We start from the raw sequence: 72,089 nt of genomic DNA, 5'->3' as shown, positions 1-72,089 counted from the left end.
ATTTAGTCCCTAAGACTCTGCACAGCTATGGGGCATTAGAAGAGTAGGTTGGTGCCTATACCCAAGTCCATTTTATATTTCCATTAGTAGCATTGTGATATACACTAGATTTGTAGATTTGCGGCGCCGTAATGCAGGGAAAGATGTCATATCTTTTCCCCGGGTACAACGCAGTATGGTGCCGTACGTGTGCGGCACCATACTGCTCCCTACCGTTCCATGCGCCCATTGCCGGCCAATGGGGTACGTACTTGTGGCCGTATAAATGCCCCCCGATGGTTGTGTGAATGTAGCCTTAGCCCTCATGCACATGAACGGATGCTACAGTCTGGACAAGCATCCAGCTGAGAGCCCTCTTCACCCCTCCCCTCTCTATGGAAAGCCGGGAGGTTGGCACCCTTATTTGGCAAAAAATTTTGAACATGTCCTATATTTTTCAGTGCTTGGTCATGGTGTAGTGAGACAATGGGGTACATTTACTTACCCGCTCCCCGAGTGATCCCTGAGGTGCATTGTCCGATGAGGATGAAGTCTGCCACGAATCAACAAGATTGTGCACCTGAGATCCTGCATGTGTGGCTTCCCCGCTGAGGTCCGCCATCTTCTTCCCGGTGTATGTGAGTGCATTGTCTTGCGACAAAATTAGAATTTTAAATCCCGCGCTTAGTCGGAATCAGTCGGGTTGTCCGACGGCCACGCCCACGATTTGTGTCGTATGAAAGACGGTGCGTTTGCGCCAAAATCCGATCGTGAGCGCCAAAACCCCCTGTTAAATGCGGCACAAATAGTCTGGAAACACGACGGAAATGCGGTCCGCAGACCCTTAGTAAATGTGCCCCAGTGTGTACTCACTGCACCATGACTGGGTGCCATAGACGTGATCCAGCCGCAAATTGTGTTACGTCCATGTGGATTACGACTTAGGCTGCTCCCACATTGAGGTTTTCTAATGCAATTTTATAAGCAGGTGTGGATTCTAATGGGTGAGGACACATAATGAAGATGTTCCTCCTTTTTAATTTTGCCTCACTCCTGGTTTGGATATCAAGAACTTCACCTGAAAACCTAAACGTAAGAACGCTGCCTCAAATGGGTGCATGAGTTGATAAAACGTAAAGCAGTATTCCCGCTGTATATTTAATTGCTGTTAACACAGTCATACATTGCATTCACATAGCGTTTACGTAAATGTGGTTTAAACAATTGGGCTCATTTACTAAGGGTACGAATCGCGCACTTTCTTCAGGTTTCCTGACCATTTCAGAATTGCCCCAGGATTTTGGCGCACGCGATCAGATTGTGGCCAATCGGCTCCGGCTTTCATGTGACAATATCAAGGGCGGGGTCATCGGACAACCCAACGGATTCGGAAAAACCGGGGAATTAAAAAAAAAATTTGTGTCACAAGATCAGCACTCGGGACGAAGAAGGTGAACTCCGGCGGACTTCGGCGCAGCAGCGACACCTGCTGGATATCGGGCGCACAGACCTTAGTGAATCCAGGCAGACCCGAATCCTCCTCGGAGAACGCGCCACTGGATCGCGACTGGACTGGGTAAGTAAATGAGCCTTAATGTGTTCTCATTACATTTACGTAAATATGGTTTAAATAAATGCATGTTAACTCAAAGTAAATAAAACATGTGAATGCAGCTTTTAATAAGTGCAATGTGAATGCAGACTAACTTTGTGTTCCCATTTTTTAGTGTAAACATAGTGTAAAAATATGTTTACACAAACAAGGTTTACATCAATATGATGTTAAAATTATTTAAACGTAATGTAAATGTAGATGCATTAACGTAAATGTGATTTAAATCTGTGCAACGTTAACTCAATTTAAATGCAATGTGTGAACACAGTCAAACATTGACTTCATATTGTGTTTACGGAAACGCTGTGTAAACATTGCTTTCACATTGTTTTAATGATTAAATTACTTTTACGTAAATACAGCTTACATCAGCATGATTGTAAAGGTTCCGTATGAACGCAGCCTAATATTGTATTAACACAGCGGTTACCTAAATGGGGTGTAAAATGCAATGTTAACACAATGTTAACTCCAGGTAGATGCAATGGGGCAGATTTACTTACCCGGTCCATTCGCGATCCAGTGGCGCGTTCTCTGCGGTGGATTCGGGTCTTCCGGCGATTCACTAAGGTAGTTCCTCCGATGTCCACCAGATGTCGCTGCTGCGCTGAATTTCCTCGGAATGTACTGATCTTCACCAAGCTGGGCCGAGTGAAGGTAAGCGCGTGTCCAGCGACACTTTTTTTTTTTATTGCGGCGGTTTCTCCGAATCCGTTGGGTTTTCGTTCGGCCACGCCCCCCGATTTCCGTTGCATGTATGCCGGCGCCGATGTGGCACAATCCGAGCGTGTGCGCCAAAAACCCGGGGCAATTCAGGGAAAATCGGCGCAAATCGGAAATATTCGGGTAACACGCCGGGAAACCGTGAATCGGGCCCTTAGTAAATGACCCCCAATGTGTCAATGCAGCCTGACATCGCTTTCACATAGCTTTTATGTAGCATGATGTAAAAGTGATGTAAACTTAAACTTATAAAAGAGAGAAAGAAGTGAAAGAAAGTGCACTCATAGTGGGTGGTTGCATGTTTCATTTCATCCATCATCTCAGTGACATTACATTCTTAATTAAATGAGGACAAGACAATAAATGTATATTTATCCTGATCACACAAGAAGCAGTCCCGATGCTTCATTTAGTGGATTTCTTAGAGTATGAGTTATTAAAGGGAACCTGTCACCAAATTTTACCCCATTAAACTTCTAGCCCTCTTAAGTAGGGTATGAAATGACCTTTCCAGAAATACATCTCTTGTGAAAATCTCACCGTTTGTTTATAAAATATTTCCTTCAAAGCTGTGTGAAATTGAGTAGAGAAGATTCATATTTTGCCTGGGATGAGTCAAGTTTAGAAGTTGCAGAGGGAGCGTCACTTTATACCCCTCTATCTTCGATTCTATAATACCTAGAAATATGGTTTCAGAGCACATTGCAATTTTTTGATTCTGTGAGCTACAGCACCAGAGATACCAGCAGTTAAAAAAAGGTGGGAATTGGATTTTTATCTGCAGCTCGCATTTTTAACTATGTCTAGGACTCTAGACTCTAGACATGGTTACTATAGGCAATGAATATAAGACGCTAAGTTGTGAGGTGAGATCGATATAGGTGGATACAGAGATAGGGGGAGATTTATCAGAAATGTCTGAGGTAAAACTGTTCCAGTTGCCCATGGAAACCAATCAGAGATGTAATTTTGAAACACATCTGTGCAAAAATTATACTTTAGCTCTCATTTGTTGCCATGGATACCTAGAGCAGTTCTGGTCTCAGACACTTCTGATAAATCTCCCCACAGACAAAATGACACTCAGAGACAGTCACAGTCAGATACACAGACAGTCACTGAAAGAGATGGTCAGAGACAGTCACTAAGGGAGACGGTCAGTGACAGTCACTGTAGGAGGCGGTCAGAGACAGTGACTGAAGGAGATGGTCAGAAACAATCACTGAAAGAGACAGTCAGAGACAGTCACTGAAGGAGATGGTCAGAGACCGTCACTTAAGGAGATGGTCAGAGACAGTCACTGAAGGAGATGGTCAGAGACAGTCACTGAAGGAGATGGTCAGAGACAGTCACTGAAGGAGATGGTCAAAGACAGCCCCCAGGCCAGCTATATATTTATGTACTTTTAAGACCCGTATGACCCCATTCAAGAAGAATATTGGTAGACATTGCAACCTGGTGAACTCTGTTATCACAGCCGAAAAGCTCAAATCCCTAGATAATATGATCTAAAAGGCTATAGATGGAGGAAGTTTCCTGTGCCACCTGCCATTGGCACCCTACAGCATAGAATGCAGGGTGCTGATAGCATCACATGGCAGTGAGAAGTCCTTTGAAGAATGTCAGGCCTGTTATAGCATCTATCTACTAGAATGCCAGTAATGACAGCAGAATACACTGCACAACCTATTTAGTGCAAGGTGTCATACAAGTCATCTAGTGATTACATATCGGTGTCCCCTCAAGTTCGCATTGTTGAATGTAGTCTACCGGCAGTAGATCATCGTAGTGGAAGGGTAGTCCGGATGTTTTTCTCTCCAAATGCTGACCTAATAATAGAATGCCTGTCAGTTGTGACAGCATAATATATTATACAAATCATATAGTCATTACATGTCACGGTCCTCTCAAATCCGTATTGTTAAATGTAACCTAACAGCAATAGCTTATTGTATAATTTGTGAATGTTTGGTCCGGATGTTTCTCTCTCCTAATGCTGACCTTATAATAAAATGCCTGTCAGTTGTGACAGCCGAATACACTGCACCCCATAATTAGTCCCATGTAATATACAAGTCATCTAGTGATTACATGTCAGTGTCCACTTGTGGGACAGAGTAGTTACAAAATGTTAATTAAATACATTAATAAAAATTGTGCAACCCCTTAAAAAAAAAAAAATAAAAAAAAAAAAAAAGGAAAAGCGCACACATCTTGTTACTTCCACACTTGTGCCCACTCAGGCCACTTAACTATAATAGTATTTATTCCGAAAAAACAAACAATTTAAAAAATATATATTTAAAAAAAAAAAAAAAACAACAAGCAATCACACAACTAATCTGACAAACAATTTCTAAAAATTATGACACTTGGAAGGAGATGCTGCAAACATTTTTTTTTTTCACATTAAATTCTGCAAATGTACTAGTCCTAAGGAAAACAATACTTTTCTATTAGTGGCCCATAACCTATAGTCATACATGTTTGGTCTATGCTACATTAAGTATTACCACACTATATTATATACAATTTTATTTGTACATTGTACAAGTGCAGATTGTGAAAATGTAGCATAGTTTCATCAAAATATATAAATTTGGTATTGCCGTATTCACATTCACCCCGAGAAATACGTTTTTTATGATATTTATGTGTCTCTTTTGAATATACTGTAACAAAATGGTTGATACAAGTTCATCAGGAAATATGTGAAACACAAATTTGTATTATTAAAAATGTATGTGTCCCACAAAAAACAAGAACCCATCAGGCTATGTTGAAAAATGAAATATTATTGCTTGTAGAAGACAAAGAACTTGATTATCGAAGGAAATCTCCCATCAAAATGCAGCAGGATAAACCAGGGACACAGACTCATAGATCCAGGCACTGTGACTGTGGTATATTCAATAGTTTTTTATTAGAGTTTTACATCAGCAGTACAAATACCATTGAATGACAGGTGACGCCAGATAAACTGTACATAGTAGCATATCATGCAGTTCCAGGTGTCAAAATATGTGGTTGCGAATATCAAAATAACACAACATTGTAAACCTCTTAGAGACTCCTCTCTTCTGATTCTTAGTATGTGTTGGTGGCTAATGGACCGCATGCAACACACAAAGAAGATGAATCACTTCTGCTCTCAGACACTTCTGATAAATCTTCCATAGACAAAATGGGATTCTCTCAGATCTTGTGGGAAACAAAGACTCAAGTTACTTGTCCTGCAAGTTTGTGTGATAAGAATATATTGACTCTACATCATCATTGGATTGGCCAAGACAGTGGTGGAGGTGGGATGATGGGCAATGTGTGTGAGCTACGTGTGCATGTATATAAAATGGTATACAGATCTCTAGTTAGAGCACTTCCTCCCCTACCATCTCTCAGTCCCTTAGTTAGTTTACCCTCTATGTATATTTCCTTGTATTGTACCCTTAAAGGGAACCTGTCACCAGGGACCTCATTTTTCACTAAAGACATATTGTAAAAGCCCATGACACCTGCAGTGCAAACATGCCTCTCTGCCTTTTCTAAGCATTGGTATAACAATATAATTGTGTGTTATAACTTACTCTTGCATCCTGATAAAATCCTGGGGTAGTCACAGGGGCTGGACTTTGGTTTGGATGCATTTCAGAAAAAACAACATGTGTCTGAGCTGCAGGCTGCCTCCATCTTTGTGCTCCTGTACAGCTCCTCCCTCCTCCGCTGATCTCAGGTTGACCAGGCTGTGACCTCTGAGAAGGAGCAGGAGGAGGAGCTAGACAGGAGCACAAAGGTGGGGGCCAAGCTCTGAGGAGTAACACAGACAAGGCACATGTTGTTTTTTGATATTACAAGTACCATCTTGCCACATCAAATTACTGCTATATAACCGGGAACACAGAGAAAATATGCATAACAAGCCATAATATTCCCCCTCGAATAATGATAAAGTCCCCCCCCCCCCATGCTATGCCTGCTTAGGTGAGAGTCTTGTGAGATAGGAAAATAAAACTTGAGAGAATGTCCAGCAACCAAAAGCAATGACATCAAGAGCAGCTTAAGTCCAGACTGATCTGTGATCAGCTAAAACCTGCAAACTATCTAGGACCATGGAGGGAAGAAAAGCAGCGCCGACTGCCATTTATGTAGAAAATCGCAGGTTATGCCATTCTTCCTCTACCTCAGGTTTGAGGAGCTTTTGCCGGAGCAACGGTTCTGGGGTCAAGATGCCTCATGCTTGTAGGAGCTTCTTTAGAGGTCCTGATTAGAGATGAGCGAACACACTCGTCCGAGCATTAGCGTACTCGTAACTGCTCGTTGCTCGGACGAATACTTCGCCAGCTCGAGAAAATGGCATCTCCCGCCGTTTTGATTTTTGGCGGCCAGAAACAGAGCCAATCACAAGCCAGGAGACTCTGCACTCCACCCAGCATGACGTGGTACCCTAACACGTCGATAGCAGTGGTTGGCTGGCCAGATCAGGTGACCCTGGAATAGACTAGCCCCTGGCCGCGCTGCTCGCATCATTCTCTGTCTGGATGGCGTTAGGGAGAGAGCTGCTGCTGCAGGGATAGCGTTATGGTGTTCTATTAGCTTACTGTTAGGCAGGAGTGAGTCTACAAGAACCCAACAGCCCTTGTTAGGGCTAGAATAGTGTTATATTTTTTTTTTGTTTTGTTTGCATGTGGCTGGGCTTGCTGGCACTAGTAGTGCAGCTAGTTCCATATTCTGAGGAATTTGCAGGGAGACTTGGGAACGTTATATTCAGCTCTTAGTGACACACATATCCACCTCAAACACCTAAGTGGGACAATTTATTAGGGGTTTGATTGAATTAGGCACAGTCTGACGATTTTTTTTTTTCAAAACTTAAAGTGACTTAAAATCCAGTTGTGTGCTGTCAGTATAGGTTAGAAACTAGCCATAGCAATAGGATAGCATCGTTTTGTAAAAAAACACAAAAAAACACAAATAAAACAAAAAAATAAAATCCAAAAAAAATTTACAGTTTACACTTTAATTTTGAAAATGTTTATCCCGAGGGCTAGGGGTAGAGGACGAGGGCGGGGACGTGGGCGTCCAACTACTGCAGGGGTCAGAGGCTGTGGTCCTGGGCGGGGTGAGACACCACCTGCTGATGAGGGAGCAGGGGAACGCCGCAGAGCTACACTCCCTAGGTTCATGTCTCAAGTTACTGGGACTCGTGGTAGAGCACTGTTGAGGCCAGAACAATGCGAACAGGTGATGTCTTGGATTGCGGACAATGCTTCTAGCCATTTGTCCACCAGTCAGTCTTCCACGCAGTCCACCCATGTCACCGAAATCAGCACTCCTCCACCTCAGCCTCCTTCCCCCCATTCTGCCCCCTCCCAGGAAAATTTGGCATTTGAACCGGCATACTCTGAGAAACTGTTTTCTGGACCCTTCCCAGAGTCACAAACCACTTGTCCGGTTGCTGCTGAGCTCTTTTCTGATGCCCAGGTTTTCCACCGGTCGCAGTCTGAGGGTGATGATGACATTATTGACGTAGTGGAAGAAGTGTGTAAAGAGGTGTCGGACGATGAGGAGACACGGTTGTCAGACAGTGGTGAAGTTGTTGTCAGGGCAGGAAGTCCGAGGGGGGAGCAGACTGAGGGATCGGAGGATGATGAGGTGACAGACCCAAGCTGGGTTGATAGGCCGGGTGAACACAGTGCTTCTGAGACGGAGGAGAGTCCTCGATGAGAACAGGTTGGAAGAGGCAGTGGTGGGACCAGACGGAGATGCAGGGCCAGAGCTGGTGCATCAGCGTCAAATGTTTCACGTAGTGAAGCTCCCGTGGCGAGGGCTAGATTTTCAGAAGTCTGGAGGTTCTTTAAAGAAACACCGGATGACCAACGGACTGTGGTGTGCAACCTGTGCCACACCAGGATCAGCAGGGGTTCCACCACTACCAGCTTAACCACCACCAGTATGCGCAGGCATATGAATGCTAAACACCCCACTCAATGGAACCAAGGCCGTTCACCTCCGGCCGGGCACACCACTGCTCCTTCCCCTGTGTCATCTGCTGCCTCTGCTAGTTGGCCCCCTGCCCAGGACCCAGGCCCAAACACCTCCCGTGCGAAAACCACACCTTCGCCTCCACGATCCTCCACAGGATCCACCAATGTCTCCATGCCCCAGACGCTGGAGCGCAAGAGGAAGTACAGTGCCCACGAGGTGGAATTCAACATTAACCATGTTATCCAGAGTTTACCAGCAGCGCAGAGCGATTGTAGACTGCCAGATGTCAACTTCCACCAGAACTGGTAGTCAGGTCAGTCAGCTTCCTCAAGTCTACAATGAGGAGTGGACATGGATGTCTGATATCTGTCAGGTGCTGAGTAACTTTGAGGAGTCAACACAGATGGTGAGCGGCGATGCCGCCATCATCAGCCTCACCATCCCGCTGCTTGGCCTGTTGAAAAACTCTCTGGCCAGCATCAAGTCAGAAGCTTTGCTCTTGTCACAAGAGACGGGGGAAGAAGATTCCCTTGTTGATAGCCAAAGCACCCTCAGGTCTGTTTCTCAGCGCATATTGGAGGAGGTGGAGGAGGATGAGGAGGAAGAGGAGGAGAATGTTGGCGGGACAGAAGAGGGGAGCATTGCTCAGACCTTCACTGTTCAGCGTGTTTGGGCAGAAGAAGAGTTGGAGGAGGAGGAGATGGACAGTCAGGCCAGTGAGGGGAGTGAATTCTTGCGAGTTGGGACTCTGGCGCATATGGCAGATTTCATGCTAGGCTGCCTATCCCGTGACCCTCGCGTTCAAAGAACTTATTCCAGCACCGATTACTGGGTATTCACTCTCCTGGATCCACGGTACAAGCAAAATATTTACACTCTCATCCCTGGAGAGGAAAGGAGTGTGAGAATGCATGAATACCAGCAGGCCCTGGTGCACAAGCTGAAACAGTATTTCCCTTCTGACAGCACTAGTGGCAGAGGGCGTACTTCTGCGGGACAAGTAGCGAGGGAGAGTAGGCGAGCAGGCAGCTTGTCCAGCACTGACAGGGGTACGCTTTACAAGGCCTTTGTCACCCCAGCAAGACACTGTCACCTGTCCCCAGTCTCAGCAGAGTAGGGCTGATCTTTACAGAAAGATGGTGAGGGAGTACGTAGCTGACCATACCATCGTCCTAAATGATCACACAGCTCCCTACAACTACTGGGTTTCAAAGCTGGACATGTGGCACGAACTGGCGCTGTACGCCTTGGAGGTTCTTGCCTGCCCTGCCGCTAGCGTGTTGTCTGAGCGGGTTTTCAGTGCAGCTGGTGGCATCATCACTGATAAGCGTACACGCCTGTCGACTGACAGCACTGACAGGCTGACGCTTATCAAGATGAATAAAGCCTGGATTTCTCAGGATTTCCATTCTCCACCAGGTGAAAGAAGCTCAACCTGAATAATGTAAGCACTCCTCCTCCTCATTTTCCTCCTTCTCCTCCTCTTTGTACACTAAAGCAGAGGAAACTGGCTATTTTTTGCCAGGGCCAACTGGCTCTAGCTATAGTACTCTATGTATTTAATTTTTCTGGAGGGCCACCTACCCGGTCCTCTGTTTTAAACAATTTTTGGGAGTGCCACATACAGGCACTCAATCTATTTAATTTTTCTGGAGGACCACCTACCTGCTCCTCTGGTTTGAAAACTTTTTTGGACTGCCACCTGCAGGCACTATCCAAATTTAATTGTCTCCATAGCAGCCTTCACATGTCATCTTTATAGCTGCCTCCACATGTTGTCTCCATTGCTACCTCCACACATCATCTCCATAGCTGCCTCCCAAAGTCGTCCAAATAGCTGCCTCCATACATCGTCCCCTTAGCAAATGAGCTGTGTGAGGCAGAATTTTGGGTTGTTTTCATGGCTTCCACATCAAACTTGTTAACTTTGTCGCCACTCTGCTGTGTTATCCACAAAATATACTGGCAAACTTTTATCATTTACCGATATTATTTCAGCGCTTCTTGCGCATCTGTTTACATTCCCCTCACCCGCCATAACCCAAACTTATAAGAACGCTACTACACTTGATCTTATACAAAGGGTTCTTAGAAGTGCTGTTTGGGGAGGAGCCGAGAGACAGGGGCTTGGACAGGCGAAAGCTCGCCTGGCAGCGGACCACCAGCTCCATCCCAAAATCCAACTACCATAGTTTTAACTGCAGCACCTTTAATCTACTACTACTTTACTGCCTCCATACATCGTCCCCTTATCAAACGAGCTGTGTCAGGCAGAATTTTCGGGTATTTCACCAGATACATAATGGAACTCGGCCCATCTGTCGCCGCCATGCTGGAGACCTGAAGTTGCAATCATAGCAGCGCAATATGGATGCCCTATACTGTGGCTCTTAATCATGGAACCATTTACGAAAAAACAATTAAAAATAGAACCGCTATGCTATTCCATTATTCCTAGGTGAAATATTCAAATGACCCCGCCTGCTTTGAAAATAATAATTTTTTCAAAGTAAACGCTTCTGGCCCCCAGGCCCATTTTGGGTGGCGAGGAGCCGAGAGACAGGGGCTTGGACAGGCGAAAGCTCGGACCGCCAGCTCCATCCCAAGATTAGGCAGCCTCAGAGGCATCCATGCATGCTGCCCCTGCTGTTTCCTGTCCATTTTGCCTCCACGATCCTCCACAGCATCCACCAATGTCTCTATGCGCAACTTTCAACTCTCTATACCCCAGACGCTGGAGCACGAGAGGATATGCAGCACATCATCCCCTTATTAAACGAGCTGTGTCAGGCAGAATTTTCAGGTGTTTCACCAGATACATAGTGGAACTCGGCCCATCTGTCGCCGCCATGCTGGAGACCTGAAGTTGCAATCATAGCAGCGCGATATGGATGCCCCATACTGTCGCTCTTAATCATGGAAGTCGTCTCCTTGGCTGCCTCCACATGTCGTCCCCTTATCAAAAGAGCTGTGTCAGGCTCATTTTTCGGGTGTTTCACCAGATACGTTATGGAACTTGGTCACTATGTCGCCACCATGCTGTGTTATCGACTAAATATACCGTCAACCTTTTGCTCACATAGGAAATCATTTCAGCGCTTCTTGCTCACCTTCTTTGGTTCCTCTCTGCCACCCATTGGTTTGAAGCCTGAGTCCATTTAGGGTATGTTGCCATGACACTCTCTAGCCTGCCGCTGCTGCCGCTGCCTCTGCATGCCGTCCCCTATAGTGTCAGGGTCAATTATTGCATGTTTTAGATGCTATCTAGCCTCATTCGGTCACTCTGTCATGGCCATGCTGTTGCCCATAATTTTGGCATAATGGTGCGATTAAGCAGCCTCAGAGGCATCCATGCATGCTGCCCCTGCTGTTTCCTGTCCATTTCCGTGGTGTTTCCATCCTTTTCTGAGGTTCCCAGGTGTTTGGCCAAGCTTCCCTGTGCAGAGCCTTGGTCCCCTTGAAAAATGCTCGAGTCTCCCATTGACTTCAATGGGGTTCGTTATTCGAGACGAGCACTCGAGCATCGGGAAAAGTTTGTCTCGAATAACGAGCACCCGAGCATTTTAGTGCTCGCTCATCTCTAATTGCTTCCATGCAGCATATAACGCCCTTATATATAAGCATTGCTTCCATGGAGCATATAACACCCTTATATATGAGCATTGCTTCCATGGAGCATATAACGCCCTTATATTTAAGCATTGCTTCCATGGAGCATATAATGCCCTTATATATAAGCATTGCTTCCATGGAGCATATAACACCCTTATATATAAGCATTGCTTCCATGGAGCATATAATGCCCTTATATATAAGCATTGCTTCCATGGAGTATATAACGACCTTATATATAAGCATTGCTTCCATGGAGCATTTAACGCCCTTATATATAAGCATTGCTTCCATGGAGCATATAACACCCTTATATATAAGCATTGCTTCCATGGAGCATATAATGCCCTTATATATAAGAATTGCTTCCATGGAGCATATAACACCCTTATATATAAGCATTGCTTCCATGGAGCATATAATGCCCTTATATATGAGCATTGCTTCCATGGAGCATATAACGCCCTTATATTTAAGCATTGCTTCCATGGAGCATATAATGCCCTTATATATAAGCATTGCTTCCATGGAGCATATAACACCCTTATATATAAGCATTGCTTCCATGGAGCATATAATGCCCTTATATATAAGCATTGCTTCCATGGAGTATATAACGACCTTATATATAAGCATTGCTTCTATGGAGCATTTAACGCCCTTATATATAAGCATTGCTTCCATGGAGCATATAACACCCTTATATATAAGCATTGCTTCCATGGAGCATATAACGCCCTTATATATGAGCATTGCTTCCATGGAGCATATAACACCCTTATATATAAGCATTGCTTCCATGGAGCATATAACGCCCTTATATATAAGCATTGCTTCCATGGAGCATATAACATCCTTATATATAAGCATTGCTTCCATGGAGTAAATAACGCCCTTATATATAAGCATTGCTTCCATGGAGCATATAACATCCTTATATATAAGCATTGCTTCCATGGAGCATATAACATCCTTATATATAAGCATTGCTTCCATGGAGCATATAACACCCTTATATATAAGCATTGCTTCCATGGAGCATATAACGCCCGTATATATAAGCATTGCTTCCATGGAGCATATAACATCCTTATATATGAGCATTGCATCCCCTTAGCAAATGAGCTGTGTGAGGCAGAATTTTGGGTTGTTTTCATGGCTTCCACATCAAACTTGTTAACTTTGTCGCCACTCTGCTGTGTTATCCACAAAATATACTGGCAAACTTTTATCATTTACCGATATTATTTCAGCGCTTCTTGCGCATCTGTTTACATTCCCCTCACCCGCCATAACCCAAACTTATAAGAACGCTACTACACTTGATCTTATACAAAGGGTTCTTAGAAGTGCTGTTTGGGGAGGAGCCGAGAGACAGGGGCTTGGACAGGCGAAAGCTCGCCTGGCAGCGGACCACCAGCTCCATCCCAAAATCCAACTACCATAGTTTTAACTGCAGCACCTTTAATCTACTACTACTTTACTGCCTCCATACATCGTCCCCTTATCAAACGAGCTGTGTCAGGCAGAATTTTCGGGTATTTCACCAGATACATAATGGAACTCGGCCCATCTGTCGCCGCCATGCTGGAGACCTGAAGTTGCAATCATAGCAGCGCAATATGGATGCCCTATACTGTGGCTCTTAATCATGGAACCATTTACGAAAAAACAATTAAAAATAGAACCGCTATGCTATTCCATTATTCCTAGGTGAAATATTCAAATGACCCCGCCTGCTTTGAAAATAATAATTTTTTCAAAGTAAACGCTTCTGGCCCCCAGGCCCATTTTGGGTGGCGAGGAGCCGAGAGACAGGGGCTTGGACAGGCGAAAGCTCGGACCGCCAGCTCCATCCCAAGATTAGGCAGCCTCAGAGGCATCCATGCATGCTGCCCCTGCTGTTTCCTGTCCATTTTGCCTCCACGATCCTCCACAGCATCCACCAATGTCTCTATGCGCAACTTTCAACTCTCTATACCCCAGACGCTGGAGCACGAGAGGATATGCAGCACATCATCCCCTTATTAAACGAGCTGTGTCAGGCAGAATTTTCAGGTGTTTCACCAGATACATAGTGGAACTCGGCCCATCTGTCGCCGCCATGCTGGAGACCTGAAGTTGCAATCATAGCAGCGCGATATGGATGCCCCATACTGTCGCTCTTAATCATGGAAGTCGTCTCCTTGGCTGCCTCCACATGTCGTCCCCTTATCAAAAGAGCTGTGTCAGGCTCATTTTTCGGGTGTTTCACCAGATACGTTATGGAACTTGGTCACTATGTCGCCACCATGCTGTGTTATCGACTAAATATACCGTCAACCTTTTGCTCACATAGGAAATCATTTCAGCGCTTCTTGCTCACCTTCTTTGGTTCCTCTCTGCCACCCATTGGTTTGAAGCCTGAGTCCATTTAGGGTATGTTGCCATGACACTCTCTAGCCTGCCGCTGCTGCCACTGCCTCTGCATGCCGTCCCCTATAGTGTCAGGGTCAATTATTGCATGTTTTAGATGCTATCTAGCCTCATTCGGTCACTCTGTCATGGCCATGCTGTTGCCCATAATTTTGGCATAATGGTGCGATTAAGCAGCCTCAGAGGCATCCATGCATGCTGCCCCTGCTGTTTCCTGTCCATTTCCGTGGTGTTTCCATCCTTTTCTGAGGTTCCCAGGTGTTTGGCCAAGCTTCCCTGTGCAGAGCCTTGGTCCCCTTGAAAAATGCTCGAGTCTCCCATTGACTTCAATGGGGTTCGTTATTCGAGACGAGCACTCGAGCATCGGGAAAAGTTTGTCTCGAATAACGAGCACCCGAGCATTTTAGTGCTCGCTCATCTCTAATTGCTTCCATGCAGTATATAACACCCTTATATATAAGCATTGCTTCCATGGAGCATATAACACCCTTATATATGAGCATTGCTTCCATGGAGCATATAACGCCCTTATATTTAAGCATTGCTTCCATGGAGCATATAATGCCCTTATATATAAGCATTGCTTCCATGGAGCATATAACACCCTTATATATAAGCATTGCTTCCATGGAGCATATAATGCCCTTATATATAAGCATTGCTTCCATGGAGTATATAACGACCTTATATATAAGCATTGCTTCCATGGAGCATTTAACGCCCTTATATATAAGCATTGCTTCCATGGAGCATATAACACCCTTATATATAAGCATTGCTTCCATGGAGCATATAATGCCCTTATATATAAGCATTGCTTCCATGGAGCATATAACACCCTTATATATAAGCATTGCTTCCATGGAGCATATAATGCCCTTATATATGAGCATTGCTTCCATGGAGCATATAACGCCCTTATATTTAAGCATTGCTTCCATGGAGCATATAATGCCCTTATATATAAGCATTGCTTCCATGGAGCATATAACACCCTTATATATAAGCATTGCTTCCATGGAGCATATAATGCCCTTATATATAAGCATTGCTTCCATGGAGTATATAACGACCTTATATATAAGCATTGCTTCTATGGAGCATTTAACGCCCTTATATATAAGCATTGCTTCCATGGAGCATATAACACCCTTATATATAAGCATTGCTTCCATGGAGCATATAACGCCCTTATATATGAGCATTGCTTCCATGGAGCATATAACACCCTTATATATAAGCATTGCTTCCATGGAGCATATAACGCCCTTATATATAAGCATTGCTTCCATGGAGCATATAACATCCTTATATATAAGCATTGCTTCCATGGAGTAAATAACGCCCTTATATATAAGCATTGCTTCCATGGAGCATATAACATCCTTATATATAAGCATTGCTTCCATGGAGCATATAACATCCTTATATATAAGCATTGCTTCCATGGAGCATATAACACCCTTATATATAAGCATTGCTTCCATGGAGCATATAACGCCCGTATATATAAGCATTGCTTCCATGGAGCATATAACATCCTTATATATGAGCATTGCTTCCATGGAGCATATAACACCCTTAAATATAAGCATTGCTTCCATGGAGCATATAACGCCCGTATATATAAGCATTGCTTCCATGGAGCATATAACATCCTTATATATGAGCATTGCTTCCATGGAGCATATAACGCCCGTATATATAAGCATTGCTTCCATGGAGCATATAACACCCTTATATATAAGCATTGCTTCCATGGAGCATATAACGCCCGTATATATAAGCATTGCTTCCATGGAGCATATAACATCCTTATATATGAGCATTGCTTCCATGGAGCATATAAAGCCCTTATATATAAGCATTGCTTCCAGAATTTTCAGGTGTTTCACCAGATACATAGTGGAACTCGGCCCATCTGTCGCCGCCATGCTGGAGACCTGAAGTTGCAATCATAGCAGCGCAATATGATTCCCCATACTGTCACTCTTAATCATGGAAGTCGTCTCCATGGCTGCCTCCACATGTTGTCCCCTTATCAAACGAGCTGTGTCAGGCTCATTTTTCGGGTGTGTCACCAGATACATTATGGAACTTGGTCACTATGTCGCCACCATGCTGTGTTATCGACTAAATATACCGTCAACCTTTTGTTCACATAGGAAATCATTTCAGCGCTTCTTGCTCACCTCCTTTGGTGAAGCCTGAGTCCATTTAGGGTATGTCGCCATGCCACTCTCTAGCCTTCCGCTGCTGCCGCTGCCTCTGCATGCCGTCCCCTATAGTGTCAGGGTCAATTATTGGATGTTTTAGATGCTATCTAGCTTCATTCTGTCACTCTGTCATGGCCATGCTGTTGCCCATAATTTTGGCATAATGGTGCGATTATGCAGCCTCAGAGGCATCCATGCATGCTGCCCCTGCTGTTTCCTGTCCATTTCCGTGGTGTTTCCATCCTTTTCTGAGGTTCCCAGGTGTTTGGCCAAGCTTCCCTGTGCAGAGCCTTGGTCCCCTTGAAAAATGTTTGAGTCTCCCATTGACTTCAATGAGGCTCGTTATTCGAGACGAGCACTCGAGCATCGGGAAAAGTTTGTCTCGAATAACGAGCCCCCGAGCATTTTAGTGCTCGCTCATCTCTAGTCCTGATAATGTTGATTTTTTTATTTTGGAACTGGAAATTCCCACTTATATGGCAGTTGGTTATCCCTAAAAACGTCTGTGATGGGGGTGAGTTGTCGACAGACTCACAAGGTAGCGGCAGATAGATCAATATACAGTGCAACCTCCTGGAATAGTGCTGGGAGTAGATGATGCTTACAACCTATCTCCATTAGCTTCTCTTTGGTAGTGTAGAAATGGATCCGGGCAAGGACATCACGGGGGGTTGAGTCATCCAGCATTAGGCCTTGCAGGTACTTCGCTAGGTTTCTCTGTGCAACCAGAATCAGGATGGCAAGGAACTTAATGTTATTGCAAAGTGACCTGTCTTCCCGGTCTGCTAATTTACTGTGGATGTGCTCCACCTCAGATTCGAACTCGTAATAGGCATCAATGAAGGCATTATGCAATTTCTCCAAACTCCAAACTCATTTATCTATCTATCTGGTTAACTATGGTTCCCGTTTGTGCCAGCTCCACAGAGATGGGTTTCAAAGTGAAGTAATGTCCATGTGAAATGAATGCCTGAGTGCACCTAGCATTTGTTATTGCAATTTCTGTCATGACTTTGTCTGTGGCTGGTATTTGCATCAGGGCATCCTGATTATCCTCAGCCCTACTAGATGTGAAATTTGGGCCGCAGAGCAAAGCTCTGGGGGAGGGAGGCCTACCCTCCTGATGATCACCGCCATCTTGGACATCAATTAATGGGTCCTGGGGCCATTTCTTCTCTACATAGTCATTGCTGAGTGATAACAGAGGATTTCTAGGCTGGCGGAAGAGCAGGTCCCTGTGGAGGATGCTGGGAAATGCCGCTGTGATCAGGCTTCAGTATTGAAGCTGTTACCAGAGCTCCTTCATGCTTTAGCTTCACAGGCTGTTAAACTATTTATTTTAATAATAAATATCTGTAGTTGCAACAAGGAATAAAAAGAAAAGGGAGGTATCAGCCTATTTTCAAATAATGTGAAAACAGAAAGTTGCTCTTTGATTTCTGTGGATTATATATTTACGTGTTTTATGTTTTGTTTTAGGTTGTCATCTTACCCACTCTCTCCATAAAGTGCTATTCTTTATAAGAATCCCGTGTGGCTTGTGTAGTATATGTCATCACAGTAATTATTTTACAAATAAAGAGATTACAGAGGAATAGACCAGATTTTTAAAAGACCAATTAATGTCAATCATGTGTAAATATAGATAATTCCAGTTAAATCTGCACATTACTATGGTAAAGTGCCTGTCTGTACTTGAATTGTTCAGATAATTTCTTGTACTCTTTTCTAGTTATGTTTATAGATAATGTATACATATAATGTGTACAAAAAATTTTAAAAAAATGTCGCCATCTTCTGATGCTAGATGGTGCGATTGTTCCTAACATATACTGCAATGCTTTTTGCATATGATTCATTGCAATGAGCCATCTGCAGAAACCATTCAGCCTCAGGTCTGCGCCCCTGATGACTTTCAGGGGAGAGCCGAACCGAAGAAACATGGCATGGCATGTTTTAAGTGCCGCCGGCGACTTTGCCGACCACGGGTGATAGCGATGGGTCTTTGCTGCATTATGCGGCAAAGCCCAGCTCTGTATGAAGAGGGCCAAGCCTGTGAGCCCTCTTCAATCACCCTTCATAGCTCTGTGTCGGGTATAGCGTGAAGTGGTTAAAGGGTTCTGAATACTTTCCGTAATTAAGATGATCTTTAACCCCTTAAGGACCCCTTTTGGACCAAGCCCAATTTTTAAAATCTGCCTTGTGTCACTGTAAGTGGTTAAAACCTTCAGATGCTTTAAAATATCCAGTGGATTTTGAGAATGCTTTCCTGTCACACATTGGGGGATATGTATCTTTATTTCTGAATGTTTTTTTCTCCATGTGTCCAAAAGTTGCACCTGCCAGGAAAGGAAAAACTAAACATGTATCACAAGAAAAAAAGACACGATCATACATAAGGCTCAGAATGTTCCAGAATGTTATGGGGCTTAGAATTTTAGGTGCAATTTTTCACATTTTTATGAAAATCGCCAAAACCTATATTTAGAGGGACCTGCTCAGCTTTATGAGACTTTGAGAGTAATAAGTAATAATAAACCCCCATAAATTATCCCATTATAATAAATACACCTCTTAATGTATGAAAAAACAAGCTTGTTAACCCTTTAAGTGTTTCACACATGTTCATTAATTCATTTATCCCTGATCTAAAGAAAAAAAAAAAATCCCATGTACAATATGTATTTATTTGTTTATCAAAGTGACCCTTTGATAATGTCCAATGTACAGTTTGCACTTTGCAACTCCAGGTTTTTAACAAACAATTCTCCAGAATTTCTGTTTTGTAAATGTGTGATCTGAAGTTAATCTTTCACAATGTACCGATGTGGTTTCCCTACATGAGCTCATGCAGCCTCTGGCTTGTGCAAACTATGGGATGATGTCATCCAAAAACAGGTCAATGTTTATTTTTCTTAAACTCCTGTCAAAATATAAGTGACAGTGACGTCTCATCTTCTTGTAGAGAGGAGATTATTGTTCTAATAAGGCTAAATGTGCACGACCGTGTGCTTTACCTGGGCCATATACCGGGTAAAGTCGGTGGGAGACGTGAGGGGGCTGAGAACTGCTCGTCTATCCCTCTGCATAAAAGGCAGAGTGGTCACACCGAAATAAGGATAGAGATAGGACTTGCTCCATAATTTGTGGCACAGACGCCCGGTTAGGTCACGTGACCGGGTGTAATAGACCTCAATAGTGCTGCCAGATCACGGCCCTCAATACAGTTATGTGCACACAGCCTAGACCAGTGGTGGCGAACCTATGGCACAGGTGCCAGAGGTGGAACGGAGCCCTCTCATTCGGCACCCAGGCCATCGCCCAGCACAAAGGTCAACATTCAGGACTCAAGACCTGAATCCAGGAGGTATGGACAGAGCTTGATTATCATTGTAGCCTCTTCTCCGGACCCATAATTCATCCTGTTAAGAGGACTTTACAAAACAATTCAAATTTCTCTTTCTTTCTCTAGTGTAATCAGGGTGCCATTTGACACTTTGTGAAAATATCTTTTTTTGCTTGTAGTTTTGGCACTCAGTACCTAAAAGGTTCGCCATCACTGGCCTAGACATTAAGGGGCAATTCAATTCATTCCTGGGCTATACATCTACTTGCCAGAGGAAGGACCCATGTAAATAAGAGAGTCTTTTGTTTCCTAGAAAAGTGTTCTCTATACATTGCCACAGTGGTTCACAGCCAACAATGGAGTAATCACTTAACTTGGTTAGTAAGATCATGTAGTCACCCGTTTTACACAATACATCTGACTGACTCACATACAGTGCATATGACAGGCATAGGTATAAAACTAAATAAAAAATTCTCAGTCATCCACACAAGTCACTGACTGCTAACTTTAATATCATAATTAATAAGACACAATGACCATGTATAAAATTGACTTACTCATTCAGACGCTCATGGATGATCGCTACTTAGCTTCATTAAACAATGACATCTGTCCCAAAATGAGTCCACGTCTAGCTATGCAGGTTTTCTTATAAAGAGACAGAACATGCAAAGAGGTGATTATAGGGGATAATATACAGTGGGTACGGAAAGTATTTAGACCCCTTTCATTTTTACTCTCTTTGTTTCTTGCAGCCAATTGGTAAGATCAAAAAAGTTCTTTTTTTGCTTATTAATGTACACTCTGCACCCAATCCTGACAGAAAAAAGCTGAAATGTAGCCTGCAAAAAAAACACACTTCTGGACTATGAGAAATAAGATTCTCTGGTCTGATGAGATGAAGATTGAACTTTTCAGTGTTGATTCTCAGCAAAAACCAGGCACTGCACATCACCTGCCAAATACAATTCTAACAGTCAAACATGGTGGTGGCAGCATTATGTTACGGGGGTAGGGACTGGACGAATGGATAAAGTATATATATACTTACAAACAGGAGACATGGTAAAAATGTGGAAGGGAGGACATGCTGGAAGCCTATACTGAGTCAATGGCTGTTTCGTGCTATATGAGCTTCTTCCAGCCTTTGTGTCATAAGAAGCGGAATAGGAAATATATCAACTCCATGCAATTACATGCTTTCTGGTTTTAATCCTTAAAAGTTAGTTTTATAACAACGTTTACTGATAAGTGCTTGAAGAAAATGAAAAAAAAGGCTTTCAAAAACTATGCAAAGGCCCACAGGCTCTTCTGCATAATTTTAAAAGCTTTTTTTTTTTTTTTTTAAACCGGGGCATACAAAGCTAAAAGAATAACGGAACCTGCCAGAGGGTGCGCACACCAGTATATCAGTGTGCTTGGTTTACAATCCTTCATCCTGGTGGTATGATGTCCTTTAAAGGAAAAAATGCACCACACTACTGTATGGGTGCTGAGCAGTGCTTTGAAGAAACAATGATATTGTTACACAGATTTCCTTTAAATTGCAGCTCTGATATTTTGTTTCCCCAAATCAATAGATCTTAGGATGTAGAGGAACTTTGCATATTTGCATAACTTTCATAGCCTATGTCCAGTAGTTTCTTTGCTATCCTGCTCAGTGAAGCCCGTGCCTGTAGTAGCTGTCTCTCCTGGCTGTGCTGCTTATGTCTGTGAGATAGAATCATGTGTAAGCAAGATACTAACTGCTGGAAAGGTGGGGCTGCTGCTTCCTTCTCACTTTATAGGGAGGAAGAGGTCATGTGATGCTCTGTCTGTGTAGCTAGCAGGCGAGCTTTGTGTCTGTGCAGATCTGTGAATGCAGATGCCTCTTGCAAAGAATAGCCAGGTAGAATGACACCTCTGTTCCATATCATACCCCACCTCTGTCTGTGATGATACATAACATTCTCTGTCTCTCTCTGCACTTCAAGCTGTAGCATGTACTCCTCTGCAGAGCCCCCTCCACCGTCTTCTCTCTAGACACACAGCACTGACTTTACACTTAATTTAACTACTTGACTGCTGTTTCTACTAATTATTACATGCTGCATGCTTCTCCATGTGATGGAAGCTGCAAGGCTAGTTACTATATAGATTCTGTAAATATGCACATGCAGAGCTCAGTGGATATACTTTCAGATACTGCTGAGTTACTTCTCACTGGAGTTACTTCATGGAAAAACACAAAGTATCATGGGAAGTGAGGGGAAGTGAGGGCAGCTTATTGAATTAGCTTTAGGTCAAAGACAGAAAGAGTTTAGTCTCCGCCCACTTCACTGCTGCTGGAGCAGATCTTTGACAAGTAGCTTCATAAAATGAAATGCCATAACTCTGGCAACAAAAGGATGAGCAACACAATATGGGCATCGTTCTGTTTATTTTGAAAAGGGGAATCACTTATGACAATCATGATGAAATTGGGGTTACACTTTAAATGCTGACTAAAACACTGATTATATATCCAGTATATTTATAAATAATATAACAGTCACAATACGTTTGCATTGTAAATCTGGTTATACCTGGGCAACTGAACCTATACCATCCATCATTGCCATGTCTGGCTGTACAAATTTATCTTGAACTCACCGACATAAATAAGGACATCTGGGGCGGAGTTCAATATCTGGTTCTGCTATTTTATCTTGTTTTATTTTACTTAATTTCAATATACATTTACATCCGATGGACCCGCTAGATCCAATTTTTATGTATGTAATTTTATTCTTATGACTTTGTAGATACTATTTTACACTACATTATTTTATTTGTGTAATGAATTAGGAGAGACTTTTATAAAAAATAAAATATCAGTTTGCAAACATCTAGCATCTACAGCATAGGCATCGAGCATATCTCCCCTAAATACAAATTCACAACCCCAGCAAGCCGCTGATCCTTCATATTGACACGGAGGCTAGCTGGGGTCCTGAGTTTGACGGGTCCTGATGATGTTCTAGAATGGAACCTAGTCAATATTATGGCTCCTAAGAGGCACTGAGGCACTTCAGACCAATCTATAACATAGTTCACCTTATTTACAAATATTGAATGCATATTAAAATATTCAATAGAATCAACATTTCTCTATAATTCTATCTTTCAATATGAATGTACAGGCAGTCCCCGGGTTACATACAAGATGGGGTCTGTAGGTTTGTTCTTAAGTTGAGTTTGTATGTAAGTCGGAACTGTATATTTTATCATTGTAATCCCAGCAAGAACTTTTTGGGTCTCTGTGACAATTGGATTTTAAAAATGTTGGGTTGTCAATATTAACACTAAAGCTTCATTACAGGCACATTTGATAACTGTTTCAGCTGTTTATTGTAGCCTAGGACTAAAGTACAATAAATTACCAATATCCAAAGGTCCGTTTGTAACTATGGGTCGTATGTAAGTTGAGTGTTCTCAAGTAGGGGACCGCCTGTACTGTCAAAGACTCCACTGTGTTCTGTGATAATCATAAAGAGACACAAAGAATTATAATTTGAGGAGGAGGTAAACTATAGCATAGGAGTAATGGGCATGGCCAAGATAATAACCTCCACAGCACAGATTAAGAATTGGGACCTGTTCCACCCTATGTAAGAGTCTTGTTTAATAACAGAAATGTACAATGTAATAGGAGGCGGCTGGACTGTATAAATGGGATATGCCTCTACTTGATGGGATGAGTTCTGCATTAACTCAATATGTTGAGAATGAGTTGGAGATGTAAACATTTTATCTTTTTGTTGGTGTAATCTTATAATCTCCAGCCCTTCCTTCTAAAGACTATATGGCATTACTGAAGCTTCATCCTGCTTCAACAATAGCTGATGAAAATTAGTTGAATACAGAAAGCAGGGATCACCCAAGAAACCATTATACAAGAACTGGAACAGCAAAGGTTCCTGGGTTTCTGGGTCTAAAATGGTCCTTTCTCAAGTTGATTTGGCTTGTTTGCTTGTTTTGCTTAAAACCGTGGAGAAATTATATAGTTCGGACATTGCACCATATTGGGGTCATTTTCTAAACTTTTTATGGGGGATAGGTACACAAATATTTCACCATTGTTTTTGATACTATAAACTTTGTACCATTCACCATCAAGTATAAATATAATTATAAATTTACTTTCTGGTTTAATACTGTTAACAGGAAGTGTTCATATTTCCTATTGCCTTAACTGTAGTCAACCAGAAAATATATTTACAATGGTATTTATACCACAGTAATTTTTTTTACTACTTTAGCACAATGAAAACTATTTTTCTTAAATAAATGTTTTGTATTATTGTCAGTTTCTGACCAAGACCTATACAAGACCCGACTCTCTTGGTGCTATTTTTGGGTTACATAAGACTATTTTTCACAGGTTGTTTTAATATTATTGGACTTTGTTATACAATTTTTTTAGTCCTAAAGTGAACCTTTATGTGCAATCATATGATCATAATACATGACACTTTTGTGATAAAACAGCAAAGGATTACACAATGGCAAAGCCATTCAGTTTTGTCAGGCTTGGGGCCTTCATTAGTCTTTATAATGTATTCTATGTATTATATCTGACTCCTGAAGATGATAACATGACAAACATACAGTAAAGCTGGTTGAATGTGTGCAGGGCTGGATTATCAGGGGGCTGCAGTGGTGCCCGCCCGGGGCCCCCACCAGCATTGTCCGACAGTCGGTTCACAGCTGTAAGCTGTCTCTAAGAGCACCTTGCTTCATGTGCTCCTCAGTGAGAGCTTGCCCATCCATACTAAATCTCATTCTGCATGCAGCATGGTGTTCAGGAGCTGTGCTGCATACAGAGTGACAGCTGATCCCCCAATCCCATTTGTACCAGTGGTTGGCTGAACTGGTTCCCAGCCAAGTCCAAGCCGATTAGTGTTACATTTATTTCCTCACTGATCACTTAGCCCAATCTGTGAGAGAACTCTCAGGCAAGCAGTGGCGCACGGGACTGGAGTGGTGACTAGGACTAGTAGTCAGTACCATTGCCAGTGCCACTGTACCAGCCAGGCCAACAAAGTCAACAGCTAGGCCAACACCAATGCCAATGTGCCAGCTGAGCTAACATGCAAGTAGGAGTAAGTTTCAAATATTAACGATAATTAAGAATAGTAATGTGTATCACTGTCTGGGCTACATTCAGTGGAACCTCCGCCAGATTTTGCTCTAAGGGGACTCTACCTACTGTAGATAAATCCAGCCCCACTGCTGTGTATAGAGGGTTCCAACTCTTTAACATCAGGTGAAAATGCAATTATAAGTATAGAGGTGGATCTCATATGTACCAAGCAGGGTATATTTATCATTAGGCAGACATCTTAGTTTTCAAGAGATTTTTAGTTTAGTTATGCTAATGAGCCGAGGAGCTCCATTAACACCTATGGAACCCGAAGACCCTCAGGCTCATTTGCATAATTTTAAAAGCCTTTTTTTGTGAAAACTAGGACATAAGAAGCTAAAATAAGAGCAGATCCTGTCAGAGAGGCCACATACCAGGATGTTACTTACAATCCTTGATCCTGATGGTAGATGTCCTTTAATAATCCTGGAACCTAACCTAACTTGTTAAAAACTTTATTTAAGTAATATGTAAATTAACTGCACTGGGGTGTGTACTGGATCTGTATTAAATTACAGATTAGGGCAGAGGCAGGCAGGAGGAATCTACCATCAGATACACTTCTGACATTAGATTCCTCATGGTAGGTTTCCTTTAAACATCCGGGTCCTTTGGGTTTAATTTGTTGGGAAAGAGGAGAATTTAGGGATGGTTTAGAGATGAATGTTACATGTGGAGTATTACAAGTAGAATTAGCCCTCAGTGTAATTGAGTTTGTCATCCAGGGACTAAACAATCCAAGTCAAACCCCACAGAACTAGGAAAGTCAGATGGTTGGATCTGAGTCAACTGAAATAAAGACTTGTCTATGGCAATGGCTTGCCATTTGTCACGGATGAGATCTGTGATTGTTGGAAAGGTAACCTACCCACGAAAGGCTTGCCATCGGTATGCTCTACAATGGAATCGGAATAGCAGCAGCTTGAACCAGTGGACCAATTATGGAAAATCTCTTTAAGCCTTTATCAGTTCGTAAACTTCTTTTTTGACTCAAAAATGAACAGGTATCAATAACACATGAGCTACATCCTACATCCCAGCTCCTGAAAATGTCTAGGGCTCTTGTGAAATAGCTATGTCTACTTGTCCTGGCGTGCAGAAGTACAGAGAGTTATTGTCTTCAGTTCTGTACTCAGTGCCCTAGAAAGAGAATATATGGCAGGTAGTCAATATATGTAGAAAAATTGCGGAATAAAAAGTGTTTAAATATAATAGATCAGTGTATTTCTCTGGACACATGTGACGGATTCCTGTGTGTGCCACATTAGCATACCGAATGGCTGACACCTCGCTGTATTTTTCAGACGGCTGGTAATTGCAGCCTCTCCCTGTGTCAGGCACACCCAGGCTGTGTTCTCCCGCTCTGGAATCAGAGCTTCTCACAGATTTCTGTCAACAAAAAAAGATTGTGTTACCGGTGTTCACAGCAAGTATACTTTCTGCTCGAAATGGCTTCCTTCACCCATTCCTATGACTTGCCCCTTTGGCGTCCTGATTCTGTAGATACCGAACGTACAATGTTCTTTAGCAAACCTTCATCAGAAACCTACTCATCAGAATCCTCTACTAAAAGTGTGTCCTACTCTCAGAGCATTGAGGAGACCTTCAAAACCAAAGTGAAAGTCTCCTCTGACTGTCAAACTTCACTCAACCTGGAGGATGGAGAGGGAAAGCTCAACAAAGAACTGGACGCCTTCGAAGACAAGGTAAGTGCAGAGGGTAGGGCAGATGATGATGGGAGTCTACATGTCTACGTGTTGTGTCTATGGATGGGTAGAATTGAATGAGGAAGTGTAAAGAGAAGCAACAAGTTCTTTGTGTATTTTTTATACATTGCTATATAGAATGTTTTTTTCATAGAAATAAAAGGACTTTTTACAATGATGAATTCCTACAGTAATAGACATGGAGGGAGATTTATCATAAAGGACATTTTTAAAGTCAGTTTTTTGGACTCTGCATTGCAACAATTAGCGACAAATTTATCAAACATTGCTCACTGTTGTTACCTTTGTTTCGAGACATGGACACAGCTTCTTCCTGTTGCTCCTCCTTTTGCTCCTGCGGCCTGCTGCATCCTCTTTCGCATAGCCACCATCCTTCCTTGGCTGCCATTGTGTATGGTCAAGTTGTATTATTTGAAGGTATACCTGCACACCCCTGGTAATAAATGGAAACTTCATTTAGAGCAAGGTGCCTGAGCTTTAAGTGTCCTATATCTCAGGTTTCCTGACAAGTTGTCCAGACCCTGGGATTAAATCTCTGTGTTCATAAACCCAGTTTTGTGTGCAACTCTGTTCCTGATATGCTTCCTTTATATCCTTACCACGGCTTGTCATGAATCACAGCTGTCTGTCCTGACCTGGTGTCTTGTGTCCCATGGAACTTGGACCACTCAAAATGGTGGATGCCTGATGATCCAGTTGTAGCAACATCCTCACACCTGTATCAAGGGTGAAAAAGGTTCCACACACATAGAATTCTCCTAACTCACATCATCCCTCTAATGGAGACATTTTGGAAGTCAATGGGGCACATTTACTTAGGCTTTGCGCCACACTTTTTTGGACTGTGCCCTATCTTTAATGGGAAAATGGCTTGCACAGGTATTCAAGTAGGGGGTGCGTTGTGATTGTGCACGCGACCCTTTTTTTTTGGTGCAGCTGGGCTGCTTCCATGACACACAATTTAGGGGGCGTGCCATCGGACGATCCGACTGATTCGGACTGAGCACAGGATTGAACTTTCAAATTGTGTCGCAAGCCCTAGCCCTAACATGCACCACTAAAAGGATGGTGAACTCTGTCTTACCTGAGCAGGGAAGCGACACATGCAGGATATCAGGCGCACAATCTTAGTGAATTGTGGCACAGTGCATTGGAGTCGGACAATGCACTTTCTGTGAACTCCGGGCACGGGGTAAATAAATGCGCCCCAATGTATCACTCCTTGTATGTCAATCTTTTGGCATACAAGGCATGAAAAAGTTGGTTTTTGTGGTGCACACAAAACTGGAACAGCTGATAGGTGAAATCAACCCCAACCTGTACCTGGTGTAGATTTAAATATTCGGTGCATGAATTCTGCACTAGAATTACTAAGAGAATGATACCTCATAGTAATTCTGGCATGTTGGGCAGGTTTTAAAACGCTGAAGGGGTTAATGTTTTTTTTAAAAGACTTGTATGGAGGGCTGAAAAAACTACAGAAGCTACACTTACCTCCCTCTGGCACTCCAGTCCAGCAGTGTTCCTCACCGAACCACAGCCAGGATCGGGAGCAGGTGTACTCTGTGGTCATGACATCACTTCTGAGCCTCGGTGACAGGAAGTACACCGCTGGACTGAAGCGCTGAAGGGAGGTAAGTACAGTTTCTTGTTTTTACAGATCCCACACCATTTTTTTTTTTTAAATGATGCCTGGAAAACCCCTTAAACTATGTCCGCTATACCAACTTTTCAAAACATAAACATTGAAAAAAACTCTGGAAATCAAAAGTTGCAGGGCCTGGTGACTTCCCCCTCGATGTCTTGCCATTGTGGATATACTAAATGACTAATTCCTTTGCCTTCTTGTCAACTTTGCCTTGTTTGCTTTTTGCTTTCCATGAACTGTAAAATGAATCATTACTATGATCCAGGATACTCAATATGCACTCACTTATTCGAGTAATGGGATTACACAAATAATCCAATCACTGTATTACTATATCATAGTTCAGCTGTTACCAGTAGTGCAACCCCCAAATGTATTCTAAATCTGTATACTTTTATGCATAACTTAATTTGTTGTTTTATTTGAAAGGTTATTTTAGCCAATCACTGCTTTGTTGTAATTACATAGTGACATAGTTGCGGGGATTTAACAATGTTACTCAGGTTCCGCCAGTTTCTAGCTAAACTGTGCACCAGAATTTTAGATGCACAGACGATTTCCCACAAGACACGACGCTTTCTGACAAGGGCTCGTCCACCTCACAGAAGGTCACACCCCTTAATCGGACGAGTCAGGAAAGTGCCAAAAAATGGTCTAAAAACCTTGATAACAGTGGCGCAAGGCATTTTAGACAAAAGCACCAGAATTGTGACGCAAGCCGTTTATAAATCCCCCCCAATAAGTTACAAAGTTTTAAAAAGACATAGTTCCATTAGGCATCCTACAGTGTTGATTTACAGCAAGGCAAAAACTCCTTCCTGACACCACATAAAGGGTCAAAAAGTAAGACCCCTTCCACACTAGCGTTTTTCACGTGCGAGTTCTGCGCATGCTTTTGACGCGCAGAACTTGCATTGCACTCTGTACCATTGTTTCCAATGGGTCTTTCCTCATTTGCGTTGTTTTGCACACGCGTGCTTGCGTTTGTTTTGACGCACGCCAAAATCGCAGAATGCTCTACTTTTTCCGTTTCACACACGTTTTTCCCGCCCCATTCAAGTCTATGGAGACGCATAAAAAATGCATTGCACTCGCAAGCATTGCAAGTGCAATGCGAGTGCAATGCGTTTTAAATGGATGGGTTGCTAGGTGACATGAATAATTCCCTTGCTCGAGATCGAGCACTTAATTAAAAAAACACAGTGAAGAACAGTGAAGAATAGAATAAAAACAGTGAACACAGTGAACACAGGATCATTTGAGTGAAAAACACAGTAAAGAACACAGTGAAGAATAGATTACAGATGTTCGGCATATCTGCTTACTTGTCGGGAGATACGCGCGGAACGGTGCGAACAAAATAGCATGTGAAGAACAATATATATGTGTGTAAAGAACACATTGCAGATTTTTCCATACATCTGCAATGTGTTCTTCACACATATATATTGTTCTTCAATGATCCTGTGTTCACTGTGTTTACTGTTTTTATTCTATTCTTCACTGTTCTTCACATCTGCTAACTTGTCGGGAGATAATATACGCGCGGAACAGTGAAGAAAAGATTGTAGATGTTTGCATACATCTGCTAGCTTATGAGAAGACATTCTTTTTCAATTAAATAAAACATTTCATTCCCGAACCATGGTCCCTTTGAAAAATGCTCGAGTCTCCCATTGACTTAAAAAACGCACGTGAAAAACGCACCGAAAACGCAAAAAAACGCGAACAACACGCGCGTGAAAACGCAAAAACGCTAATGGCTCCAAGGAAAAATGGAACAAAAACGCAGCCAAAAACGTCAGTTTTTCACGCATTGCACCCTGACGTGAAATGCAACGCTAGTGTGGAAGGGGCCTAAGAGTTCTCCTTACAGAGACATTGCCATTTCATGCTGCATTTTAGGCCTGTGCAGACTCATAGCCATGGATGCTCCACTAGGGGATTCTGGGAAATATGCAAATACATTTTCCAGGATGGGATAAGGAAAACCTTGCCTTCTTAGCAATCTTGTAAGACAGCTCTCTTAAAGGGAATCAGTCATCAGAAATTTACCTAATAAACCACTACCAGTATGTTGCCAGTCAGCTGAAAACCTTTCAGATTGTGTTTCTTTCATGACCCAATGTGGTGGTATCATTTAGAAAATCAACTTTGAAGTAAGATTTAAACTGGATTTTAACATTGAAGTCAAGCTCTCTCTTCCTCAAAAAGCCCCTTCACTGTTTTTAATGGTCCCGCATCCAGAGACATCACTAACCAGATCTGGCGAAGTCCATTGCATGATGTCAATCACAGAGGAGGAGGGGTTCAGAGCTCCCGACTTAAACATCAGTGTTAAACTCTCCTCCTCCTTGACTTTATACAACCAATTTACCTCTCACTTGAAAGTTGATTTTCTGGATGATGCCACCACGCTGAACCATGAGAGAAATAGAGAAATAAAAACTAGTAGCTACTACTCTGTTTGACAATACACTGGTAGTGTGTATCAATTGCTGATGACAGGTTCCCTTTATCTTCAAGCATGACTTTCAGGATGTCAAGGAACAGATTCCCAACTCTAGACAGCACTGTTTCAGTGTGGTTGAGTTTCTTCAGTAGAGTGTAGGGAACTGGTAAGGCAGAGTGAGAGGCTTTTGACTACGGTGAGGAAGTAAGAGCTCTCCTTACGGAGACTTTGCAATTAATGCCAACTATGGGCATTAACGATCCACTAATGGATTCTGGGAATTATGCAAATAAGTTTTCCAGACCCTAGTCAAAAGCCTCTTACTCAGCTAAACCAGTTCCCTACACTGTACTGAAGAGACGCAACCACAACGAAACAGCGCTATCTACAGTTGGTAATCTATTCCTTATGGCAGTGGTGGCACTCGGAGCCCTCTCTGTGGGCACCCAGCACAGAATATACCAGATAGGACTCAAGGCTTCCTCCTGCAGTTCAAGACAGCCCAGGACGTGCCATGCTCAGTGCTATTTTAAAGTGACACCTACTTGGCTGCCAGGACTACAGGAGGAGCGCAAAGGTGAGGACAGAGATGGATTATCGTTGGAGCTTTGCTGCTTTGGGTCCCCTGATTCTTCCTTTTCAGGGGAGCCTGGAATGAAGCTATAATCCAAATGTCTCCTGCTTTCTATTATAAAGGTGTCCACAGGACGCCAATATGATTGAAACTTGTGATACAGCAGAGATCAATAGGTTACTGCTTAAACTGTCATGTTGGCACTTTGCAACATAAAAGTGGGTTTTGGTTATAGTTTGGGCACTCTGTATCTAAAAGGTTCACCATCACTGCCTTATGGAATAGATATACTGGTTTGGCTTTCATCCTACATCATGTCATTAAACTTCCTGAAAATCATGCTTAAAATGCCCAATTGTTGGATCTCCAGAATTATCTGCCATAACTTGCACTTCACTTCAGGAAAGACACTGAGACCCTTCATTTACAGTGAACTAATTATGACAGGATCCTCTGAGTTTCATAGTCTCACTATAGGAAGAAGTACTAGAAGGCAAGTCCTTGGTGAATTCTCAATGGATTGTTTCCATTGTTCCATAGCTGAGTGCTGTTTTCAGCAATTTCCAATGTTCCCATATTATTGAATGAAAAGGTAGGACACCTGCTTGAATTTTAGGTCCCATTCTCATGATTGGTGGGGCCCATTGTTTTGTCATAGGAAGGGGGAGGATCTCGGCAGTTGGACCCCAACCAAATCAGAATTTTATCCCCTATCCACTGGATAGGGGATGACAACTGAACTTGTGACAACCCCTTCAATAGCTATCTAGTCACTATTGCTTGACTTCCTTGTGGCATCACCATTTCATCTTCATGTAATAAATGAGGATGCCAAGTCTGAGACACTCGTTTTACATTTAGCTACTCTAAAAGTATATTGAAAATGGTGTTTTTAAACCAGACAACATCAGTAAAAGGGATTTCCAGAGGATAGCACATATGTGTGTGATCACTGGAGGACTGACCTGTGGGTGTGATCAATAAACAACAGCTCTGAATTTTCCTCAAGGGTATCAAATATATTGAGGCCTGGTGAAATCAGTGAGCTGGTGATACCCAGATCTCTATTTGGTATGATGGGAAGATACTGAATGTAGACATAACCTGTTGGACTCTCGGTCAAGGCATGGTGCTACAAATTATAGAGCAGGTACTATTCAGGCATTTTCTGTTGACATTGGTGGGGTAAGGGGTAACCGGCATAATGCACATGCTATGGCTTTTGCTTCTACTTTCCAAGGAAATGTGAAGGCTAAATAATTGTATAAACAAATTGTGTTTTACAGATTAGATACCTAGAAAAACAGCGTGAGATTTTGGAAGAACGCTGGTCAATGTTGCAGGTAGAAAATAATTCGGACAAAGACCTGGAGCCCATTTACTTACAATATATAAGTAGCCTCCTTGGAAAAGTCAACGGTGTTACCAAGAGAAACAACCAGACACAGAAGGGCCTGCTGGAATTGGTGGATTCAGTCAATGACGTAAAAGACAAGTTAGTTTTGGATTTTGGGGGTCTTGCTAATGGTTATGCAATCATTGTTATTTGGAACGTAGATATGAGTCTGGGTATCCATTCCAAGTGATAGGGTCAGCTGATCAGATCAGAATATAACTAAAGGTTTTATTGTATGATATACACTCAGACATTGTGGTGTCTCAGTAACAAAGATTAGTATTTTCATGCTTCTGTCAACCAATCTGAAGAGTACTGACTATATCTGTACTGTCATCTGCATATCTGCACATCTTGTCAAACATACACACCAGGATAGGTGAAAACTCCTATATGTGAGTTAGCAGTGAGTACATAATTTATTAGCTGATAATTATACCTATTAGGCTGATTCACAGCATATTGGTTATATATAACTTATTGAATTGGGAAAACTCCAAGCAGAAACACCAAATTAATGGGAGTAACCTATAATCATAATGTAGCAGCCCAATCTCAGCAACAGCCCTATTTGTGAGGTGACATAGTACCTTCCGCTGTATTTATTCCATAAAGAACCACAGAAAACACCTCAAAATTGTTAGAAATATTTATACATTGGCTATACATTGGAGATTTATTCCTCGGTTCGAAGATCCAAATCTGACATTTTCAGGCATCAAATGGCCGCTAGCTAATACTGGCATGCATCCCAGAGCAATCATAAAAAAATCAACAAAACAAGATAAGAGTTTTTTTAAATGGAAAATCTGTGTTTTAGAGGGTTATATACCAATTTCCAAAACAAGTGAAGCACCTTAGGTTTAGACCGATTGAAAGGACACCTGTCATCAGGTCTGTGTCACTAGTCTTGTCACTACTACCTGTTGGAGCAGCTCACAAGGATCCCATCCCAGCCTTTATCTAGTTATTTCATACATTAATCATTGTAAAATCATCTATTTTTTATCATGTAAATGAGGCTGGTCACATGGTCAGAGGCAGTGATGTCACTCCTGTTACCCCTCCCCTCTCCTCCCCCTGCTCATGTCTGTGTGTAATGTATAGTAAAGCATGGCTAGTGTGAGTGCTGTACCTGCTGACATGCTGCATCCTCCTAATACACATGTGACATCAGCTACACATGAATCTGACATGTTCTGCTGTAACAGGGCTGCCTGGAGCTGCTGTATCTCTCCTAAACACACACACATGCACACACAGGCTGCAGGGGGCGTGGCCACCAGCACCAGGAAGCACATCATTATACAGCCTCACATCATTATACAGGCTGTCAGTCATGCACTGGGGGTGTGGCTATGCCTCCCACTCATGAATAGAGTGGACAGCTTGAATATGCTAATGCTTCATTGGACATTTCACAGGTCATTTGCATACAGCTTTAGGACCTCATTGCTTAGGTTTACAGGCATGTAGAGGAACAATGAAGGGATAGAGGCAATGCTCTCTAATGGCAGTTTATGAAAATATATTTAGTTTAGGGGGGTTATTCTGCATGACGGGTTCTCTTGAATTCAGAACCAAAAAAAATCTTTTGAAAATTTTTACGAAGCTTGCAAGAACCGAATCTTGGATGCTTCGCTGTAACTTGGGAATTTGTAGGGCAAAATTACTACAACACCTAAAACCACTATGGTACTAGTGGACTAAACGGAGATTACCATATATACTATGGCGATCTAAGTTTTATTCGATAAAATCTTTCGATCTTTCAGTTGTAAAAACAACCATAATAAGGATAATAAGCAAATTTTAAAAGATTGGTCTGATTCTATTAGTGTCACATATCTTTTCTTGACCTGTCATGTGGTAATATACAGTCTTCTGTATATGGGGAACCAAACTTTTGCATCATGTCTTTTCTTGTCCTAGGACCTCTTCTTTCAAAAGGACCATTCACCACCTCTAACTTCATCTTTCTGCATCCATTATTGTAGATTCTCTCCCATCTTGAACTGGAGCAGACAATCCAGGACCAACCACCAAAGATGACCTAATTAGCTTATTTAGTAGCAAGGGTGGAGGGAAGTGAGGATAGAGTATCATTCTCAACTCTCTGGGTGTAGAATAGCTTATTGCCTGTGGCAATATATTCATATTTGTAAACATCCAACTTACCTTTTCATATTATGTGGTTGTAACATATTGTAAGCGACTTCACATCCATCCTTTCTTCATAGGTTTGAAGAGGAGTTGCGATCACGGACTGAATCAGAATATGCTTTTGTACAGCTAAAGAAGGTACAGTAATCATGCTAAGCATAGCTAAGTCCCTTCAAAACACCTTCCAGATGATCTGTTTATTATTTCAGTCTATTTAGATTACTAAAAGTCACAAAAAGGTTGCAAATGTGGCGCAGCTCCAGATACATACTCAGGACAGTGACAGTATCAAAATTATGTCCTTTTATACTGCATTACACAGTAATGCAGTACACATGCATATGACCTAGGAAAAGAAACACTGTCCTGACTAATGTCTTATGGGTCAGTAACATCATCATGTGCTACCCGCAGCAGATGCCGCCCAGATTTGTGATGATACACCTGGCTATAAGACATTTACCTGTTCACTCAAATTCTCATGACTCCTCCTTTGTGTCTTGTTCCTTGAAACATCTTACACCCTGACAAGAGAAAACATTTTTGTAGCTTGTGAATTTTTATTGCAGAAAGGTGTGTACCACTGCGACGTTTCGGCAAAACTGCCTCCATCAAATCCACTTGTTTGTCTGTGTATTGGATGTGGGTTGTATGGCACAAGGTCAAAGTGTGTCTGCCCCATCCAATAGATAAAAACAAGTGGATTTGATGAATAAATCACAAGCTGCAATTTAAAAAAATCACTAAGTACAAAGGTACAGGTTTTTTTTTTTAATGAATTTTTGGTAGTGTACAGATACACAGAAGAAAAAAATAGCATAGCACTTTTTCCTGTCTATGGGATCGGATCCCAAACCTGAAGCACAAATTCATTACCGGTGTGCAAACCGTCATAACATTGCCACTTATGGGTGAAGTTTGCACAGCTCCTGTCTACTTTCTGACAAAGACAGGCCCAGTTTGGTAACTACATAGTCACAGGCTAGGCGCTTCACTCTCTTGAGCACCATTTGCCTAGGCACCTTGGATAAGTTTAAATATAAAAAGAATTCAAGTTGTTATTGGATTTCTAATTGTTATTTACATTTTGTATTTAATGTTTGTCCAAGATTCTTTGTATTTGTTCTGTTCCCTCCAATAAATCTAGCTTCTCTTAAATAAACCGTGGATGCTGTGGGGATATTTTCATGGTATCCCAGCCAGATTTTAGAACCAAAACCTCTGTTCGTTAAAGGATGTTGTCACTTGTTGCTAAACCTTGAGGGCCTTGAAACAATAGGTTGAGTGTCCTTCCCACCTTAGGGTACATTCACACGACGTATGTTCACCAAGGCTACACAATTACAGCCAAGCGGTAGAGAGGAGGAGTGATAAGTGACGATCACCGCCCTCCATAGGAAAGTGAGCGTCCGGCGCCGTAACACAAGGAAATCTAGGACATGTCCAATATTTAGCCGTACAACGTGTGCTCACAGTGACCGAGCACCATAGACGTCAATGGGGACCAATATGTTGCGGCAAATGGTTTTGGCGCATAATGGTCCCCATTATGTTTGCTTGAATGAACCATTTTGCCTTAAATCATTTCCTATTATATTTGTCACCTATATTTGCACCAGAGATAAGATCTGGACATTCATAAATGTAACAAAAATTATGTTAAAATGTCACAAAAATTATGTAACTAGAATGAGCAGGAATTTTGTATTTGCGACATGTGGTTAATTATACCGTCTAGTCGCTATTATTATTATGATCACCTCCTAAAGTCGGCATTGTGGAAAGACTTGTTCTACCAGTTACTTTAACTAATGTGTCTTTAATATCCTTTAATACATGATATATAGATCACAGGTTATAGCCAGTGAAAGAATGAATGAATGTTGTCATTGAAAGAAATCAACTGGTGTAGAAGTCCTGAAATCAAAATGCCTCGCCAGGAAATGCTATTATTATCCCCTTTACACAGGGGGAGGTGGAGGGGCATAGAGGGGGTGCAGCAGGAGGCATAGGTCGTTTCTTCCCCATGCCCACCGATTGCTGCAGCCAAAGAACTTTTATATCATGTAAGTCTGCTTGGTTTACAATCCTTGATCCTGATGGTAGGTGTCCTCTAAGTTCTGCCTTTGGCATGACCTAATAAGAGGTTAACTATGACAAACATGGAGGCCGTCTGCAGTGCCAATGCATCAGCACCATCTAACCATTGCCAGTGGGGTGCTGATGCTGGTATAATATCCCCCAGAACGACAGTGTGGTCAGTGATGAATGCAGTGTCTTAGGGGTTAATCAGCCAAGAACAGTGATAAAATTGACCCCGCGTTATGCGGGAGGAACCTGAATGTCAACTACGGCCGGAGTCCTGCTATAATTGCATTGGCTAAGGTTATGAGAACCTGGATATAACGTTGTAGTGCAGTAAAGCAGGCTTCACCACCATGTACTATAACGCCCTTATATATGAGCATTGCTTCCATGGAGCATATATAACGCCCTTATATATAAGCATTGCTTCCATGGAGCATATAACGCCCTTATATATAAGCATTGCTTCCATGGAGCATATAACACCCTTATATATAAGCATTGCTTCCATGGAGCATATAACACCCTTATATATAAGCATTGCTTCCATGGAGCATATAACACCGTTATATATAAGCATTGCTTCCATGGAGCATATAACGACCTTATATATAAGCATTGCTTCCATGGAGCATATAATGCCCTTATATATAAGCATTGCTTACATGGAGCATATAATGCCCTTATATATAAGCATTGCTTCCATGGAGCATATAACGCCCTTATATATAAGGATTGCTTCCATGGAGCACATAACACCCTTATATATAAGCATTGCTTCCATGGAGCATATAACGCCCTTATATATAAGCATTGCTTCCATGGAGCATATAATGCCCTTATATATGAGCATTGCTTCCATGGAGCATATAACGTCCTTATATATAAGCATTGCTTCCATGGAGCATATAACACCCTTATATATAAGCATTGCTTCCATGGAGCATATAACACCCTTATATATAAGCATTGCTTCCATGGAGCATATAACACCCTTATATATAAGCATTGCTTCCATGGAGCATATAACGCCCTTATATATAAGCATTGCTTCCATGGAGCATATAATGCCCTTATATATAAGCATTGTTTCCATGGAGCATATAACGCCCTTATATATAAGCATTGCTTCCATGCAGCATATAACGCCCTTATATATAAGCATTGCTTCCATGGAGCATATAACGCCCTTATATATAAGCATTGCTTCCATGGAGCATATAACGCCCTTATATATAAGCATTGCTTCCATGGAGCATATAATGCCCTTATATATAAGCATTGCTTCCATGGAGCATATAATGCCCTTATATATAAGCATTGCTTCCATGGAGCATATAACGCCCTTATATATAAGCATTGCTTCCATGGAGCATATAATGCCCTTATATATAAGCATTGCTTCCATGGAGTATATAACGACCTTATATATAAGCATTGCTTCCATGGAGCATATAACGCCCTTATATATAAGCATTGCTTCCATGGAGTATATAACGACCTTATATATAAGCATTGCTTCCATGGAGCATATAATGCCCTTATATATAAGCATTGCTTCCATGGAGCATATAACGCCCTTATATATGAGCATTGCTTCCATGGAGTATATAACGCCCTTATATATAAGCATTGCTTCCATGGAGCATATAACGCCCTTATATATAAGCATTGCTTCCATGGAGTATATAACGCCCTTATATATAAGCATTGCTTCCATGGAGCATATAACATCCTTAAATATAAGCATTGCTTCCATGGAGCATATAACGCCCTTATATATAAGCATTGCTTCCATGGAGCATATAACACCCTTATATATAAGCATTGCTTCCATGGAGCATATAACGCCCTTATATATAAGCATTGCTTCCATGGAGCATATAATGCCCTTATATATAAGCATTGCTTCCATGGAGCATATAACGCCCTTATATATAAGCATTGCTTCCATGGAGCATATAATGCCCTTATATATAAGCATTGCTTCCATGGAGTATATAACGACCTTATATATAAGCATTGCTTCCATGGAGCATATAACGCCCTTATATATAAGCATTGCTTCCATGGAGTATATAACGACCTTATATATAAGCATTGCTTCCATGGAGCATATAATGCCCTTATATATAAGCATTGCTTCCATGGAGCATATAACGCCCTTATATATGAGCATTGCTTCCATGGAGTATATAACGCCCTTATATATAAGCATTGCTTCCATGGAGCATATAACGCCCTTATATATAAGCATTGCTTCCATGGAGTATATAACGCCCTTATATATAAGCATTGCTTCCATGGAGCATATAACATCCTTAAATATAAGCATTGCTTCCATGGAGCATATAACGCCCTTATATATAAGCATTGCTTCCATGGAGCATATAACACCCTTATATATAAGCATTGCTTCCATGGAGCATATAACGCCCTTATATATAAGCATTGCTTCCATGGAGCATATAACGCCCTTATATATAAGCATTGCTTCCATGGAGCATATAACGCCCTAATATATAAGCATTGCTTCCATGGAGTATATAACGCCCTTATATATAAGCATTGCTTCCATGGAGTATATAACGCCCTTATATATAAGCATTGCTTCCATGGAGCATATAACGCCCTTATATATAAGCATTGCTTCCATGGAGCATATAACGCCCTTATATATAAGCATTGCTTCCATGGAGCATATAACGCCCTTATATATAAGCATTGCTTCCATGGAGCATATAACACCCTTATATATAAGCATTGCTTCCATGGAGCATATAACGCCCTTATATATAAGGATTGCTTCCATGGAGCATATAACACCCTTATATATAAGCATTGCTTCCATGGAGCATATAACACCCTTATATATAAGCATTGCTTCCATGGAGCATATAACACCCTTATATATAAGCATTGCTTCCATGGAGTATATAACGACCTTATATATAAGCATTGCTTCCATGGAGCATATAACACCCTTATATATAAGCATTGCTTCCATGGAGCATATAACACCCTTATATATAAGCATTGCTTCCATGGAGCATATAACACCCTTATATATAAGGATTGCTTCCATGGAGCACAGGAGGCATTGGTTTACATCAGATAAGAGTATTGTAGTTGCCTCCCACACTTAAATACTTTCATTGTGAAATCACACATAGACTGGGTGTGGGTGGATACTCTGATAAGTGTAGTATAGCAGCATTATACAGCATGATGTAATAATATTAAAGATATTGGGGCACATTTACTAAGGGCTTTGCGCCAGTTTTATATTGCACAGGCACCATGCTACACAAATTAGGGGGGGCCTTCATCGGATCGTGCACCAGATTTATCATGCAACGTCCAACAGAATTGTGATGCTCTCCACATGTTAAAGGTGCACAAAAAAAAAGTGGTCACTTTTGTGTCAGAGCAGGGCACCAGATTCATGAAGAACGTGCACCAGAAATCCTGAATCTGGCGCTCCCCGCACACTACACAGACAAACTGCATATGCCGGTAGTGCAGTTTTCAATGTTGTTAATAAATGTGCTGCAATATATTTAATCAGAGGTAAATAAAGCCAGATTAGGCTATATTCACACCAACTGAGAGAATGAGGCAAACTGTCGCCGGCAACATTTTAACTTCCCTAAAAACAAAAGGATCAGGCATGTTATAATTCAACATGCCTGATCCTTCCTACCCCAAAGAGCTGGGGACGCTCATACATATAGCCAAAATCATAACATGTATGACCTTATTCACACAGTTTTGTTTTGTTTAATTATCAGTAAACTTTTTTTTTTCTGCTGGATACAATGGGAGGAATTTATTAATGTGTCACTAATTAATTAACCAATGTATCATGCTCACCGACACTTCTGATAAATCTCCCCGTTATTCTTGTCATGGTTTTCACTACCCCTATATATGACTATATGAGATGAAAAACCCAAAGCAGAGAAGTGTCCCTGGTTTATCATGTTTAATTTTGATGATCGATTTAGCAGAACTCACTTTGATAACAGTAGTAGAAGTAGCTTGGCCAAATGATCCAGTTGTCAACAAATTATTATGTTTTTTGCTTCCATAAACTAAGACAACAAAACAGTCTTAAGCCCCTTTCACACTTGCGTTGCAGATGACGTCAGAGTTTGATCAGGGTGCGATCAGGGTTTGGTCAGTGAAAAACGCACATTTTGCATCAGAGTGCAATCAGTTTTCAGTCAGAGTTTGTTCAGTTTCTCAGTTTTTCATGCGCGTTTTCAATGCAATTTCAATACAATTTCAATGCGTTTTTCACGCGCAGAAAATGCACGTGAAATGGACTCAGGACTGAGCTCTATCTTTTCTATGGCTATTAATGCGTGAAAAACGCATTGCACTTGCATTGCACTTGCAAGTGTCTCAGAGTGCAATGCGTTTTTGATGCATATCCATAGACTTGTATGGTGCGTTTTTCACACGCGTGACTTGCAAAAGTAGAGCATGCTGAGATTTAAACGTGCGTTAAAAAAAACGCGCGTGTGTGCGTGAAAAAAAATGCAAGTCTAAAAAGACCCATTGATTACAATGGGTCAGAGTGCAATGCAAGTTCTGCGCGTCAAAAGCACGCGCAGAAAACGCGCGTGAAAAACGCAAGTGTGAAAGGGGCCTTAAACTTATCCCGACTTATCATTCAGTATTAGACACTGGGATATATTTAGCACATTTTGAGACTAAATAGTCTAACTCTTATAGAGATCATAGTTATTATTTACTTTTAGGTGTAAAAATTGGTTTTATATGGTTTTTGGTTAACTATTGGTTTTAGGCAACATTCACATGACCGTTGGGGGATGTACATACGGCCCAAGCTTGGGGCAAATAAACGTCCCCCATAGGCCGGCAATGGGCGCATAGAACGGTACGGGAGCAGTACGGTGCAGCACACGTGCGGCACCATACCACTCCGTGGCCCGGGAAAAGATAGGATATGTCCTATTTTCCCCATATTACGGCACCATGCATCTGTATGGAGAGGGGTGGGGGCTAGTAGAGATCACCCCCTCCTCCTCCCCTGTGCGCCTACATTCATGTGAATGCAGCCTTACTCACATTTAAGTGATTAAATACAATGATGCAAAATCATATTAATGTGCATAAATTACCATCTTTCACATACAGGATGTGGACACTTGTAGCTTAGACCGAGCCGAACTTGAAGCAAAACTCCAGGAAATAAAAGGGACAATTGAACTCTTGAAGTCGGTTTATGAATATGTAAGTTATTGGTCTCCTTTCTGTCAACACGCAATGGTCCAGTCATATGTAGAGATGTGAATAAAAAGCCTACACTTTCTCTAAGTTATAATAACCTTATATGTATCAACCACTTGGTGTTGATTTTGGATATAATATTTGCTCCAGAACTTACACATATCATATGGTGGTGCTCCTGCGATGATTGTGGCGACGCGGCTGCTTGGCACAACTACCCCAGGTCCGAACTGGCATAGTTTTGCGTAAAAACCTGCAAACAAAAGTTTGCTGTTTTTTCAAAACCACGAAGGCACGGGGAGGGCATGCCCTCCACTGACTGCTGTGCCCCTGGCGTATTTGCTATGTTTAATCGAACTGCAGAAATTTGCAGAAAACTGGCGTGGAAGCAGTGATAATTCTCCCCCAATATGTAGCAGAGTCTGCATTTGTGTTTTACGTCATCTCCTTTAACTAAACTGCTTGATTTCGGTTTATAGGAACTGAAAGAAGTATTGGAAGAGTCCGGGGATATTTCAGTGCTTGTGAATATGTCCAATATCTGTCCATTAAACCTGGACAGTGTGGTGCAGGAGATTAAGGAACGGTATGAGAGCATTGCAGCTCGGAGTCGGGAAGAAGCGCATGCGCTATCAAGGAATAAGGTAACACTATGACTGTAATTAGTTCCTATATTTCTAAAAAAACTTTATGTTTATCAATAGTAAATTAGAATAGAACAGTACCATCATAAAAATCACCATGTACTGCTCCGTGTAGTAGGGTGTTAGTATAGGAACATCTCACATTCGCTTTGTGATGTATCTTATTATTAAAAAATGAGTCTTTCTCCACTTATCGCCTCTATTCCTCTTTTGTGACTTTTCGTAAATTCCAAACTCTCTAAAATCTCATTACAAGTTGTTTGTCAGCTCACTGAAGTATCAGATCACATGTGCACATATTTTATGGAGAGGGGAAGAGGGAGGAGTGAGAGAAACATGCAACTAATTTCTTTCCCCACCTTTATCACCTCTTTCCCTATAAGTGACATAATTTGCAGGAGATATGGTTAGTGATTGCAGGAGTGTTATTTATAATAAACGGGCTGTTCTGAGGTGGGGAGAGCTTGACTTCAGTAATAAACTCTCCGCCTTCGTGACTTTTTACAACCAATTTACATCTCACTTTAAAGTAGATTTTCTAGATGACGCCATCGCACTGGACCTTGAAAAAAAACATGATCTAGAAGCTGTTCAGCTACTTTACAACATAGTGCTAGTGGTTTATTAGACCCATTTCTGATGACAGGTTCCCTTTAAGGAGCAGAATTGTCTGTTTTTGCCTATGTGCTGTGTATAGCAGACATCATGGTGGCTAGTCTTCACCCTCCAGCTTAGGAAGAATTGAAATAGAGCTACAGTGGGTAAAACTGCGACAAAATGCAGGATACAATAATCAATGAAAAGCTTATTAATGTGTTAACAACACAATTAACTGGTATTATACAAGCTCATCATTATGACAGAATATAAAAGAAAATGTTGAATATGTTTTTGTTGCTTTTTTATCTTAGCTACAGCAGGGGGTACAGCAAGCTGGGCGTTACGAGCAAGAACTAGAGAACAGCCGCAGTGAGATCACACAGCTCAACAGCAAAATCCAGAGGATGAGGTCGGAGGTCCTAAGTATCAAGAATCAGGTAATTGCTTGATGTAGTAGAACACATGGACAACACAAATGTGAGGTTTCTGAACGGACAACATAAAGGGTAAAGAGATTGGGGCAGATTTACTTACCCGGCCCATTCACGATCCAGCGGCGCGTTCTCTGCGCTGGATTCGGGTCCGGCCGGGATTTAATAAGGTAGTTCCTCCGCCGTCCACCAGGTGGCGCTGCTGCACTGAAAAGCATCGGAACGTTCTGGAGTTCACCGGCTCGGGCTGAGTGAAGGTAAGTGCAAGCTTTGCAACAGATTTTTTGTTTTAAATGCAGCGATTTTTCCGAATCCGTCGGGTTTTCGTTCGATTTCCGTCGCATGCATGTCAGCGCCGATGCACCACAATCCGGTCCCCCATTGTGACATCTTTGGGTGGGTGAAAGATGTTAACTTATTCTGTAGACGTCTAAAGTGGAAGAAGTTTTTCAAAATCCACAATAGACGACAATGTATTGAATTGGGCTTGTCTGAAGAAGATATGCCGGATTTCCATAACCTCCAAGCTCTAGCTGAAGAGGGTGAGAGGCCCCCTGGCGAGGGCCCCTTCACGGACCTAAGACCTATATCAAGAAGAATGGCACCCCTTGGGGAGAATTCTCCTATTGATGTTTTTCTTAAATTAGTGACTGACCAACTAATGGGCATGCAAACATTGGAGGGATTGCGACCTAATTTGACTGATGGCGAGCAGCGAGCGCTAAAAGACCTTGGTAACGATTCAACAATTGTAATCAAACCCTCTGATAAAGGGGGGAACGTGGTCGTGCTGGGTAGGGAGAAATATGTTGAGATGTGCCTGGGGATCCTGAGAGATAAGCATTGTTACAAGATGCTGTCCTGCAATCCCATGGGGACTTTCCGTCAGGAGCTCTCGGGGATTCTGCAGGATGCCCTTAGGGACAAGCTCATCTCTAAAAATGAATTAAATTTCATGCTCCCCGAATACCCCAGCACGGCCACGTTTTATTCCCTCCCCAAGGTCCATAAGGGGCTCTCTCCCCTTAAAGGGAGGCCGATTGTGTCAGGAGTGGATTCTCTCACACAAAATGTGAGTATCTACCTGGACACCCTTTTGCGTCCATTTGTCACCACACTCCCCTCGTATGTGAGGGATACTATGGATGTATTAAGGAGAATTGATGGAGTAGCGCTTCCGACGGGCACCTTACTTGCTAGCCTAGATGTGGAGGCTCTCTACAGCTCTATACCACATTCTAAGGGCTGTGAGGCTGTAGGTGAGTTTTTAAAGGCAAGAGGGGTGCACCATATGGCGCACAATGCTCTGGTCCTGAGACTATTGGACTTCGTCCTCAGGAGGAATTACTTCCTCTTTGAGGGGAAATTCTTCCACCAGCTCAGGGGGGTTGCAATGGGGAGCCCTTGTGCTCCCACATATGCAAACCTCTACCTGGGCTGGTGGGAGAGGGAGGTGGTATTCCAGGAGGATTTGGAGGAGTGGACCTCGGCCATATTATTATGGCTGAGGTTCATTGATGATATCCTCATCTTCTGGAATGATACCAAAGAGTCATTTGTCAAATTTGTCCAGAGACTCAACGTGAACGAACTGGGTCTATTTTTCACCTTTGAGATCAGCCCTGTTGAGATCACTTTTCTGGATGTCACAATTTCCATCAACACATCAGGGGATCTTAAAACAAAGGTCTTTAGGAAACCGACTGCAACGAACAGTCTGCTGCGCTGGCAGAGCTGGCAACCGACCCCGCTAAAAAGGGGTATACCAAAAGGCCAGTACTTAAGAATGCGGAGGAATTGCTCGGCAACGGGTGATTACCTGGCAGCAGCTAAAGACCTACAAAGGAGATTCACTGTTAAGGGCTATCCCTCACAGATCTTGAGGGATGCACACCATCATGCCTTAACAAAACACAGAAATGACCTCCTAAACCCGAGGCAACGGGAAACCGACGATCAGAAGGTACGTATGATTGGCACGTATGATGGTTGCCATCAAATGATACGGAAAATTCTATCGGACAACTGGGGCATTTTAAAGATGGATAAAGACATCTGTGATGTGGTTGATGACTACCCTTCAATTACATACAGAAGGGGTCGCAATATCAAGGATTCATTGGTTCACAGTCACCTAAAACCTCAAACGTGAAGAGGGACATGGCTACCTGAGAAACCCAAGGGGACCTTCAGATGTAGTGGCTGTAAAGCCTGTAAGTACATTCGTATGGGGAAATCCTTTCTCAGTACAGCTACTGGAAAAATGTTCTGGATGAGGGATTTTGCAAATTGCAAGACTACAGGGGTAATCTACCTACTAACCTGCGCCTGTGGGATGCAGTACGTAGGACAGACAAGCCGCGAGTTCAGGAGAAGGATTAGGGACCATGTCAATGACAGCAAGAATGGTGAGGAGACAGTTGTAGCACGCCACGTATGGCAACATCATGGTGGTGACCACAAGGTGCTCCAATTCCAAGCTATTGAAGTTGTGACACCCTCTCCAAGAGGGGGGGACTTCAGACAAAAATTACTGCAGCATGAAGCCAGATGGATCTTCATGCTTAGAACGATACAGCCGGATGGGATGAATGAACAATTGGTCTATACTTGTTTTATATAACCATTACATGGATGGAGTTTCCTACACTCTTAAGCACTGTAGCCCCATGATTATCTACTATAACATAGATTAATCCTCTCCATGTTATGTCTATATACTCTCAGATTATTTAATCTGGGAATAACTCCCACCTCTCCTGAATTTGAATTTTTATCCTGAATTTGCTGTCCCATAACCTGTGCCTATGTGCTTTCATGCGATAGACTAGGGGATTGGTTGATGCCTCTCTGGGGCTGCTATCCCGTGTCCACTACAAGCCTATATCGGCTTGATTATTGGTCTTTTGACACTTACCAGTCATATCCGCTATTTTAACGTCCCGTTTAATGATTTGTTTACCTTCGCTATCGCATCATCAGTGGGGGAGTGGCCGCGACTGTAAGGGATTGTCAAATTCCACCACGGCCCTGCGGATTGGCGGATCGGGGCGCACCTCCTTTGGTGACGTCCCTGATCCATCATCAATAGGCGGGGCTTCGATTGTGACGGAGCTCAATCCCATTGGCCAACCCTCGCCGGCGATGGGCGGAGCTTAGGCTATATATAGCCGCGCGTGCACGTGTGACGCGCGGCCAAACTAGTGCCGGCGTTTTGATTCAGGTAGTCAGTCAGTGCTGTGTGCAGTGAAATTTTAGCCAGATAGAGAGGAATCTAAGTAATTTTGAAGATTAACTGGCATTATGAGTGCACGATACAGTGAGAACCACTGACCCTGATAACTTTAATAGCACGTCAACTATATTCAGACGGGTCATGATGTGAATAAATGTGAGATGACATGCCATTACCCGCTCTGTACGTGCTATATATTCTTGGTTGATATTCTGCACACCTCTGATGAACTGCCACATAAAATAGTGGTAGGGAAACGCGTTAGGTGCATAGGTGTTTCTATGTGACCGTGCAGCTGGTCGTTACTGCTACACGGCACTCTGATTCAGTTTTGGGTGAAAGTCATAGATTTACACTTGGGGAGCAACCACCCTATCCGTGACCCTTCACCCAAGCACGCTAGTGGGTCCTCTAAGGGGTTTATACCCCAAAACAAATAGACCGAGTGACACTCTGGCTCTCTGTTTCTTTATGAGGGTGATTGTACAAAGAGGGGACAATTAACTATACACCCTCCGACCCTCGAGAAATAACATTGATAGGGGTCCCGGTCCCAGATGAGGTACCCAAGCCTGTTGATGCATGCTACAATGCAAAGATCCTTTGGCTATAGGCCGAGTTTTTATAATAGTTATGAATAAAGATTTATACTTTTAAATGTTCCTATCACAGGCAGTTTTTGCTTTATTTGAATTTTGAGGATTTAAGAGGAACAAAACCTTGTGGATCCAAAGGCAGTTGTCCTTTATTTTGAATTATATACAATCCGATCGCGGGTGCCAAAATCCCGGAGCAATTCAGGGGAAATTGTTGCAAAACGGAAATATTCGGGTAACATGTCGGGAAAACGCGAATCGGGCCCTTAGTTAATGACCCCCATTGTTTTGCTTTTAAAAGCAGCGTATGGAAACATTTCTATTTGATTCAAGGACCGCATTATTTTAGGGGGCTTTTCCCTCATCACTACAGCGCAGGATTATTGGATGAAATGATGATGGAATTTGGGATTGGGAAGTTTAACAGATACCCTCAAAAAGTTCTATAAGTAAAAAGATCAAGCAATAGAGTGTGGAAAACATGCTTAACTGGTTGATTGAGGATTGTTTTAAAAGTTATGTATGTCGTTTCAAGGATTTTAATAGATTATATACCATTAACATATAAAAGTCAAGGAGCTTTAACAATCTTGAATTTAAAAAGTAAAATATTTACTATTTATAGCTCCTATGTAAACCTATTTATCTCCCTTGTAACCAACTATAACAATAAGTGAGGGTAAGTGAGCTTACAGTCTATGAGGATGAGGGGGTGACACAAGAGCTTACAGTCTATGCCGATGAGGGGGTGACACAAGAGCTTACAGTCTATGAGGATGAGGGGGTGACACAAGAGCTTACAGTCTATGAGGATGAGGGGGTGACACAAGAGCTTACAGTCTATGAGGATGAGGGGGTGACACAAGAGCTTACAGTCTATGAGGATGAGGGGGTGACACAAGAGCTTACAGTCTATGAGGATGAGGGGGTGACACAAGAGCTTACAGTCTATGAGGATGAGGGGGTGACACAAGACCTTACAGTCTATGAGGATGAGGGGGTGACACAAGAGCTTACAGTCTATGAGGATGAGGGATGACACAAGAGCTTACAGTCTATGAGGATGAAGGGGGTGACACAAGAGCTTACAGTCTATGAGGATGAAGGGGGTGACACAAGAGCTTACAGTCTATGAGGATGAAGGGGTGACACAAGAGCTTTCAGTCTATGAGGATGAAGGGGTGACACAAGAGCTTACAAGCTATGAGGATGAGGGGGTGACACAAGAGCTTACAGTCTATGAGGATGAGGGGGTGACACAAGAGCTTACAGTCTATGAGGATGAAGGGTGTGACACAAGAGCTTACAGTCTATGAGGATGAGGGGGTGACACAAGAGCTTTCAGTCTATGAGGATGAAGGTGGTGACACAAGAGCTTACAGTCTATGAGGATGAGGGGGTGACACAAGAGCTTACAGTCTATGAGGGTGAGGAGGTGACACAAGAGCTTACAGTCTATGAGGATGAAGGGTGTGACACAAGAGCTTACAGTCTATGAGGATGAAGGGGTGACACAAGAGCTTACAGTCTATGAGGATGAGGGGGTGACACAAGAGCTTACAGTCTATGAGGATGAGGGGGTGACACAAGAGCTTACAGTCTATGAGGATGAAGAGGTGACACAAGAGCTTACAGTCTATGAGGATGAGGGGGTGATACAAGAGCTTACAGTCTATGAGGATGAGGGGGTGACACAAGAGCTTACAGTCTATGAGGATGAGGGGAGGACACAAGAGCTTACAGTCTATGATAATGAGGGGGTGACACAAGGGCTTGCAGTCTATGAGGATGAGGGGGTGACACAAGAGCTTACAGTCTATGAGGATGAAGGGGTGACACAAGAGCTTACAGTCTATGAGCTTGAGGGGGGTGACACAAGAGCTTACAGTCTATGGGGACGAGGGGGTGACATAAGAGCTTACAGTCTATGAGGATGAGGGGGGACACCAGAGCTTACAGTCTATGAGGATGAAGGGTGTGACACAAGAGCTTACAGTCTATGAGGATGAGGGGGTGACACAATAGCTTTCAGTCTATGAGGATGAAGGTGGTGACACAAGAGCTTACAGGCTATGAGGATGAGGGGGTGACACAAGAGCTTACAGTCTATGAGGATGAGGGGTTGACACAAGAGCTTACAGTCTATGAGGATGAGGGGGTGACACAAGAGCTTACAGTCTATGAGGATGAGGGGGTGACACAAGAGCTTACAGTCTATGAGGATTAGGAGGTGACACAAGAGCTTACAGTCTATGAGGATGAGGGGGTGACACAAGAGCTTACAGTCTATGAGGATGAAGAGGTGACACAAGAGCTTACAGTCTATGAGGATGAGGGGGTGATACAAGAGCTTACAGTCTATGAGGGTGAGGAGGTGACACAAGAGCTTACAGTCTATGAGGATGAAGGTGGTGACACAAGAGCTTACAGTCTATGAGGATGAGGGGGTGACACAAGAGCTTACAGTCTATGAGGATGAGGGGGTGACACAAGAGCTTACAGTCTATGAGCTTGAGGGGGGTGACACAAGAGCTTACAGTCTATGAGGACGAGGGGGTGACATAAGAGCTTACAGTCTATGAGGATGAGGGGGGACACCAGAGCTTACAGTCTATGAGGACGAGGGGGTGACACAAGAGCTTACAGTCTATGAGGATGATGGAGTGACACAAGAGGTTACAGTCTATGAGGATTAGGGGGTGACACAAGAGCTTACAGTCTATGATAATGAGGGGGTGACACAAGAGTTTCAGTCTATGAGGATGAGGGGATGATACAAGAGCTTACAGTCTATGAGGATGAAGGAATGACACAAGAGCTTACAGTCTATGAGGATGAGGGGATGATACAAGAGCTTACAGTCTATGAGGATGAAGGAATGACACAAGAGCTTACAGTCTATGAGGATGATGGAGTGACACAAGAGGTTACAGTCTATGAGGATTTGGGGGTGACAGAAGAGGTATACGAGCTTGTATAATTCTCCAACTATTCTTCATAAGAGAATAGTATAAAATTATTTAATACATAAAAATTCTGCAGCTTGAACCAGCCATCAGCCTTATATACAGAGTCAAAGGTGAGAGTGACTGCAGAGAAGCCTAGAGTTTGGTATCGATCTGGTGTTAACCAATGGGAGTAAGACACAGGACGGGTTAGTAAAGAGAGAGTTGAAGTTTCATGCAGTTAGCGAGTGTGATAGGTTTGCCGGAAGAGATGAGTTTTAAGAACATTTTTGAAACTTTGGAGGTTGGTTATTAGTCTGATAGTCTGGGAAAGGTCATTCCAGAGAATTGGTGCAGCTCGGGAGAAGTCATGGAGAAGTGCATGAGAGGTTCAAATTAAGGTAGAGATTAGTCTAATGTCACTGTCACTGGGTAATGCCTGGTCTGTAATTTTTACATTTTTGTGGTCCCAACAGTGAAACATCAATTATTTACTATTTAGTTCCTAACCACTGAATGAATGACACATGACAATGTAACAATTTAGCTGACAATGATCTCAAGTGTAGGAGATGAACAGTTCAAGTATGATCCCTAAACTGTGAAACACCTGTGAAAAGATAAATAACTACCTATGTAACTTAGAAGATATATAAACCATTCTTTAAAAATCACTTTAGGTTAACAACATTTTAACAATCATCACAATAATAAGAGAAAACCTATGACATAATTACACATCGCCTCTCTGCAATAAATACCGCATAAGCTGTTGGCCATCAGGCATAGTTTTCAGCTTTGTGTTTGCATAACTTCACCTGCATATGTCATAAAGAGTTAAAGGGGTTGTCCAGGCGATACAAAAAGGTACCAAAATTTTATGTAAAAATAATTAAAAACTTGGCCATTGGTATCTATTTAGCTTTGATATGTAAGGGTAGGTCACAGCTGCAGTATATGGCCTTAAAAGTAAACTACATGAATGACATGTCTCTGCTGAGGTCAGGCATTCACATTTTATGGGTCAAAAGACACATCACAGTAAAGCGATGTGGACGGATTTTCAGGAATTGCCACCAGCACTGGAACAGAGGGTGCAGGCAGCAGATGTAAAGATGTAAGACTAAGCTGTATTACAGTTTATATGGCAGATTATGTAAAATGTCCCTAAAGCTGGCTATACCTACAAGGTACGGTAGTTTTGGCAGACCCAGCCATAGTCCGCCTTCATAAATTGCTAACTTCAATACCTTCTAAGATGTTTAAGATACAATGTGAACCCAAAATGTGCACAGTGGGGCTCATTTACTAAGGGTCCGCGGAGAGCATTTTCGTTGGGTTACCCGACGATTTTTGAGTTGCGACGCATTTAACAGGGGATTTTGGCGCACGCGATCTGATTTTGGTGCATCGGCGCAGGCTTTCACGTGACACAAATCGGGGGACGGGACGTCGGACGATCCGACGGATTCGGACAACGCACTGGATTTAACATAGGAAATACGCAAGACACGTACTTACAAGCACCAGGAAGAAGAAGGTGAACTCCGGCGGACCTTAGCGGGGAAGCGACAGATGCAGGAAATCGGGCGCACAATCTTCATGAATCATGCCGGACTTCATCTTCGTCGGACCGTCCAGATCGGAGATTGCGACAGGACCAGGTAAGTAAATTTGCCCCAGTGCTTCCCAACCTTAGAATTTCTCCATGTTGTGTAGTTCCAGTTACAGGTGTTTTCCTCCTAACCTTCCCTCAGGGCCCAGTGGGAGCAGCTTTTAAATATACAATTTAATTGACATCATAGGTAGAACCTCAACTATGAGAGACAAAATGTGAAAACAAATCCCAAAAATCACATTGTCTGATTTTTAAAAAATTTATTATGGTGGAAACTAAGGATTTGGTCATCTACAAACAAGCAAGATTTCTGGCTCTCACAGACCTGTAACAACTTCTTTAAATGGAGCCTGTTATGAGGAGCCCTTTTTCAGGCTTTTTTTCAGAAAAAAGATAAGTTAGATAAAAGTTAAGTGTTCTGTATGCAGAGCTGTGTCCTAGTCCAATGCGAGTGGTCAGTGAGGAGTGTTTTCCCCCCAGGAAACAGCTTTGTCACGCATAAATTTGAAATGAAATAAAACCTCCTAAGTCCCCCATATCTCCTCCCCCCATCGCTTCCCCCCTCAGGGTGTCATACATGTCTGACCCACTCCTCACTGGCCCCTCTGAAGGGACTAGGGACACAGCTCTGCATAGGTAAACTTTGATCTAACGTATCTCTTTTTTTCGGAAAAAGACGGTTTTGCTATAAAAACTCTTGTGTACACTATTCTATATGGGGACAACGTAGAGCCAGAAAAAGGGTTTCTGATGACAGGTTCCCTTTAAGAGACTTCTCTGTCCTCCACTCATTTCCTGTAGTAATGGCTTATGTTTGAACTTGTTATCAGCATAAAAGGCACCAGTCCACAACCTCACACACTCCCAACTCAACTATGGTGAAGACCAAAGAGCTGTCAAAGGTCACCAGAAACAAAACTGTAGACCTGCACCAGGTTGGGAAGACTGACTCTATAATAGTCACTGTATCTCTCAACTTATGTCTGCCTCAGGCCTCATGCAGACGGAGGTGTGCTCGACTGGGCCATAACAGTGTGGGCACATGCTTATTAGAGTGCTATGGGAACAAGGCTATTTAATGAAAATCTGGTGAAAGGTTCCCTTTAACATTGTCCACAAGACGAATGTCCTGAGACAACCACCAAATTGGTCAAGGGCTCAATGCTAAGATGTTGAAACTGGAGTCTTGAATCAATTTAGAGCTAAGTATAGACATACAGGGGCACATTTACTTACCCGGCCCATTCGCGATCCAGCGGCGCGTTCTCTGCACAGGATTCGGGTCCGGCTGGGATTTAAGATGGTAGTTCCTCCGCCGTCCACCAGGTGGCGCTGCAGCGCCGAAAATAATCTTAACGCCCCGGAATGCACCATCCCATAGAAGGTGAAGGTGAGCGCTCCCCAAGCGACACATTTTCGTTTTTTAAATGCGGCGGTTTTTCCGAATACGTCGGGTTTTCGTTCGGCCACGCCCCCCCGATTTCTGTCGCGCGCATGCCGGCCCCGATGCGCCACAATCCGATCGCGTGCGCCAAAAACCCGGGGCAATTCATGTACAAGCGGCGCAAATCGGAAATATTCGGGTAACACGTCGGGAAAACGCGAATCGGGCCCTTAGTAAATGACCCCCACAGTATCTGTGCAATGCATTCCTAATAATTTTTCCCACAATGTATTTTTTATAATTTTGCAGCCACAAGAACACTCAGTTATTGTGCTTACTTACATAAATTACTCATATAAGGAGCCTTATTTACACCTCTATATCATAGAAAACACCAATTAATTTTAGGAAACAGCATTTTGTTGTATATCTCTTAAAGGGGTTGGCTACTATTTTACATAAGTTGCCCATATGGTGTTACTCCCTTAATAATAATCCCTGAATGTTCATCAAGTGTTTCAGCAGTCCGGCTAATTGCTTTAGTACTGTCTGCAAACTCTCCGTAGATCTTTGTTTAGATGTCTGAGAACTGCTGAATAGGAGGAGCTGTAGCAGGAGATTATGACTAATCATACTCCCTCTCTCCTCTCCCTGTGAAAAAGGCACAGTGGGATATGCCATTAGGGTGGACTGAAGGAGCGAGAAACAGGAAATTGTGTGTATATGCAGAGGGCAGCATGGTAAGAACAGGGAAAGGCTGAAGCTCCAAAAGGAGGGAAAGACACAGGTACATATACATGCAGAGACATGTCTAGTGGAAGAGGTTTTTTGAAACATGGCCAACCCCTTTAAGATCTTTAGTTGAAGTTAAGTGGTATATAAGTAGATTATTTTAACACACCAAATCCTACGGACCTGGTTAAACAATGTCAAAAAGGCTTTAGTTATCTGAAATCATAAATGCAGTTTTTCCAACAATTTTTGAGACAAATACTGAAGTGTACTGAAAAGGCATACAAGTCAACCACAAGTAATTGCGATTATTTCCCCATTTACACCACCTCTATGGCAAGTGGGTGTGTAGAGGTATGAAGGGGGCACCACCAGTGGTGGCGTGGGCCTCCGCTATAGCCTGGACTAAACAATCACAGATTATAGCCAACGCAAGCCATCTGCCATAGCCTCCTGATGTATCTGACATGGTGGGGGGCTGGGTCAGCATAAATAAATACCCCCCTCCCTTGTATGTATTTTCATCTTACTACCAGCATCTCCAGTTTACACTAATAATTGAGCATTCATTATGCCATTAAAATGTCATATATGTGAGAAACATGTTTTGAGAAAGCCAGGCAGATATTCAGAAGGCAGGAGACATTTACTTAGGGTAGAATTTGCCATTTTAGAGGCCTCAAGCAAAGTTAATTTTTGGGGCCCCCTTTCACACCAATTGGCAGACCAGGGAGTCTACAGTTCCTTATTCTATCGTAGCATTAAAGGGAACCTACCACCACAATTCTACCTATAAATGTAGATCGGGTGGTAAGTGGATGAATGGGACGTGAGGATAGCCCTTTTTTGGGCTAATCCTCGCGTCCCGGCTATCTTTTAGAAAAGTTTAATCCTGGGATATGTACGACGTGTAGCCTCATTTCCGGCTACTGGGGCGTGGAGTAGCCGGAAATGAGGCTACACGTCGTGGCTACTCCACGCCCCAGTAGTCTCTTTTTTCCACCTACCATTTCATCTGTGTCGTCCGAGTCCCCGGCATTCTGCGCATGCACAGAACGCCGCAGATGCGTTCTGCGCATGTAGAATCGTGGTGGTAGGTTCCCTTTAAACTGTTTATAGCACATGGGGATTATACATGTCGATATCCCTCATCCCCCCATTGTAGGAGAACCTGAATCTCAGTAATGTCTAAGGCCAGCCTGACCTCTGACACCCATGCAGTGTAGTAGGATTTTTTATGGACAAATCCCTTTATCTACTTTATGCCCATCATTTCTTTTGAATGGCCTCATTTATCAAAAGTATCTGGGAGAAAAACTGTTCTAGTTTCTCATAGCAAGCAATCAGAGCTCAGCTTACATTTTATAAACCGCTGTTGGGAAAAGAAAGCTAAGCTCTGATTGGTGACCATGAGAAACAAGAACAGTTTTGCTCTCAGATACTTTTGATAAATCTCCCCCCAACTTGGCACAAAAAAATGTGCATCAAAAATCCACAAAAAAGCCAGCAAGATTATAGGGTTGTATTGACTGTAGTCATGGGAATGTTCTGTTAAACTTTGGAAATATTTACATAATGCAAACACAGCACTATCTAGTTACACAACTGTATACACAAGTGAAAAAAAATCTAACATTAGGATGTTGTCTGCGGTGTTCGTGGTTACCAGCCATTACATTTTTACAGCTCAATGACAAGAAAGCTTAAAAGGAAAATCAAAGCTCCTAGATATTGAACTAATGGAGAGAACAAACAGTGTTTATGGAGTTATAAAAGAGTTAACTGAAAGTGATACTTTATTTGTTTTTTAATATAAGTACAACATTTATGTAATGTTATTGTTAGAAACACAAAAGGAAGAATTTACTCACAACGGGTTAGAAGGTCACACGAGGTCTCTAGAAGGTCAGGCTTCCAATCATTTCTAAAGCTTGAATTGGCCAAACCTGCTCACATTGTCACCACCATATATCCCTGATACTACATTCTCTACTTAAAAGGGGTCTTCATCGTTAGCAGGACCATCTATTTTCCCCACATATCCGTTTTCTACAAAGTGCATAAGACCTTTTGGTCACCCACATCAAAGAAACTTGTAATAATACTCTCTCACATTTCCATTACCTGATACTCTCAAGGTGTGCCAAAGTGTGATGTCATAACTGTAGAGAGCCGTGATCATGGACTACATTGTTCTGGTGTGTGGCCAATACAGTAAGCCAGACATTTTTGGATATACGGTTACACCAAATGTTGAAGGTTAAGTAAAAATTTATGTGGGTTATCTGGAACTGAAAAAGGCATTGTCCATTCCTGTCAAGGCCAGATGTAAGAAGAGGTGGAGGCCACTATATAGATAAGGGATCCCCCTGGGGCACTCCTGGTGTGTGTGGTAATGGATCCCTGAGCAGATGGTGAAGGGGAGGCCCGTGGTGTTAGTGGCAGGCCAGGAATCACACCAAACAATGAAAGCTTTGAAATAACTCACAGTCTCTCTAATGGCAGACACAGTCCACTCAGCAGCAGGTAACATGCTGACATTGGTCTTTCTTGCAGGCACACACAAGGTGGTGGATTGGTTGGCTATAGGAATGATTCTGTTGTGGAATAGGAATTTTATAAGTACTTTAACCTTGATCCATTGGTCAGAAGCCTAGAGTCGGGAGCCAAGTTGGCTCTGCTGCTTCTGCAACAATCTATGTGCAGATATCAAAAGACAAAGAGGAACACCCCAAAATCCACCCAGAGATAATTTATAGACACTGTTTTCTGAAGATTTCCAGGACACCAACCATTCACAGCCTGGGATTCTGCAGGAAAGATAACAAATGTTGAAACATAACATAAACATATTTTAACACTTTAGTAATAGGCATGATATACTTCAGGTGTAAACCCTACATTTGATAGCGAGGATAGCTAGATAGCAAGGATTACTTGTCAAACCAAAAGAAAGCCAACCTTGAAGAGAAAGGACGTTTATAGGTGGCATGGAAAGGCTGGCAAACTCTCTACAGCCGATCAGTAAACTAACTGAAGCAAAATTTAGAGATGACTTATCCTGCGGGACTGTACAATGGCACTCCCACTGATCAGCTGCTTGAAGTGGTATCCATGCTCCTATAAGAGTCACTTCCCGTTATGTAAATTATTTGTGAATGTGCTAATCTTTAACTGGCTTAGGTGTGTGGATTTTCTAAAAAGAGTGATAAATAATAAAAATATCCGAAAGAAAATACAGTACATGTCATTTAATGGGGCTATACCAAGTTGGCATGTTATCCATAATCACTGATCAGTGAAGGTGCTAGGCACTGATGACAAGAACAGGACCCCCAGCAAACCATTGAACATGAACGGAGCAGCAATGCAGCTTAATTCAATAGTATGGCAGCGTCCGAGTGTTCTCATTCTTAGTGAAAGTCTATGATAGCAAAGCAGTGGAGCAGCAGGATGCAAGCTTGTCCTGACACTCCACCCATTACTGAAAATGAGGTCCTTTTTTTATAATCGATGAGGACCACATAGTCAGACTCTCACCAATCAGCTTGATAGCTTGGTACTACCTTAAAATTATACAATACAAAAATTATTTTCAACAGTGCCCTTCCTCTTCCAAAAATATTTAAAAAATTCCTGCAACGACATTCTCTATGCTGCCTGATGGTGGTTCAGGGTGTTTCCCCAGCGATGTTACAGTCCTTACAGTACATGGACAGTGACATAACTCAGTGGAGGACACAGGCAGATACAGTATTGCTGCATCCAAGACCCATAGACTTCAATGGCTTCCGCTTCAGCAGCTGGCAGCAGACGTATACTGTACAGAAGAGGTGCTAAAACTATGCCCCGCCTACTGGTATAAGTCCAATTATACATTAAACGTTAGATGAACCTAGCCTTACAACATGTCATCAATGAGGACTATACAGTATATTAAAGGAATAGCAAAAGATATGCTAAGCAAGTATGTATATTGTTAAAATGGATATAGCCACTCAAAATTTTATGTATCTTTTTACTGCAGAACCCCTGCAAATTATACTAAAGTCCTAATAGATTTACAATATGCATAAGATTGGACTTCTGTGCAGTCACCTGGCATTGAGGAGCAGGTCAGAGTAGTGAGAACAGACAGCCAAACATTGAGGCTTATGTAACTTCATAGAGTTCTTGTTTCCCACATTCCTTTCTGTGAGCCATATCCTTTCCCTTTCCTATTCCTTGTTTGAACTTCATGGAAATCCGTCTTTTTGCACCCAACCTATGTAAGTAAGATTTGATCACATTCATATACTTGGAACGTTGCCGTTGCAGTGCGTACATTTGGAGCAACAAGTGGCATTGGCCAAGACAAACAGTGATACGTCTGTCAAAGACGCCAATGCAAAGCTGCTGGAAGTACAGGAAGCCCTGCAAAATGCTAAACAGGAGGTGGCCCGGCAGCTACGAGAGTACCAGGAGCTGATGAATGTCAAACTGGCTCTGGATATAGAGATTGTCACATATAAAAAACTTCTGGAAGGAGAAGAGAGCAGGTGAGGCGTCTAATTTTCCATATTATGAAGAGCTCTAGATATTAAATGTACAAATGATCATGTATGGCTATATAATGGGTCATTCTATTCTCCAAGCAGACTCATATGAAATCAGCACGGTCCCATAGCAGACTTCTGAATGGGGCCCCCATCCCAACTTAAATTATATACATATCTGTACACACATGTGTATATACTCACTGTCAGACACTGTCACTTCTAGGGGGATGTCAAAGGCCACAGATCTATCCCAGTGGCTGCTGACCACATGGCAGGAAGTATAAATAAGCAATTCCAATACTGTCCTTCTGATCTCCCCTCCCCCAACTTTTTTCTGCTGTGTACTGCAGAAGATGTACACTGTTATATACCTATACTGTAAAATGTGCAGCATAATATATATATATATTAGTGCAACTCATCCATTCTTCAGTGAGTCCGGTTGGATACTGGGCCCACAGACACTATAGGCCCCAAAGCAGCGGCTATGGCTGCTACCACTGTAGTTACGCCCATTGCAGGGGACCCTGCTAGGGATTAGCTTGCAAGACACTACATATGTATACAATATACTACCTTTCCCCACTTTGTCCACCCCAATATTCTCTCTTTATATTAGCACATAATTGATTGTGTGGCCTTGAATGTCCACCCTTAAATGGCTTGTGCCAGGACAACAGCACCTCCTTAGCTACTAATTTGAACCGCACCCTTGTAAAATGCCAACCACTCATCTATGACCAATAAAATGTATTCCTAATATTTCCACTACTTTTTATAGTAGATAAATACATTGGATAGAAGTAGCAAGTTTTGGAGCACAACTGAAATTTGCAACATTTAGCTTTGCGTCCCTTACACAACTTACACAATTCTTAAAAAAAAAAAAACTGAATTTTAAGACCTTAACTAGTCCCATCATAAATTTCTTGTAGATGTTGGTTCATGTAGATTTTTTCACTTTTCTATCATACATATCATCTAACAGGTTACAGTCCCCTCCTGTTGTGAACATTCACTGTGAAACTGGTAAGAATACAAGATTTATTCATTACTGTTTATGGAAGTTATAGGACATATAATTGAACAAAAAGCAAGACTGTCACACTGAGCATGCATGTCTATGAGAAGACAGGAATAATTATTGACTGTATTAGAGTTTAATGGAAAGCTATTAAAGGTGTATGCCATCTTTAATTAAAGGGGTCAGGGCCGGAAATAAGAAGAGTGAATACTTGCTCTTCTCCAAATCGCAATTCCTTTGTAGTCCTGGTTTTCAGGCCTGCGTCTCAGTGGGAGGTCGGGGGACCTGCTTCATCCTAAGAGTGAATTTCACGAACATTGGGGGTCATTTACTAAAGGCCCGATTCGCGTTTTCCCGACGTGTTACCCGAATATTTCCGATTTGCGCCGATTGTACCTGAATTGCCCCGGGATTGTGGCGCACGCGATCGGATTGTGGCGCATCGGCGCCGGCATGCGCGCGACGGAAATCGGGGGGCGTGGCCGAACGAAAGCCCGACGTATTCGGAAAAACCGCCGCATTTAAAAACCGAAAAAGTGTAGCTTGGGGAGCGCTTACCTTAACCTGGTCCGAGGTGGTGCATTCCGGCGCGATGAGATGACTTTCAGCGCAGCAGCGCCACCTGGTGGACGGCGGAAGAACTACATTCATAAATCCCGGCCGAACCCGAATGCAGAGCAGAGAACGTGCCGCTGGATCGCGACTGGACCGGGTAAGTAAATGTGCCCCATTGAGTTCATGTTTGTGTTGTCCCCTTTTCTGAGGAGGCCACTCATAGGATTATGCAGATCCTGTTATGACAATCTATCTCATACTCCCCTCGCATTTCTGTCCAGACACAGACTTGAAAACTGGTGCCGGAACAACACCGGAACTTTTCTTACACCTAACTTGGCCCATGGGATTTTCCACATTCATGACTGTGTCACACACCTGTAATAGATGTGTGCTTTACTATAGCTGTCTAAACTTACATGGCATGGTTTGTATATGATGGTGACCTTACATGTGCATAGTCATTGAGCCATGCAGTAAAATGTTGCATGAGCGAAGGTAAGAGATTCACCTTTTATATATGATGTCTCTTTTAATTTTGCAGAAGTGAGAAGACCTGATTTCCACAGACCGTCCCGATCTCGGACAAGCAGTAGTACATGGAGCGTAACAAGCAATATGTCAGATAACTGAAGTGTATCTAGATTATAGTAATCTCCCTTAAATGGCATCTACCACCTGGATGAAGGATTGTAAACCAAGCACACTGACATCCCGGTGTGTGCCCACTCTGGCAGGATCTGCTCTTCTTTAAGCTTCCCATGCCTTGTTTTAAGAATAGAAAGGCTTCATTATTAAATAAATATTGAATTAAAAAATCATATTATTAATGATGATGCAAATGAGCCTGAGGGGCTCCAGGCTCCAATATAACCTATAGAGCCCAATGCCGCTCAGGTCCATTTGCATAATTATAAAACCCCCTTTTTTTAAACCAGGTCATAAAAAGCTAAAAGTTATGGAGAACCTGCCAGCAGGGGAACACACCAGTATGTCTGTGTGCTTATCTTACAATCCTTCATCCTGGTGGTAGATGTCCTTTAAGTCACTGCCATCTATAAGTCTTTCTGCCAAGCCCTGGCAAATGAAATTGTGCCAAACCACTCAGGTGTAAAAATGATTTAATATTTTTTGCTAATATTTTTGTCCATAAAAATGAACGTACTATGTGTGTGATTGTTATATAGATATATTGATCCCCTTTCAATAACAAAAGTGGAATCCCCTTTAGTCGTCTATCTATGCTAGTAACACATCCATACATAATTACAACAAATATAGATAGAAACAACTTAAAAAAGAAAAGAATAAAATAATTCTCAAATTATCATAGGAAAATTATAAAGCACCTTAATAGATACATTTTGAAGATACTGTATACTGGTGACTGTATAAGGTAATGGACAGTCACCAGTCTGTAAATCAATATATATTCATGTACATGACAATCACCTGATTATTTATACACCTGATATGACAGGTCCTTTTAGGATGTCGGTATTTATCTAATAAATTTGTTAATCAACTGCCATATAACAAGACGGCAGACGGAAGTGTCCATTTTCACAGACTGACCACAGTGCAGAGAATGGGACTGCGCATTATAGTGATATATAATATAATGGGGTTCATTTACTAAGGGCCCGAATCGCTATTTTTTGTCGGATTTCCCGAATATTACCGATTTGCACCATTTTTCCCTGAATTGCTCCGAGTTTTTGGCGCACACGATCCGATTGTGGCACCTTGGCGCCAGCATGCATGCGACGAAAATCGGGGGGCGTGGTCATTGGAAAACTCAACGGATTCAGAAAAACCGTGGAATTTTTTTTAAAAAATGTGTCGCTTGACACGCGCTTACCTGCACCCAGGATAGGATAGCGAACTCTGGCGGACTTCAGCGCAGCAGCGACACCTAGTGGACATCAAGCAAACTACATTAGTGAATCGCCGGAAGACCTGAATCCTCGACGGAGAACGCGCCGCTGGATCACGACAGGACCGGGTAAGTAAATCTGCCCCAATGGGTCCCTTCTTCCTTGTGCAACAGTAGCCTGCACCTGTTAACATGAGATACTGCTCAGCACTGTCGTTTTGTGAGGAAAAAGGAACTTCTTGTATCATATATCTCTCTGATGCAAGGATTCCCTTTCTCTGCACCCTACTCAGTTAATGAACCGCCCATAGTCATAAGCCGCCACCTTTGTAATATCAGGTTTTGTAGAAATTAGGTCATAGGAAATATGGCTGCTATCACATCTCCTACAACATTCCTGAAAAGCAAATCTGGACTTCCCGATGCACCCCTGAACTTGTCATAATAATAATTCTTTATTTATATAGCGCTCACAGATTACACAGTGCTGCACAGACCATGACAAATTGGTCCCTGTCCCCATGGGGCTCATAATCTAATCAACCTAACAGTATGTTTTGGAGTGTGGGAGGAAACCAGAGGACCCGGAGGAAAGCCACGCATACACGGAGAGAACATACAACTTGTCATCTTCCCATATAACTGTACAACCCTCATGCAAGGAGCATTTATTTGGCTTTAATGTAACTTATACTGTTACTTGTAACTATTTTATATGTCATAGGTATTGATTTGCTACATGCTTACTACTTTACTGTAAATGCTTTGGACATAATAAAGGATCATAGCAGCTACAGAATATGTTTGTTTTAGCCGTGCATACATGTGCGGTATGGTTACAGCGCAATTCCTGTGTCTCATAACACCTGTTATTTGTGTTGTTTATGACCCTGAGAATCTCAAGTGTAGACACAGGCCCTGAGGGCCAGACCCGGACACGGCTCTTCCCTTACATTCTACAACTTATTATGACAAGTGAAGATTGCAGATGATTATAGGTTTGTCACCCCATCATTCAATACATATAGGATAGTTTGTGTCACGGCTGTAAGCATCTCTTCTGAAGCGTAAAAACGCAAAGACGACTGTATCAATCCATGCATCACACAGGAATGTAGACCTGGGATCTGAAATGGAAGAATATTAGTGAAGTGTGCAGCGGTGTAGGGCATTCCTAGACTCGCAGCACTAAAAACGGAAACTAGAAATCATTTTCAGGAAGAAAGAGAAAAGCAGTTAACGTGTCACATTGATGCATTACACTTGGGGAAACCTGGCGGCAGATACTATAAGAAAATGAATGAAGTTACATAAAGAGGAACTTCCAGCAGGAACTCCAACTCTTTGTATCCTTTATGGTTGTGGCTCCACTGGACTTATTTCTTTAGCCCCTAACTGTGAAATCAATTCAGTTAGGATAAATGCCCACGACCAAGCAATTCTTGGACGCAGTGGGGACTACATATAAAATTCTGACTGCATTGAATCCAGCGGATCACTATGTATAAAAAGATGCAAAGAGTTGGAGATAGGGACAGGAGTGAAAGGTCCCCCTTAAAGGAAATCTACCACTTGACTCAGGCTGAAATGACCTGAGCACTACTGTACTACTGATCCCAGCACATAGTTTAGATCCAAAAGGGATTTTATAATATATTCAAATGAGGCTCTGACGCTCCACTTTCGTCACCAGTCCTCAATGTTTGTTCTGGTCCTCCTCCTGGTGCCGAGAGTCAGTGACATCACTCGGCTCTCGACACTTCTCGCGCATGCCGACAGCTACACATATTTTTTTTTTTTTTTGGCTGAGCCAGATTAAGTGACTGCGCATGCACAAGAAGTGCCGAGTGCCAAGTGTCCTATTTGTTCCCCGGCTACAGAACGGTACTCTGCGGCACATGTGCGGAACCGAACCCCTCCCGTAAGGCGCTGTGCGCTCATTGACGTATATACGACATATATACATCGACCGTATATACATCCCCCATAAGGCCGTGTGAATGTAGCCTTAGCCTGCTTGTGATAAATGGCCCCAGTATGTCCATGACATAACACTGCTCCGCAAGAATTCATCGATGTCTCTATGGACACACAACTTCAATATAAACCCAGCATTGCCCTGTTTTGGCTGGGTTTCCGATGTACTATTTAGGATTGTCAGTGATGTCTAGAATTAGGGTTAGGACCTCATGACCTTTAATTAAAGAAATTCCCATCCTTTTAATGCCAAAAAAAAGGTTTTGTGCCTTAGCTCTGTAGTGTGCGAGAAACAGCAGCTAAAAGCCAACGCTCAGATTTAGCTAAACCTAGAAAACGTTTTTTGTTCAGATGTAACTTATTTAAACTTGCATAAAACACTTTTCACTCAGTAAATGCTATATGGTCCTACCCAAATGGTATCTTCAGAAAGTACACTGCCATCACATAAGAGTTTTGCTTTGCGGAGCAAAAACACCATTATTTGAACCCAGGATCAGAACAATGAAGGAGATGTAGCGTGTTTTTATATAGGTCAACTGGCCTTCCTATATGACAGAAGTATCTGGTATCACAGCTTGTCCTTATATAGTGAGGGTCTATGTGGACCTCCACCAATCAAAGCCTATATTCAGGATATACCATATCTATTATAGCCCAGGTGAAGCCTTTTTATTCATGTTAAAATAAAATTAGTTGTTATGTACTTTTTGTCAGTATATTGTGCATTATTGTTACTTGCCCCAGCCTGTAGACAAAACCATCAAAAGAAGTCATTCTACCTAAAAAGGAGAGGGGTCCCACCAATTTATTTGCCCAAGGGGTCAACATGTATATTCATCCGGCTATGATTCTTTATAGTCTAGCACTAAATAGGCGCTTAACTGCCTGAGGTCATAGACAGCACAAAATACAAGGTATGTTGTCTACATTACTATGGTGTGAAGCTTAAAGAATTATATTGACTGTTTCAATAGGAGTAGGTGTTTTAATAATATGCATTAAAATATTGCTGGGGGCATAGAATATTCTAGTTTGTGTAGTAAATTGCTAGAGTTTAGTAGACCAGCTTTAAAAATAATGGTTCTACTTTGGAAGCTCAACTATGAACTGCAACCGGGCTTCATCTTACTTTATCTCGTTAATGTAATCTTCTAAAAAACATTTCTTATTTCCATCAGATTTTTGGACAGGCCTTCAAGGCCTAAATCAAGGCTTTGAATAGCTTAAAGTTGGCCATACTCTTTATGAATAAAAACTATATTTCTGCCTGTAAAAAACAAGCCATCAATGAGCTCCATTAATGAAAAAAACATAATAAAAAGTGAAGGCTATAGCTGAAATCTCTGCCAGGTCAGACAATCATCTAACAGGTCAGACCTGGCGGAGATCATGTTCGGATCTACTTAGGCCCCTTTCATACTTGCGTTTTTCACACGCGTGCTTTTGACGTGCAGAACTTGCATTGCACTCTGACTGATTGGGCCACATTTATTTACCCCACCTGACGTGTTCCCCGAAAGTGCATTGTTCGACAATAATGCACTATGAACGGGTGCCCGATATCCTGCATGTGTCGCTTCCCTGCTCAGGTCCGCTGGATATCACCTTCTTCTTCCTGGTCCATGTAAGTGATTGGTCTGGCGACACAATTTGAAAGTTAAATCCCGTGCTCAGTCCGAATTAGTCAGATCCTCCAAAGGCCGCCCCCTATTTCTTTTGCATGAAAACCAGCACGGCCGCGCCACATGCTCTACTTTTGCAAGTCACACACGTGAAAAACGCACCATACACGTCTATGGAGACGCATCAAAAACACATTGCACTCTGAGACACATGCAAGTGCAATGCGTTTTGTACTGATTAGTTGCCATAGAAAAGATAGAGCTCAGTCCTGAGTCCTTTTCACGTGCGTTATCTGCGTGTGAAAAACGCATTGGAAACACCAAAAAAAGGTGCGTGGAAAACTGAGGCACTGAACAAAATCTGACTGATAACTGATTAAACTCTGATGAAAAATGTCAGACCTCTTCCACACTAGCGTTGCGTTTCACGTCAGGGTGCAATGCGTGACAAACTGACGTTTTTGGCTGCGTTTTTGTTCCATTTTTCCTTGGAGTAATTAGCGTTTTTGCGTTTTTCACGCGCGTGTTGTTAGCGTTTTTTTTGCGTTTTCGGCGCATTTTTCACGCGCGAGTCAATGGGAGAATCGAGCATTTTTCAAAGGGACCATGGTTTGGGATTAAAATGGGTTATTTAATTAAAAAATAATGTCTTCTGATAAGTTGCAAACATCTGCGATCTATTCTTCACTGTTCCCCGTGTATATTATCTCCCGACAAGTTAGCAGATGTGAAGAACAGTGAAGAATAGAATAAAACCAGTGAACACAGTCAAAACAGTGACCACAGGATCATTTAAGAGAAAAACACAGTGCAGAACACAGTGCAGAATAGATTACAGATGTTCGGCACATCTGCTTACTTGTCGGGAGATACGCGTGGAACGGTGCGGCCAAAATAGCATGTGAAGAACAATATATATGTGTGTGAAGAACAAATTGCAGATGTTAAAATACATCTGCAATGTCTTCTTCACACATATATATTGTTTTTCTCTTAAATGATCCTGTGGTCACTGTTTTCACTGTGTTCACTGGTTTTATCCTATTCTTCACTGTTCTTCACTGTGTTTTTTTAATTAAATGATCGTTCGCGAGCAGGGGAAATACTGTTATTCTGGTCACCTAGCAATCCTTACGTTTAAAACGCATTGCACTCGCATTGCACTTGCAATGATTGCGAGTGCAATGCGTTCTTGATGCATCTCCATAGACTTGAATGGGGTGTGAAAATTGCGCGTGACTCGCAAAAATAGAGCATGCTGCGATTTTGACGCGCGTGCAAACGAACGCAAGCACGCGCGTGAAAAACAACGCTAATGAAGAAAGAGCCATTGAATACAATGGGACAGAGTGCAATGCAAGTTCTGCGCGTCAAATGCACGCGCAGAACTCGCGCGTGAAAAACGCCAGTGTAGAAGGGGCTTCAGTTTTTCACTGACCAAACCCTGATCGTTCCCTGATCAGATTCTGACGTGATCTGCAACGCAAGTGTGAAAGAGGCCTTAATCGTTTTCCCCTAATATGTTACTGCTACTTCTTCATGTGTAGCGCAAAATGTGTAATATTTGCACACTGGCAGTGGTAGGTGTTTTCATTCATACAGATTCAGCTAATACAATGAAGTCAATAATTTCTAAGCATCCCAAAAGTCTATTAACTGGAGCTAAGATGCAGTTACACAGCTAAGCCACATAACAGAGAATGGAGCTGTTCCTCTAGTTCCATTCTCTATTTTGAGTTGAAATCAGTTACATGGCTGTAGTGCTGAAGGTAGGACCGTAGCAGATGTTATATGCATAACCTATGCTTGCCCACTTTTGGGAAGATTGCTCAAGTATTGCATACATTTGTAACATTTATCATACACTTTAGGCTATATTCACACAAACGTATGGGGGACCTATATACGGCCGATGTATATACGCCATATATACGTCCCCCTTAGATGACAATGGGCGCAAGACGGCGCATGGGAGTGGTACGGTGCAGTACCGTTACGTAGCCGGGAAACCGCTGGGACATGTCCTATCTTTCTAAGTAATACGGCGCCATGCACCATATATCGCTATGGGAGGGGCGGGGGTCAGAAGTATTCACCCCCTCCTCCTCTCCCCGGCACCGACGTGTGCCCGCTGTACTTCAGTACGGTGGGTACACATCGTGTGAATGCAGCCTTACATAGTAAAATATATGATGTTTCTACAATACAATTCAGCACTAAAGAACCTGATGTTTGCATTCTATCTCAGCCTGCCCAACCTGGGCGCATTGGCAGTCAGCCGCCAATCCGGAAAATTGATTCCCCTAGCTACTAGCCATGGCTAGGATTTGCCAGGGGGAGAATTCTGTAAAGAACACTCCAAAAATCTGATTATACTATGAATTTTCATTGAGTGAATCTTAGTAAAAGTAAATTACGGAGCTTGTATGATTTGGAAAAAGTCACAGGGTGCATCCAAGTACCTGAGTGGTGCTGATTAATATGCAATGTACGTATGAGAATAATCTGCACTCTTCTTTTCCAGTGTAAATTGGTAACTGGGTGAAGACAGAGCTTCCATTTGTGTTAATTAGTACAACTATTCATCCAATCTTACTCTAAAAAATCTGCAGTATACAATGTATAGATGGTACGAGGGCTGACATGGCAATGAATACCCCAGTGTTATCCAGACTAATCCTGTATATACGGTAAACACAGAGGTTGCTATGTAGAGCAGAGCGAGCCGATGAGTCACATTCTTTGGCTATCAGGTAATACCACCTGCATGAGAACAAAACCTAGCACATCCCTCTGAAGTTCTGCTGCGGGGGTGTGGCAGCAGTGCCAAAGTGCAAAGCTCTGTGTAACACTGGGAACCTGCTATATTCTGCGATCAGCCTCCACAGCCAATAGGAAGAGGACAAGTGTAATGTATTCATGTTGCTTCGGGCAAGGGAGACTAGGCGAACAGATACATGCAAACACAAGGCGTACATAACAGAATATGCCAACCCAGTATTCCTACCACACCCAAATTACACATATCCAACAACAGTGCACCACCTCCTGGACAAAAATTATACATGGAGAGAAATATAGAGAAGGAGAACACTGTAAATACTCAGATTTCATGTTATATTTATCCCCATTTACATTATTTATGATGAGATCAATACCCTCTACATCGTCATATACAAACATCTTACAATGCAATGTAGAATATTCGATGCCTCATTTCGCCACTGGGACTCCTGCAGTTGCTCTACAGAATATTAAGGGGCATTCACACAACCATTTGAGGGACACAAATTTGGAGCCGGATAAACGTCCCTATTGAAGGCTATGGCGCACAGCATGTGCTCACCGTTCCGTAACCGCAAAAAAACATAGAGCATGTTCTATCTTTGGCTGTAAGAACGGCTGAGTGACACAATTTCCTATGTAGAGGGGAGGGGTGAGCATCTCCCACTTCCTGTGGATAAAAGGCTGAGTCATGAGATGTCACACAGGTGCACGGGTCCTGTGTCTAATAACTAACATGCGCCTGTGTGACATCACATGACATGGTTTCTATTCACAGGAAGTAAACAAAACCTTTTATAACGGCCCCTATTTAAATTTGTCCCCCTAATATCTAGCTCCCCCTTTCTGTGACTTCTTTATTCCCTATTTAAAATTTCTATTTCATATTTATATAGCTGTGCACCACTCCTCAATGGTGATGCAGGGAGCAGACAGATTCCTGCTTCACCATAACATACCTCCGACCACCCTTGATGCAGGATAGATCCGGAAATCTGTGACTGTCCCATTCATCCCAGCATGTTGGGAGGCTGAGAAGACACTGGGAAGCTAATCTGCATATAATGGGCCACATTAATTAAAGCAGTTGCACCAGTTTTCTGTCCGACTTTGGACTGAAAAGAACGTGGAAATTGCTTGCATGCGTGCAAAATGTGCACCTAAATTTTGTGCCATATTTATTACTCACGTGCTCCACAATTCTGCAACATGAATAAAGTGCACCAATAATAATGGTGCCCACTTCCAGAGCAGTGCAGGGGGCGCCAGATTACCAAACTAGTTGGCTCCAAAGATATGAGGCAGAGTTTTTCAGACCTAAAAATATATTTAAAGTGGGAGCTGACTCATGCATTTTTCAATTTGTTGCAAAAATCCCCTTACAAAATACTTTTTAGACCAAATACTTTTATACAAGTTTATGAGTAAAGGAATACCTGAGAAAGATGCATTTGTGAACAAACATCGCCTCCTACAGGAAGAAATAAGGTGAAAGATTCCTCCGAAAATTACTGTATCTAAGAGTAAAAGTCATTGCACTAAGGTTACACATACGTAGAACATTTACACATAACCATGGCACCGCACCAGACACTGATAATAATTGTAACCTTTATTATTGCCCCATTATAATCTGCTGCACTTTACAATCTGAGAAACTAGAAAACACTTGAAATATGGAAACCCTTGGACATGAATTATTCATGGCTGTGACGTCAAACAAGAAAGTGGGCCAAAAGCAACATTGGTGAACTGCAGGTAGGACATCCTTTGCACAGAAGTTAATGGAGATTGGAATTGGCACGCCCATGGATGTGTGAGTGGGTACAACTTTTTATTATTTTTACACAATTTTCAGCTGGTTTAAAATTTTTACTTTCTCTGCAGGATAAGGGCAAATGCACGTGACATGAAAATGCTAAACTTCTTAGTGGTTCATAAGCATGGCCGGCGCCAGCACTGGGCGGACCTGGGCAAGTGCCAGGGTCCAGAGCTGCTGGGGGCCCACATAAAGCTGTACATAAGGAATACATGGGAGTGATGAGGGCTGTATCTAATGAATCCATAGGGGGTGAGGGGGGCTTTATATAAAATAACCATGAGGGGGATGTATATAAAATACCCATGAGGGGGCTGTATATAAAATAGCCATGAGGGAGCTGTATATAAAATACCCATGAGGGGGATGTATATAAAATACCCATGAGGGGGCTGTATATAAAATAGCCATGAGGGGGATGTATATAAAATACCCATGAGGGGGCTGTATATAAAATAGCCATGAGGGGGCTGTATATAAAATAGCCATGAGGGGGCTGTATATAAAATACCCATGAGGGGGATGTATATAAAATACCCATGAGGGGGCTGTATATAAAATAGCCATGAGGGGGCTGTATATAAAATAGCCATGAGGGGGCTGTATATAAAATAGCCATGAGGGGGCTGTATATAAAATACCCATGAGGGGGATGTATATAAAATACCCATGAGGGGGCTGTATATAAAATAGCCATGAGGGAGCTGTATATAAAATAGCCATGAGGGGGCTGTTTGGTATGATAAACTAGGGAATGTTATATGGAACAGGGGACTGTTTTAGTTTCAGAATTTTTAATTCACGTTAGTTCACTGTAAAGGCTCTGTCGCCCAGGGGCCTACTGACACATGGAGCCAATCCTGATCAGAAGCAACAGCCATTATGTTAACGGACCCTGCATCCGCTTCATTGAAAAGTAGAGCAGGTCCTAATCTAAACCATCTAAATCATTTTTCACGCATCACTCATATACTATAGTTCATGAGGATACATGAAGTGTATGTAGCCTAACCGTTTTAAAACACAGTTCTAGAATTAAAGGGATTTTCTAGGACTTGGATATTCATGACCTATGCTTAAGGGATACATAGCTCTGTACATTATGCCACTTCTCTGCTATCACCTAATTGGCAGAAGGGTGTCATCTGCCCGACCCTCTCCTTTGTTAATATTTCTTCCTTAAGATAAGTCAAAAATATCTAATACTTGGAAAACCCGTTTAAAGGGAACCTGTCATCAGAAATTGACCTAATAAACCACTACCAGTATGTTGTCCTCTACTATGGAGGAATCATCAAGAAAATCTACTTTGAAGTGAGATGTAAATTGGTTGTATAAAGTCAACAC

The 72,089-nt window shown here is 42.3% G+C and overlaps 1 protein-coding gene across 1 annotated transcript; it reads left to right on the top strand.

Moving 5' to 3' along the window:
* The first annotated feature begins 26,286 nt into the window (after positions 1-26,286).
* On the top strand, positions 26,287-61,826 carry LOC140117646 (keratin, type II cytoskeletal 80-like). Its single transcript, XM_072134574.1, has 9 exons — positions 26,287-26,761; positions 32,743-32,951; positions 35,093-35,153; positions 42,267-42,362; positions 42,839-43,003; positions 43,915-44,040; positions 58,862-59,082; positions 60,071-60,111; positions 61,206-61,826. Exons 1-9 carry the CDS (start codon positions 26,504-26,506, stop codon positions 61,292-61,294), a joined length of 1,266 nt encoding a protein of 421 aa, XP_071990675.1. The 5' UTR covers positions 26,287-26,503; the 3' UTR covers positions 61,295-61,826.
* The last annotated feature ends 10,263 nt before the right edge of the window (positions 61,827-72,089 follow it).

The sequence above is a fragment of the Engystomops pustulosus genome, chromosome 2, assembly GCF_040894005.1.
Source record: "Engystomops pustulosus chromosome 2, aEngPut4.maternal, whole genome shotgun sequence".
NCBI lineage: Eukaryota > Metazoa > Chordata > Amphibia > Anura > Leptodactylidae > Engystomops > Engystomops pustulosus.
This window is presented reverse-complemented; position numbering and strand designations above follow the sequence as displayed.

Coding starts and splice junctions, on each gene's coding strand:
- LOC140117646 (XM_072134574.1), top strand. CDS start 26,504: ATGGCTTCCTTCACCCATTCCTATGACTTGCCCCTTTGGCGTCCTGAT. Junction 44,041..58,861: donor TCCTAAGTATCAAGAATCAG/GTAATTGCTTGA, acceptor TTGCCGTTGCAG/TGCGTACATTTGGAGCAACA. Junction 60,112..61,205: donor GAACATTCACTGTGAAACTG/GTAAGAATACAA, acceptor TTAATTTTGCAG/AAGTGAGAAGACCTGATTTC.